Raw genomic sequence first — 52,328 nt, 5'->3', positions numbered from 1 at the left:
TGTGGGCTGCATTGTACCTTTAAATCCAAGCTGTTAAAACACAGTGCCTTCAGAAAGTATTCACACAGACTTTTTCCACATTTTGTTTTGTTACAGCCTAAATTGTAATTCATTAAATCGAGATTGTGTCACTGGCCTACACATAAATGTACAAATTAATTAAAAATGAAAAGCTGGAATGTCTTGAGTCAAGTATTCACCCATTTTTCGTAAGCCTAAATAAGTTCAGGAGTAAAAATGCCCTGAACAAGTCACATCAATTGTATGGACTAACTGTGCAATGTGTTTAACGTGATCATCTCTATACCCCACACATACAGATAATTGTAAGGTCCCTAAATTGAGCAGTGAATTTCAACCACAGATTCAACCACAAAGACCAGGGAGGTTTTCAAATGCCTCTTAAAGAAGGACAACCATTGGTAGATGGGTAAAAATAAAACAGACATTGAATATCTCTTTGAGCATGGTGAAGTTATTAATTACACTTTGGATAGTGTATCAATACACCCAGTCACTACAACGATACAGGCATCCTGTCTAACGGAGTTGCCGGAGAGGAAGCAAACTGCTCAGGGATTTCACCATGAGGCCAATGGCGACGTTTAAACAGTTAGTTTAATTGCTGTGATAGGAGAACTGAGGGTGGATCAACAGCAGTGAAGTTTCCTGGGTTGGGTCAATTCCACATATTCAATTCTAATTAAATTCTCTCTCCCTATAAATACCATTTAAATTCCAGGTCAGTCTTTTGTATTAGAGAATTAAATTCCTCTGAAATTGAATTCCAAGATTTCAGTTCCCAATTCAATATTATCACCAACAATTCCACATATTCAATTCCCTCAGGCTTTCAGGCTGATCAATGCACTGTTCAGATAGCCAAGCGATACTGGAAATAAGAATGCAGGTTTAAATGATTAAAAACAAATCCTATAGTAAATTGTGTTCCATTAACATTGGAAATGTAAAAATATTTAATTTCAATTCAGAAGATTCAATGTTTTTCCAATTCAAACACAATTTTAAAAAGTCCTACTACTACTACTACTACTATTATTAATAATAATAAATACCTAACCTACCTACCTACCTACCTACCTACCTACCTTCGGAAAGTATTCAGACCCCTTGACTTTTCCCACTTTGTTACGTTACAGCCATATTCTAAAATATATTATTTTGTTAAATCCTCAGCAATCTACATACAATACCCCATAATGACAAAGCGAAACCATACCTTATAAGTATACAGACCCTTTGCTATGAAACTCGAAATTGAGCTCAGATGCATCCTGTTTCCATTGATCATCCATGATGTTACTTCAACTTGCACTCTACCAATCAGGCCTTTATGTTAGAGTGGCCAGACAAAAAGGCACATGACAACCCACTTGGAGTTTGCCAAAAGGCACCCAAAGACTCTCAGACCATGAGAAACAAGATTCTCTGGTCTGATGAAATCAAAATGGAACTCTTTTTACCTGAATGGCAAGCATCACGTCTGGAGGAAACTTGGCACCATCCCTACAGTGAAGCATGGTGGTTGCAGCATCATGCTGTGGGGATGTTTTTCAGCGGCAGGAACTGGGAGACTGGTCAGGATCGAGGGAAAAATGAACAGAGCAAAGTACAGAAAGATCCTTGACGAAAACCTGCTCCAGAGCACTCAAGAACTCAGACTGGGGCAAAGGTTCACCTTCCGAACAGGACCACAAACCTAGGCACACAGCCAAGACAATGCAGGAGTGGACAAGTATCTGAATGTCCTTTAGTGGCCCAGCCAGAGCCCGGACTTGAACCCAATCGAACATCTCTGGAGAGACCTGAAAATCGCCGTGCAGCAATGCTCCCCATTCAACCTGACAGAGAGGATCTGCAGAGAAGAATGGGAGAAACTCTCCAAATAAAGGTGTGCCATTCTTGTAGCGTCATATCCAAGAAGACTCAATGCTGCCAAAGGTGCTTCAACAAAGTACTGAGTAAACTGTCTGAATACTTATGTAAATGATCAGTTTTTTTTGTTTTTTTGTAATACATTTGGAAACATTTCTTAACCTCTTTTTGCTTTGTCATTATGGGTTATTGTGTGTAGATTATCCTCAATTAATTATATATATATATTTTAGAATAAGGCTGTAACGAAACAAAATGCAGAAAGTCAAGGGTTCTGAATACTTTCCGAATGAACTGTAAATACACACATAATTCATGTGTACATTACTCTTTATGACAACCTGAACCTCCTTGTCATCCAAGTGAGGATAAGTACAATGTAATTACTTGGTGTTACACTTCATTTTAACTAGCTAAATCCTGTGCATCTTGGATGTGTATTTACTTGTAATTATTGTGTACCTACAACGCACATTACCCATTCTGACTATCTAAAATAACCACAGTAATACACCACAGAGTACATATCTGCATAAGTACAATGTTGTCGCTAGTTGTTACACAGGAGTTAGCTACTTAAAGGTGAAGTGTAACTTTAGATTTACTTATGACCATAGCCGCGGAAAGATGTTTGGGGGTGCTGCAATTGTTTTTGCATGCACTACAGACGCTATATCAGTCTGCTATTAGAGGAAGAGTAAAAGCTCAGTGAACAACTTGTGAGAAAATATGTTCTAATAAAATGTAAAGATGTTTTTTCAGGGGTGCAGCACCCTCAGCACCCCTACTTCCCTTGGCTATGCCTATGAGGAATTACTATATAATGACATATTACTCATTACCAAGTGAAAATACCTACAGCCAAAAGATGAGTTTCTACTTTGGTTAACTTTATAGCAACATGTAAAAAATAACTTACATTTCTTACAAAATAAGGATTTTTATTGTTAGATTAAACAATGATTTTAGCCTACTCAATAACATAAAACAAACTTTGTGGTGACACAAATCTATAGTCTATAGTATGGCGAGTAGCGTAGATCACTAACTAATTTAGAAAAATGGGATTAACTTTTTCTTCCCTTTAACATTACAACAATGGAAATCGACAACTCTGTCTCTTCTCGGAATTCATTTGATTATTTCTTGTAAGCATTTCCCATCCTGGAGTCTGAGACCTTGTGTTTTAGGTTATTGTCCTGCTAAACAGTGAATTCATTTCCCAGTGTCTGGTGGAAAGCAGACAACCAGGTTTCCTCTAGGATTTTGCCTGTGCTTAGCTCCATTCAGTCTTTTTTTCCATCCTGAAAAACCTCTGTCCTTCAAAATTACAAGCACACCCATAACATGATGCAGCCACTACTATGCTTGAAAATATGGAGAGTGGTACGCAGTAATGTGTTGGATTGGCTTTGCCCCAAACATAAACCTTTGTATTCAGGACAAAACGTTAATTGCTAAGCCAAATGTTTTGCAGTGTTACTTTTTTGCCTTGTTGTAAACATGATGCAAGTTTTGGAATATTTGTATTTTGTACAGGCTTCCTCCTTTTCACTCTGTCAATTTGGTTAGTATTGTGGAGTAACTACAATGTTGTTGATCCATCCTCAGTTTTCTCCTATCACAGCCATTAAACTCTGTAGCTGTTTTAAAGTCACCATTGGCCTCAGTGAAATCCATGTGTTGTCCTTCCTCTCTGGCAACAGAGTTAGGAAGTACGCCTGTATATTTGTAGTGACTGGGTGTATTGTGCCGTGACTAACATTAATTTACATTTACATTTAAGTCATTTAGCAGACGCTCTTATCCAGAGCGACTTACAAATTGGTGCTTTCACCTTATGACATCCAGTGGAACAGCCACTTTACAATAGTGCATCTAGGTCTTTTAAGGGGGGGGTGAGAAGGATTACTTTATCCTATCCTAGGTATTCCTTAAAGAGGTGGGGTTTCAGGTGTCTCCGGAAGGTGGTGATTGACTCCGCTGTCCTGGCGTCGTGAGGGAGTTTGTTCCACCATTGGGGGGCCAGAGCAGCGAACAGTTTTGACTGGGCTGAGCGGGAACTGTACTTCCTCAGTGGTAGGGAGGCGAGCAGGCCAGAGGTGGATGAACGCAGTGCCCTTGTTTGGGTGTAGGGCCTGATCAGAGCCTGGAGGTACTGAGGTGCCGTTCCCCTCACAGCTCCGTAGGCAAGCACCATGGTCTTGTAGCGGATGCGAGCTTCAACTGGAAGCCAGTGGAGAGAGCGGAGGAGCGGGGTGACGTGAGAGAACTTGGGAAGGTTGAACACCAGACGGGCTGCGGCGTTCTGGATGAGTTGTAGGGGTTTAATGGCACAGGCAGGGAGCCCAGCCAACAGCGAGTTGCAGTAATCCAGACGGGAGATGACAAGTGCCTGGATTAGGACCTGCGCCGCTTCCTGTGTGAGGCAGGGTCGTACTCTGCGGATGTTGTAGAGCATGAACCTACAGGAACGGGCCACCGCCTTGATGTTATTTGAGAACGACAGGGTGTTGTCCAGGATCACGCCAAGGTTCTTAGCGCTCTGGGACGAGGACACAATGGAGTTGTCAACCGTGATGGCGAGATCATGGACGGGCAGTCCTTCCCCGGGAGGAAGAGCAGCTCCGTCTTGCCGAGGTTCAGCTTGAGGTGATGATCCGTCATCCACACTGATATGTCTGCCAGACATGCAGAGATGCGATTCGCCACCTGGTCGTCAGAAGGGGGAAAGGAGAAGATTAATTGTGTGTCGTCTGCATAGCAATGATAGGAGAGACCATGTGAGGTTATGACAGAGCCAAGTGACTTGGTGTATAGCGAGAATAGGAGAGGGCCTAGAACAGAGCCCTGGGGGACACCAGTGGTGAGAGCACGTGGTGAGGAGACGGATTCTCGCCACGCCACCTGGTAGGAGCGACCTGTCAGGTAGGACGCAATCCAAGCGTGGGCCGCGCCGAGGAGATGCCCAACTCGGAGAGGGTGGAGAGGAGGATCTGATGGTTCACAGTATCGAAGGCAGCCGATAGGTCTAGAAGGATGAGAGCAGAGGAGAGAGAGTTAGCTTTAGCAGTGCGGAGCGCCTCCGTGATACAGAGAAGAGCAGTCTCAGTTGAATGACTAGTCTTGAAACCTGACTGATTTGGATCAAGAAGGTCATTCTGAGAGAGATAGCGGGAGAGCTGGCCAAGGACGGCACGTTCAAGAGTTTTGGAGAGAAAAGAAAGAAGGGATACTGGTCTGTAGTTGTTGACATCGGAGGGATCGAGTGTAGGTTTTTTCAGAAGGGGTGCAACTCTCGCTCTCTTGAAGACAGGAGGGACGTAGCCAGCGGTCAGGGATGAGTTGATGAGCGAGGTGAGGTAGGGAGAAGGTCACCGGAGATGGTCTGGAGAAGAGAGGAGGGGATAGGGTCAAGCGGGCAGGTTGTTGGGCGGCCGGCCGTCACAAGACGCGAGATGTCATCTGAGAGAGAGAGGGAGAAAGAGGTCAGAGCACAGGGTAGGGCAGTGTGAGCAGAACCAGCGGTGTCGTTTGACTTAGCAAACGAGGATCGGATGTCGTCGACCTTCTTTTCAAAATGGCTGACGAAGTCATCTGCAGAGAGGGAGGAGGGGGAGGGGAGGAGGATTCAAGAGGGAGGAGAAGGTGGCAAAGAGCTTCCTAGGGTTAGAGGCAGATGCTTGGAATTTAGAGTGGTAGAATGTGGCTTTAGCAGCAGAGACAGAGGAGGAAAATGTAGAGAGGAGGGAGTGAAAGGATGCCAGGTCCGCAGGGAGGCGAGTTTTCCTCCATTTCCGCTCGGCTGCCCGGAGCCCTGTTCTGTGAGCTCGCAATGAGTCGTCGAGCCACGGAGCGGGAGGGGAGGACCGAGCCGGCCTGGAGGATAGGGGACATAGAGAGTCAAAGGATGCAGAAAGGGAGGAGAGGAGGGTTGAGGAGGCAGAATCAGGAGATAGGTTGGAGAAGGTTTGAGCAGAGGGAAGAGATGATAGGATGGAAGAGGAGAGAGTAGCGGGGGAGAGAGAGCGGAGGTTGGGACGGCGCGATACCATCCGAGTAGGGGCAGTGTGGGAAGTGTTGGATGAGAGCGAGAGGGAAAAGGATACAAGGTAGTGGTCGGAGACTTGGAGGGGAGTTGCAATGAGGTTAGTGGAGGAACAGCATCTAGTAAAGATGAGGTCGAGCGTATTGCCTGCCTTGTGAGTAGGGGGGGAAGGTGAGAGGGTGAGGTCAAAAGAGGAGAGGAGTGGAAAGAAGGAGGCAGAGAGGAATGAGTCGAAGGTAGACGTGGGGAGGTTAAAGTCGCCCAGAACTGTGAGAGGTGAGCCGTCCTCAGGAAAGGAGCTTATCAAGGCATCAAGCTCATTGATGAACTCTCCGAGGGAACGGAGACAGTTCATTAGATAACACTATTTAATCGTTACCCGATTTTAAATTAATCATAACAATTAACTCATGATCTGGGGCACCACGAGAGCGGTTCTTTAATGAGTTACCATCTCTCGAATTAAACTCAAAAAGGTCTTTACCTATCATGTCTATAAACAGTCAATTTGATAGTCATAACATCATATCATCATTGTGAAGTCGTAAACCCTTTGCATCTGAAAAAAACAGCCTTCAGTACTACACATTGTTTTCATTTTTTATTTACTAGCTATTTAAAATGGGAACACAGGATAAAACACACACAGTGTAGACCGGTTGACTGGAGAATTAATGCGCTGAAAACAGGTCCCTAGCGGAATGACAACATGGATGCTTGTTAATGAAGGGAGAGAGGGACAGAGACACTTAACATTGCTAAATTCAGAAATGACTCCCACCTACAGTAATCATATACTTTGCACACAAACCTCCACCCGCTTTGAACAAGAAATCATGAATGTATTGACGTGAAATGCCGGGGTTCGCCGCGGATCTCTCGGTGAACGTGGCAGCCTTGGAAAGGGGGTTGGGCCCTTTCGCGGCACGCTTGTGAGGTTCGGATTGTCTGAAATGGTTCCAAGAACACTTCTCCTGTTGTTCTTCTTCGTAGTTGTCCTGTATCCAGTAATTTGTCGTGCAGCCCTGAATAGAACTACAGAGTTGACTTTCCTTCCATTTGCTCTTGAAGATGCTTCTTTGAAGATAGGCTAGCCAGCCATATCGATGGTGCCCCAGTGGGGTCTGAGAGTAGCATAATACGATGGTTTGAGCAGAGTAACAGGATGGTCCTACTTAAATTCGCTTTCGAATATACTATACTTACGACAGCTAATCAGATGTACCAGTGATTGTCCGAGAGGTGAGTTTATAGTATCCACCTTGTGTTGAGATTCATAGTTCAAACCCTTTTAAAAACTCGCAGCTGCAGGTTCACACTCTTCTGGTCTACTGTGTTCATTCGTAACCCATCATTTATACCCTTTGCTCGAGAGGGGCGATTCCGGTAGGCTGGCACACTCCCTGACCTCACTTCGGGGCCGGTGATTACTCACTGTGCAAAGTTATGGGGAAAAAATTCTTAATTTCTCAAATCACATCCCTCTTATCAAAAAAAAACGTGCAATTTTTCATATTACATGCACAACCCATAGCATGGAAACGTAATCTATGTAGTGGGTATACTTTCCAAGTTACAGTATTTCCTTTATAACATCACTAGTGTTCTATAAATTGCCTCGGACCATTCCACACGTTCTACGTTAGAAATATTGTTCCAGTATTCGCTTTTGAACGTGTTAAGAGTTTCAGCGGGGAAAAGGGTCTGTTGAGACAAAGCACATTCCTTTGTTGAATTCGGAGAGCACAGGCCTGTATCTTCTCCCTTGATTTACAACAGGGCGTGAGTTGTTAATCCCAACTAGTTCTTTCCTTCCCCCTTTACGGCCGAGAGGGGGTCTGATTGAAGTTATTCATTGCAAACCTGATCTGACCTATTTGGATTCTCATGGTCAGACATGACAATTGATACACCATCAAGTATAATTTATAACTTCACCATGCTCAAAGGGATATTCAAATGTCTTATTTTATGTGACTTGCTAAGCACAAACTTACGTTCTCTCCTGTGTTGATGTTTTTGACATTGTTTCTTTTGCAACGATCTTTCGTGGTCTGGATTTTGAACACGGACACTGTTCTCAACCTCGTTTTTTTTAACACTATTACATGACATCAGTGTCAACACATACGGGCACGTTCGAGGTCGTCGTTAAATAAATTGCACCAATGCATCCCATCCAAAAGTGAGACTGTTCCTCAACATTAAAAACCCTTGCAAGGTTACATAATGGAATAAGAGTTTGTGTTGACCATTAAGTGTATTTATAAACCATTATTCAGCCAAGCTTAATAGGCTTACAATTTGGCAAGCATCAATTTAAACCATGACTGTTTCTTAGTGTAATAAAAAAAAAATGGTTAAAGTAATTGACCCATTGTCAATTGCAACATTAAATGATTCAACAAGTATGTTTTTTTTTTTATGTGAACCATTTGTTAACCCGTTTTTGCCATTGGGCCTGGGCATCACACTCCAGATCTTTATTGCCGAGTTGTGGCAATGAGGTGGTCAGTTTTCAATTGGCTAACACTGATCACGTGGTTTGTGCAGGCTGAAATACAGTACAGTGCATTGGGATGCTATTGGAAACTTGTCCACCAGCATGGTAACAGGTATTTGTTGTTACACCCCTGTACTTCGACTGCAATTACCACCAGTTAAATCAAATCAAAATCAAATCAAATTTTATTTGTCACATACACATGGTTAGCAGATGTTAATGTGAGTGTAGCGAAATGCTTGTGCTTCTAGTTCCGACAATGCAGTAATAACCAACAAGTAATCTAACTAACAATTCCTAAACTACTGTCTTATACACAGTGTAAGGTTACAGTTACATATTACTACACTGTATTACAATACTTAGTGTAATTACACTGTAATAAGGACCCCTTAAAATGTAGTTAAACATTTTCTTCCACGTTGACATTAGAATATTTTGTGTGTAATCTGTATATAGACCCTCGTAAAACGGACTATCCTACCGATCCTTGACTTGATGTCATTTGCAAAATAGCCTCCAACACTCTACTTAGAAAAACTGGATGTAGTCTATCACAGTGCCATCCGTTTTGTCACCAAAGACCCATATGCTACCCACCACTGCGACCTGTATACTCTCGTTGGCTGGCCCTCACTACATATTCGTCGCCAAACCTACTGGGTCCAGGTCATCTGTAAGTCTTTGCTAGGTAAAGCCCCGCCTTATCTCAGCTCACTGGTCACCATAGCAACACCCACCCTTAGCACACGCTCCAGCAGGTATGTTTCACTGGTCACCCCCAAAGCCAATTCAGTCTTTCCTTCTAGTTCTCTGCTGCCAATGACTGGAACGAATTGCAAAAATCACTGAAGCTGGGGACATATCTCCGTCACTAACCTTAAGCATCAGCTGTCAGATCAGCTTACCGATCATTGCACCTGTACACAGCCCATCTGTAAATAGCCCACCCAACCTTCTCCAAATCGTTATTCATTTCTGCACCCCAGTATCTCTACTTGCACATCTTCATCTGCACATTCATCACTCCAGGGTTAATGCTAAATTGTAATTATTTTGCCACTATGGCCTATTTATTGCCTTTACCTCCCTAATCTTACTACATTTGCACACACTGTGCATAGACTATTTCCTATTGGTGTTATTGACTGTACGTTTGTTTATCCCATGTGTAACTCTGTTGTTTTTGTCACACTGCTTTGCTTTATCTTGGCCAGGTCGCAGTTGTAAATGAGAACTTGTTCTCAACTGGCCTACCTGGTTAAATACAGGTGAAATTAAAATAAAAAAATAAAATAGAGTGAATGTTTGAATACATCCCACATGCACACAAGAAAAGCTACATCAATGCACCCCTCCAAGACACAAATCTCATATTTCCATTGCATTTCTTATGAGGCGAAATCAGCCATTTAAAAAAAAAAATAGCTTCACAGAAAACAGCAATTTCTCAAGCAAGAATTTTTCTGAAACTGTCAGAGTAGTTTGAGTAGGGAGGGGTGTTGTAACTCTAGGGGTCATGGGATCACATTCCCATAGTGTGATTGTCATGAGACGGGGTGATCTCTCTCTATGTTCACCCCCAAAGACCCCTTTTTGCCCAACCCTCATATCATGAGTCATAAACCTTTCAGGAATCAGGGAAGGGACTGTTGTTTCTGGCCAACCAGGAATAATTATAGGCAGATGGAATCAGACAGACAACTGACTTGTCTTCCTGCTCTTCCGAGATATTGCCGACAGAGTGTTCACTAGGATGTATAAACAAAAGGAAGCAGTCACACCAGGAAAAGTTTGAAATCTGTCCCTGAAGAGACACGACCGAGGTCATGTGGTGTGTCTAATAAAGGTTTCCTTGTTCAACATCCCATGATGCTGGACAGGAAAAAACCCAACTCCCTCTCACAAGAACGTTCGTAACACAGACAAACGATTAAGCATAGATTTTTAACTCCATCCCCCATGATGAGGCCATCGTAAGAGTCACACCCACCCTAATAAAAACTGCTCCCTGGCAGTTGTAAATGGAGACAAACTCAGCTGAAAGACAGACAGGAGACTGGGAAAATACCTGTCGAAGAAGAATAGACTAAAAACAGAGGGTTTGTTCAGGCGGGGCCATGCTATGGCTTCCCAACTACACCGACTAATGGAAAATGGAACCGACTTTGAGAAGAAAGAGACATCTTGCAAGACGGAGAGAGGAGTGTAGGCATGAGAGTTATCAGTCTTGAATTGAAACTTTAGGAAACGGCCTCTGAACTCAGAGGCACGTCTTCCTCACAGAGAAACAGAATACTGACCAGGACTAAAGAAAAATGGACAGAACTTAACACTTAGCTGAAAAACAAAATGGCCCACGCGTGGAGTCTTTACACACCTTCATACCATGTGCTGCAACACAAAGTTGACTGCGCCAATAGGCGGATTTCCATACATACCTAGTCCCACCCCCGTCACTCAAGGAGCGCATCTGTTGTTGCTTGACCACGAGACATTTTCGTTCAGTCTGCATGGTCAGTGCAGCACATGCAACAATGTTGACAACGATGTTTCCACTTTGATCTTAATATAAATCCACAAGCATTCTATAATTACCCATATTAGTTTGTGTTTCTTACATCTGCAGCTAGTTTGTCTTTTCTTGGCAAGTTAGGCTAACTTGCCAAGTCACTGTTGCTTCATACTCGTCGCCAAACCCACTGGCTACAGGTTATCTACAAGTCTCTGCTAGGTAAAGCCCCGCCTTATCTCAGCTCACTGGTCACCATAGCAGCACCCACTCGTAGCACGCGCTCCAGCAGGTATATCTCACTGGTCACCCCCTAAAAAAATGTTGTTGTTTTTTAAAGGATGCTCAGGGGACCGTAGTGTGCTGTAAATTGACAGCAATAAGCCCAAACAAATCATGTTTAACTAAAACGTAATAATTTCAAACCTTGCTTACATTTGTATATGATCACGTCTCTCTCTTATGCGTGGAAATACTTGAACAGATTTCCCAAATTAAAATCACTTGGAGCTGATTTCCTGGTGTTTGCACAGTTTATGGCAAAAAAAAATTGCTTACAGAAGGAACAACAACGGCTTAGCCGAGAAGTGGTATGCCACACAAGCTCACAGAACGGGACCACCGAGTGCAGAAGAGTGTAGCGCATAAAAATAGTCTGTCCTCGGTTGCACCATGCGCAATGCCAAGCGCTGGCTGGAGTGGTGTAAAGCTCGCCGCCATTGGACTCTGGAGTAGTGGAAACACGTTTGGCGGATGCCAGGAGAACACGACCTGCCCGAATGCATAGTGCCAACTGTAAAGTTTGGTGGATGAGGAATAACAGTCTGGGGCTGTTTTCATGGTTCGGGCTAGGCCCCTTTGTTCCAGTGAAAGGGAATCTTAACGCTACAGTATACAATGACATTCTAGACGATTCTGTTCTTCCAACTTTGTGGCAACAGTTTGGGGAAAGCCATTTCCTGTTTCAGCATGACAATTCCCCAGTGCACAAAGTGAGGTCCATACAGAAATGGTTTGTTGAGATCGGTGTGGAAGAACTTCACTGGCCTACACAGAGCCATGACCTCAACCCCATCCAACACCTTTGAGATGAATTTGTACGCAGACTGCGACTGTGAGCCAGGCCTAATCGCACAGCATCAGTGGCCCGACCTCACTAATGCTCTTGTGGCTGAATGGAAGCAAGTCCCGACATCTAGTGGAAAGCCTTCCCAGAAGGCTTCCAAAAGGCACGCATCAGCAGCTTTTGTGCATAGAGGCCTGGGGATTCTAAAAGTGTTTGTTAATTAATGGTCAATTACCAAGAAACCAGCAGTCATTTGCATGATTTCATGACCGCCACAACTGATACCATTCCATTCAATAATTTCAAAAAAGACAATACAAGTCTCTAGTAAAATATTTATGCCGAGTGCCAGGTCTCACTATTCAGAGACATCAGTATCAAGCCCATCCGTCAGTCTGGACTTCATCACATCATCTTGCAAGTCTGTATTATTAGTAATCCCTAGGGATGTGCATCTTTTCCATACGTGTTTCTGTGAACACATACACAGTGTCACTGTTCTATAACCAATGGCAGTTAGGATAGGCAATATCTGACACACAAACGGGTACTATGTTGAACATGTCAGATTAAACCTAACCCATCTGGCAAAAGCATCTCCAGACCATGTGTAGATATAGGCAGAGTTGAGGCACATGGAATGAAAAGGGTGTAATTATTGCTGGACATTTGTGCTGTACTGTATTATTAGTAATCCCTAGGAGTGTGCATCTTTCCCTTTCAAGGTGATTTGATACGTTGGCTATCAAGATACATTGGCTCCGATAAAATACAGGAACGATACGTATAAGTATGAAACGATTAGGTGCGAATTGGTTTGATTAGAGAACGAATTGATGCAAACTCGTACCATGCAATAAGATACGATTCCATGCATTAACATCTGTTGCAAAAACACATTTTTCCATTGTAAATTAAAATCTGCTGCTGATGGAGCTCCCGAAGCCACTCCTGCGTTGTCTTGGCTGTCTACTTAGGGTTGTTGTACTGTTGGAATATTAACCTGCTCCAGAGCGCTCAGCACCTCAGACTGGGGCAAAGGTTTTCATCAAGAATCTCGCTGTACTTTTCTCCGTTCATCTTTCCTTCGATCCTGACTAGTCTTCCAGTCTCTGCCTCAGAAAAACATCCCCACAGCATGATGCTGCCACCAACACCGCTTCCGAGTGTATTACTCGCTAAAGTTCAGTCACTGGACAATAAAGTAGACCAGCTCAGGGCGAGGATCTCGTTCCAGAGAGACATCAGGGACTGTAACATACTCTGTTGTTTCACAGAATCATGGCTCTCTCGGAATATACTGTCTCTGTCCATATAGCCAGCTGGGTTCTCAGTTCATTGTGCAGACAGGAATAAAGAACTCTCCGGGAAGAAGCAATGTGGGGGTGTACGCTTCATGATTAACTACCCAGGGTGTGATTGTGATAACATACACGTATGTATGTACTATGTAGACACCTGTGCAGAGCCATAAGGGAGACTAAGCATCTACTACCACAATCAGATAAGGGGGTGCAATGTAGCACCTCTTTTGTCTCCCCAACTTTGATTCTGAAATCCCCATCACCCACTAATTAACTTGTAGTTCTTGCAGATTAAATGTTTGAGCTTGTGACGTCTCAATCAATATTTGTTTACAAATTAGCTATGACATTAATATTTAGCATTATTAATAACCTAGCTAATTCCATAGGTTGTCACTCAACTAATTACTTTGCTCTGACCTCTTTCTCCCCTCTCTCTCCAGATGAAATCTCGCGTCTTGTGACGGCCGGCCGCCCAACAACCTGCCCGCTTGACCCTATTCCCTCCTCTCTTCTCCAGACCATTTCCGGAGACCTTCTCCCTTACCTCACCTCGCTCATCAACTCATCCCTGACCGCTGGCTACGTCCCTTCTGTCTTCAAGAGAGCGAGAGTTGCACCCCTTCTGAAAAAACCTACACTCGATCCCTCCGATGTCAACAACTACAGACCAGTATCCCTTCTTTCTTTTCTCTCAAAAACTCTCGAACGTGCCGTCCTTGGCCAGCTCTCCCGCTATCTCTCTCAGAATGACCTTCTTGATCCAAATCAGTCAGGTTTCAAGACTAGTCATTCAACTGAGACTGCTCTTCTCTGTATCACGGAGGCCCTCCGCACTGCTAAAGCTAACTCTCTCTCCTCTGCTCTCATCCTTCTAGACCTATCGGCTGCCTTCGATACTGTGAACCATCAGATCCTCCTCTCCACCCTCTCCGAGTTGGGCATCTCCGGCGCGGCCCACGCTTGGATTGCGTCCTACCTGACAGGTCGCTCCTACCAGGTGGCGTGGCGAGAATCTGTCTCCTCACCACGCGCTCTCACCACTGGCGTCCCCCAGGGCTCTGTTCTAGGCCCTCTCCTATTCTCGCTATACACCAAGTCACTTGGCTCTGTCATAACCTCACATGGTCTCTCCTATCATTGCTATGCAGACGACACACAATTAATCTTCTCCTTTCCCCCTTCTGATGACCAGGTGGCGAATCGCATCTCTGCATGTCTGGCAGACATATCAGTGTGGATGACGGATCACCACCTCAAGCTGAACCTCGGCAAGACGGAGCTGCTCTTCCTCCCGGGGAAGGACTGCCCATCCCATGATCTCGCCATCACGGTTGACAACTCCATTGTGTCCTCCTCCCAGAGCGCTAAGAACCTTGGCGTGATCCTGGACAACACCCTGTCGTTCTCAACTAACATCAAGGCGGTGGCCCGTTCTTGTAGGTTCATGCTCTACAACATCCGCAGAGTACGACCCTGCCTCACACAGGAAGCAGCGCAGGTCCTAATCCAGGCACTTGTCATCTCCCGTCTGGATTACTGCAACTCGCTGTTGGCTGGGCTCCCTGCCTGTGCCATTAAACCCCTACAACTCATCCAGAACGCTGCAGCCCGTCTGGTGTTCAACCTTCCCAAGTTCTCTCACGTCACCCCGCTCCTCCGCTCTCTCCACTGGCTTCCAGTTGAAGCTTGCATCCGCTACAAGACCATGGTGCTTGCCTACGGAGCTGTGAGGGGAACGGCACCTCAGTACCTCCAGGCTCTGATCAGGCCCTACACCCAAACAAGGGCACTGCGTTCATCCACCTCTGGCCTGCTCGCCTCCCTACCACTGAGGAAGTACAGTTCCCGCGCAGCCCAGTCAAAACTGTTCGCTGCTCTGGCCCCCCAATGGTGGAACAAACTCCCTCACAACGCCAGGACAGCGGAGTCAATCACCACCTTCCGGAGACACCTGAAACCCCACCTCTTTCAGGAATACCTAGGATAGGATAAAGTAATCCTTCTCACCCCCCTTAAAAGATTTAGATGCACTATTGTAAAGTGGCTGTTCCACTGGATGTCTTAAGGTGAACGCACCAATTTGTAAGTCGCTCTGGATAAGAGCGTCTGCTAAATGACTTAAATGTAAATGTAATTAAAGCCTAATATCGCGCAAGCCATTTTAGCATTTGAATGCTGAAGGTCCTGTGTAGAGATGTGCAAGAACAGGCTGCCTACCTAGTGTTGGTCAGCGTTTAAAGCTGGGCAGTGTGCAGTTTGACCACAGCAGGCTACTGAGATTGCCTGGGGCATGCAAAATTACTTGTAGATCAATGACTATCAGCAGTTAAATGCTTAGTTCGACACTGGAGATGAGGTTTTAATGGGAATTGTTGTGTTTGTGCTTATAACAAATGTCTGTGTTCTATTTATGTGCTGTTCTATAAACCAATTTCTGTGTTCATTCAAGTGGCTGACTGTACAAATCACCTATTATTAGCTGCAATTTGGCAGTACACCCAGACTGTTTTGAGAACAAAAGATCTCAGTTTCAAGGTCTCAGCTTAGAGAGAAGCTTCGTGAGGTGTTGGTAGGTCACATGAATGAAACAAAACTGTAATGATTAATTAATTATGCTAAATCATGCAAATATAACTTGTCTGTGTATAGCCATATATAAGACAACTGTTGGGACTGGCCCAGGAGAGCTCCTGATTGACATGTGTACTATGGTGCATTGAGTTAGTTGGAACCTCTCTAGCGCGCTGACAAACAATGATTCCTTTAAGATTGACTTCAAGTGTCCCTGTGTAAGAATTTTTCAACAACAAGGTATTTACAGGAGGTAGAATAAAAAAAATGTATGAGCAAGAATAAAAATGGTGAATCAGCCATTCATAAAGTTTGAATCAATTTTCTGACAGATGCATGCTACATATGGACAGGTTTGGGGTCTTCGGACCAATGCATTTGACTAGAATCTTAAACATTTGAATCGTGACGATTCGTATCGGTGAATGTTACATCCCTAGTAATCCCCTCATTGTGGATACGTTGAGTGCCAGGTCTCTCTGCATCTGAACACATACACAGTGTCACTGTTCTATTACCAATGGCAGTTAGGGATAGGTGATATTAAGCTTTATTAATTTAAAATCGGCTTTAGAATAAGGCTGTAACTTTAAAAAAATGCGAAAAGGTCTGAATACTTTCCAAATGCACTGTAAATTATGTTTCACAATTTGGTTATCAAATGTATCAAAGTAATGACGTGGGTTTACGTGAGGGCATGTCTGCATGATGCTGATGCGGGCCCCCTTGCTGGTATACTCTATACATGTTCAGGTCAAACTGGACATCTCTCGAACAACTGCAGCAGGCAATCGTATGAGGTGGTATTGAAGGGCCTTGGAGGGCCTGTGACAGGGTGATATAATAGACAGCCAAGTAGTAAATTGCATTTTGTTCTACAGAAAGGACAAAGCTTTTGCTAATTCACTTCATAACCAAAACGCACTCTAGTAGTTATATTTGCTTGGCTGGGGAATTAGACTAGTTTATCAAGCAGGGTATTTTTGAATACAACTTTTCACTTAACACACACTACCTGTTGTTGTTGATGAAGCAGTCTGTGTCGTCAGAACAGTAACTGTCAGAGGCCTCGGTGTTAGAGTGTCTTTTTCATAGGAATCGAGGGATACTCTGGCAACAACGAAGGTGTCACACGGGTACTTGCATCACATGACACTTATTCTGAGGTCTTGCCTGACAAACTGAAAATAGCACATAAACAGTGAATTAAATTATTTTTTGGAGGTCGCTAAACCATTCCTAAAAATGTTACGATACCCACCTTTGCGCCTTCTGGTAGGTCCTGGCATCCGTTCATGACTAGGGGATCAGTCTGGCACCCAATTGTGCACTTTGTTCAACAGAAAAAGGGTCACCGATTGTCATAGCGCGATAAATAATGTAATCTCATATGGAAGCTAATTATATTGTAATGACCTGACTAGATCATAAATGAACAATTGTCCAGACAGAGGCTTGAGTTTGCGAATTGACGGTTTATTAAACCAACTTTACACAGGCTACTGTTTGGGCCGTAGCACACGCCAAATAGATGACAGATAACCCACAAGCCAATCGTGACCTTCTCTTGTGAAGCCCAGACGTAAGAGAGAGAGAACAAAGGCTGAACCTGGTCTTAACTTCCAATGCTCCACCCCCCTGCCCAACCCCCCTCCACGCCACTCCGCCAACCACCAGGATGCCCGGCATCAGAACATTCCCGGCATTCCCGTGATTGGCAGATAGCAGGTTGATTGACATGTCGGACCCCGCGAACACCGGGTACTGGTCAGTACAACACAACCACCTCCTAGCCTAGCACATAACACACAGCTGTCTGTGCGGGTCGCTACAATATGCTTTACAGATGAAGACTGACTGGCTCGAGATCAGATCAGACTCAGGCCGGTGATGCCGTTACACTATGCAACCAACTGTGATATGTTTTGCTATGTCCCTGGGCTGGTTTGAGTTTGTTGCTGCTAGTTACACTGTTGTAGTCAGACATGAGTTAGCTAGTACCACCATAGCTGCATCCGATATCGATTTGTGCCCTAGATATGGGTTGACCCTCGGAGGCTAATGTGACTGTTTCATCTAAATTACACTAACTTAGTGGCAAGGAAATACGATGACATTGCTAAAATATGCAAATAACTAGTAGGAAACAACATTTCCATATCATGTCAGATTTACTTTAGAGTAAACGTTGACATTAGTTCGTTAAAAAAAGCTAGCAATGCTAATGTTAGCTAGCTAAAATATAGTGGTCCCCTCAATCGTAGTTAGCTGGCTAAAGTTACACTGCATCTAAAGTCAATTTGGCGACATCACAACTAACTAGCTGGCTAACATCAGCTATGCTAGCGGTGATAATGATTGTCAAAATATACATAACCATCAGACTATGGTCTATTATATATTGGCGCGGTTTCGACTTAGTCTTGTGCCTAACACCCGCGCCAATATATCCTCCTAACATCGGCATTATCACTTATACTCACCACCACTAGGGAACAACAAACCATCTATTCTGCATGATAGCTCGTTTGCAAGCCCTGCTAAAGGATCCTGGCTGTGGATCCTGCTGGGAGTATGCATTACATGGTCAATTCATATAGGGCTTTTCAGTCTAAAACGTCCCGTGATCCTTTGAACGTGTTGGGGGCAATGAAACAACAGAGCCCCATTGAATGAAGGAAAGCGACGTAGGCGAAGGGGACATTTGAACGTGGAGCATGATTTGATGACAATTGTAATCCAAACCCAACCGTCATTTACTCATGGTGACGAACTGAGGTTCCAAACTCAGTTTTAGACCAGACTGCCTTTACGACCAAAATGATCCTATTTACACTTTAGTCAAATTTGACACTAGAAAAAATGCTTTTGGCTCATATTGGAGCGGCAGGGTAGCCTAGTGGTTAGAGCGTTGGACTAGTAACCGAAAGGTTGCAAGTTCGAATCCCCGAGCTGACAAGGTACAAATCTGTCGTTCTGCCCCCGAATAGGCAGTTAACCCACTGTAGGACGTCATTGAAAATAAGAATGTGTTCTTAACTGACTTGCCTAGTTAAATAAAAAAAATATTGATGCCTAGTTGGTTTTTAGGGGTAGTCCCTCTTTCACAATCTCCCCCTGAAGGTCCGATAAGAGGTGACACAAACCGGTTGAGTGTGTATAATAAATATTTATGCAACTTGTAACTCCCCTCACAGAAATTACAAGCAGACTGTAGATAGTTGCCTATGTTCTTTGGCCTGTCATTTTTATCTCAATTTGTTTTACTTAAAAGACAAAACAAGCTTTACCTTGATAAAGTCCTTCTACATCAGAAAGAGGATGTCATACTGGTCTCCCAGGGTGGACCACTCTCATACAGTGATTTCAGAAAGTATTCACATCCCTGGACACGTTGTTACAGCCTGAATTAAACATTTATTGACATTGTTTTCTTCCTAGGCATAATGCAAGGCATTATCACTGGGATACGAGGTGACAACAGGGCCTAAAAGTACAAAGTGTTTGTTAGGTTTTAAGCCTGTTAAAATATGCTTACAATTATGAAAAGACAAAAAAGTGTTTGTGATTGAATTGTGTTTGGGAAATAAAAATAATATATTTCATTCAGTACAGACATTTTTAGGCGGCTTAACTTACCCTGTCCCATGGCTCAACTTACCCCATATCCAGTGTACTTTTTGCCAAAATACCACTTTCTTTGGACAAGCTATATTTTCAAAACTGTTTACATGAATTCGGATTATTTCCAGGGATATACAACATCCTGAAATATATGTAGATATCTTGGTTAGAAAACTATATTTCCCTTGACAAGTGATACTAAATGTAATAATTGCTCAACTTACCCCACTCTCCCCTACAGCAAGTTAGGGTGTTTTTGTTACAATAAAAGGTGAACAGAGACTGTTTTCCTGGCGTTGTAGTAATGTTCGTTCATGAGCAAACAAATAGTGCAGCTCTGATTCATCATTGAACTGTTCCGTGCGATAGTTTAATAAATCCCAATAAATTTGTTGCGCACGAAAATCCTAGAATCTATATGTACGCCTGAATTTAATAAGAAATGTGTGCACGGTTGATGAATGAGGCCACTGCAGATTTCTCCTTTGTCTCATAGTTTGAGCTAAGGAACCTGGCAAGAAATCCCCTGTGGGAACAAACAGTGAAGAGCAAATAGCAGAACTGAGGAGTTTTTATATCTGTAATAAAAAATAAACTCCTGATTGGCTGGGCCTGGCTGTCAAGTGGGTGTGCCTACACCCTCCAAGGACCACCCCCATGGATGCGCCCCTGCTCAGTCGTGATATCCATAGATTAGGGCCTAATTAATTTAGGGCTGTCCCCTGACTAAAACAAATCTTAGAAAGATGACGTTCGGTCGACCAAGATTTGTTTAAACATGTATTTTTTCATATATAGACACACCCTATGTGTTTTAATAAAATAAACTACAGTGCATCCTGAAAGTATTCAGACCCATTGACTTTTTCCACATTTTGTTACGTTACAGCCTTATTCTAAAAAGGCAAAAAAAGAAAAATCTTATTCTACACACAATACCTCAATTTCAAAGTGAAAACAGGTTTTTAGAAATGTTTGCAAATGTATATTAAAAAAACTAAAACATTTACAATTATTCAGACCCTTTGCTATGAGATTCGAAATTGATATCAGGTGCATCTAATTTCCATTGATCATCCTTGAGATGTTTTTACAACAACTTGGAGTCCACCTGTGGTAAATTCAATTGATTGAACATGATTTGAAAAAGGCACACACCTGTCTATAAAAGGTCCCACAGTTGACAATGTCAGAGCATAAACCAAGCCACGAGGTCGAAGAAATTGTCCATAGAGCTCCAAGACAGGATTGTGTCGAGGCACAGATCTGGGGAAGGGTACCAAAAAATGTCTGCAGCATTGAAGGTCCAATAACAGTGGCCTCCATCAATCTTAAATGGAAGAAGTTTGGAACCACCAAGGCTCTTCATAGAGCTGGCCGCATGGCCAAACTGAGCAATTGGGAGAGAAGGGCCTTGGTCAGGGAGGTGAATAACCAGAAGAAGAAAAACAACCTGACCCAACTATTCTCCTCCTGCTGCTAACTTGGGTCCGGTCCAAAACCAGCAAACGAACTAGCAAAACTGCAAGTTTTGAAAAGAGCAATGACGGCTCTTTGTTTATAATGCACTGTCCACTCTCCCTTGAGGCTCTCCCAAGTTGATGCCCAAGAGACCAAACAGCCTCAGATCACATTCGACACTCGGATTGGACAGTGAAACACACACGCTCGCACCTGCAGGCGACGTGCAGATGTTTCATTTTTCTCTCTTGCCGTCATTGCTGAAGCCAGCAAAAATTCCTACTATTTATTTCAGGTTATAAACAAAAAGTCGGATAAATTCATGGTTATTGCATCATTTTCAGATATATTAGAAGCGATTTAAGATGAAACAACAATGTAATTTTACCTGGCCAGAGAGCAGGGCATTCATCAAATACTGCTAGTTGTTCCCCTTGGAAGGGCCGCGGCATTTGTGGAGCAATGGATAACGATGCAGAGGGTGGCTGTTTTCGATGTGTTCCTGGTTCAAGCCCAGGTAGTGGCGAGGAGAGGGACGGAAGCTATACTGTTACACTGGCAATACTAAAGTGCCTATAAGAACATCCAATAGTCAAAGGTATATGAAATACAAATGGTATAGAGAGAAATAGTCCTATAATTCCTATAATAACTACAACCTAAAACTTCTTACCTAGGAATATTGACGCATGTTAAAAGAAACCACCAGCTTTCGTTATGTTCTCATGTTTTGAGCAGGAACTTAAGCTTTAGCTTTTCTTACATGGCACATATTGCACTTTTACTTTCTTCTCCAACACTTTGTTTTTGCATTATTTAAACCAAATTGAAGAGGTTCCATTATTTATTTGAGGCTAAATTGATTTTATTGATGTATTATTATTAAGTTAAAATAAGTGTTCATTCAGTATTGTTGTAATTGTCCTTATTACAAATCAAATATCTATTTTTTTATTAATAAAAAAAATTAAATAATAAAAAATTAAATAATTTTAAAAAAAAGCCGATTAAATCGGTATCGTAATCTGAAAATCTGTCAAATTGAATATTTCCCCAATTGTTCATGTCCATATAGCCTAGGGCAATGTGGTAAAGTATGTGGTAAAGTACCCAATTCATTGTAAAAACAACTTTTTTTTTTTTTTTTTGCTCGCTCACCTCACTTTTCTGGGGGGGGGGAATCCATTAAACAGTGAAACAATTTTTGTCTGGCCTTAAAAAAATGGAATAAAATAAAATTGGCCATGCAGCATTTATGGTGATATGGCCTAAGGAGAAGTCAGGGCATTCATACTTCTTGCGCGTCGCAGAGCTGTCGTCAAGGAAGTGAGTTTGTGTTTATACAGGATGTACCACCGCCACCGATCGGCAACAAATCATGTCAACGTGGAACTATACAGAGCCCTCCGCATTGATACAAAATTTGGGAGGCGCATGGCGATGTGGAACAGAGCTTGTTTTTGGCCTCTGGAGGCTCAGCATTTGTGTCACACCCTCCTACCACATTTTTGGATCAACCATAAATTGGCTTTTAGTGTAGGCCTTTGCAATGGATTAGTTCACTGTCATTGTTTTAGTCGAGCAGTGAACCATCTCGGGCGACCAACAGCCTAACGATCAAACAATCGACTATTGGGGTCAACCCTAATTTATTTAAATTGACCGATTTCCTTATGAACTGTACCTCAATAAAGTCTTTGAAATTGTTGCATGTTGTGTTTATATTTTTGTTCAGGATATCATAACGCACTACCATTTTTTAAATTTATTTTTTACAGCTGAAGCAAGCACACATTTCTTAAATTGACCATTTTTTATAGGTTGTTTTATACCATTTTATAGGTCGTTAAGCCATGCTAAGCCGCTTCCACATGAAACGTCTTAGAATGTCTCAAATGTTTAATTGTAAACAAGATTAGAAGTAATGTATTTTGTAAATCACAGAGCATAAGGGCGAAGACCAAGAAGGCGGAATCACTTTCCTTAAACGTATTCATAATGGAAAGAAAATAGCCTTTATTCACATGTACGCTCAATTCATATGATCCTACAGTTCTTGATTCTCTGAACAGCATATTGTTAAAATTAACTGAATTCCATCTGGTTATTTGAACAGACATGAATGCCATGGGAGAAATCTAATAAAACCAACTACAATCCACATGCAACCAAGGCTCTCCAGCATATAATCTCTGACTACAACCTCATTGATGCCTGACGAGCACATAATCCTAAATAAAATAGTACACTTTCTCCTCAAACAGGCATATAACATTCTCACAAATCGATTTCATACTATTATCTACACCTGTATTTTATTTACATATTTAATTAAGAAAATAGAAATTCAACATATGAGCATGTCTGACCACCACGCTTACTACTGCCAACTTCAGAATCTCCTAGAAGAGTCACAAGATGGCGTTTCAACGTTTCTTTACTAAAAAATCCTGAATTCTTTGATCAATTTGAAATTAAATGAATTCATAATGACCAATAAAAGATTTCAGTCGATGACCCCTGGATTCTATTATTAACAATAAGGCAACTGCATTTGGATCGAATAAATCACAATTGACATTTAGAAATCGGATTTCTTTAACTGTGTTAGAGCGTTCTCCACAAACTCTTTAGACCAGGTAGCCATTTTTCCAAAGTCAAGACAGAACTTAACTTATTGATTAGACAGAGCATAATTTGCCATCAATAGAGTAATACTCAACCATTATTTCCATGGTAATCGTCCCAGTTGTTTACTAGCCAACAAGCTAAGTAGTAACGATCAATTGGCTGATATTAGCAACTATTGAATCTGAAACACGGGAACACAAATTAATTCAAGATTCTCTCGCTTCTATAAAGACCTGTACACCTCTGATTGCTCCTTAACGCATCGAAGATCATAGATGAAGCTGAATTAAGCTCAAGCTATAAAACGTATCTAATCAAAATCAGTCCTAATGCCTCTCAAGGCACCGGTGGAGGACTCCATCTCTCCTTATGGAATCCCAATAGTTCCCATTTAAAATATGTGGGAGTAGAAAGCTCCCCTTCTGGCTATTGGGATCAAATTCATATTGCGGTACAAAGAGGGAAAGACGTAGGACTATCCGTGCCAAGCTTTCAATTGTATTTCCAGGCACTGGCATTTCGCCACATCCTAAATTGGTTAAGACATGATTCTTCTGCACACCGGCTGAGTATAGAGAGACATACGGTGTCTGCTATTGCCCTGGAAGAGGTAGTCTTCACTCATACGGTATATCCCTTCAACAATGTAAACTACACTTTGGTCCCATTATTGCTCACACAATTTATATTTGGCGGAAAATTGAAAAAACAATGCAACTGGGAATCAAAATGGCATGCCCACACGCCAACATTCCACAATAATGCCTTGCCATCTGGAGGACGGCCTTTTGCGTCACCCCAATAGTCCAAAGGTGGAATCCGTACCCTTATCGATATCATGAACAATAATGATTTGAGAACATTCCAAAATTTGAAAGATACATTCACATTACAGGGCAATTCCTTTTTTTCGTATATTTACAACTTAGGTCAGTTATGCTGGCCTATGTAGTCCCTTGGGAAACCCAACTACTGAAACTTCCAATGATGGGATTCATAAATAAATTATCTGGGCTCCGAAAGGACTGCTCTCTATAATACACTGAGTATACAAAACATTAAAAACATTGCTCTTTCCATGACAGACTGACCATGTGAAAGAGCAGGTGTTCCTAATGTTTTCTACAGTCAGTGTATTAATTAATGGTGCAATTAAGTCATATATTAATCTATGCCTGTTATAGTAATTAAGTTTAAGGCCCAGTGCAGTCAAAGTTCAGATTTTCCTGTGTTCTGTATAATTTTTGTATAACGGCTGATGAAAAGAACACTGTAAAAGTGTGAAAAAGAATGTGATCAGTGTTATTTCCCGATAGTTGCTGGTTGAAAAATACAACCCAGGACCTTCTATTCAGCAGGTTTTGTATGGGTTGTGGCTCGCCTCGTGTTTTGGCTAAGTTATTAGACCAATAATAAAAATAGACTTCCAAACCTCTGCAAATAACAGTTAGTTTTCAAGTTGCATATCCCTCCCATTAGGCCTCTCTGCTTCCTTCCACAATCCTGACTGTGATTAATGCACCACTCTGGTCCCCTTTCCCCGTTCCACACCCAGACAGTCCTAGCAAAATGCTTGCTTGAGAAATAATTGTACTAAAAAGCTATTTGTTTATTTATTTTTTTTACATGTAAAACTCCTTAACTTAGTTGTTACCCAGAAATGATTTGATATTGAGCCAAATACAGCTGCACTTGGCCTAGGGATAGTTCAGTGAAATGCATGCCAAGGCTCAAGCAAGGCTACTTAACAGTGAAATATAGATTTAAATATTTGTTTCCTTACCTTGAAAGCAGCCTAATTTCCTGCCCAAATCATCTCCCTTTTTTTGTTTAAACCAAGTAATTGGTAAGCAATTAGGCAACACAATCCATTTAAGTGATCAATAGGGCATTATATTTAAAACATGCTAAACGAGGGAGATTGACTTGCATTAGTTTTTGCTCTGAAAATGCACATTTTACCAATTGTTGGCAGTGGTAGTTTAACAAAACCGAATAGTGGATTGCAGTCACTCCTTGTCCATAGACTGCTTCAAAGGTAAGAAGAAAAATATCAAAATTTCATTTTGCTGAACTATCTATTTAATGTCAGTTCTTTTTCCTTACACATTTAACATATGTTTGGATGTCTCGTCTTCAATATGTACATTTGTATGCTGCTCTAGTAATCTCAACAATCCACAATATAATTATTTACAAAATAAAAGGGTATTTTGAACCTCTGAGTACATTCTACAGAAAAGTGATTGTGGGGGGGGAGAGACATTCTTCTCGCTGTGAAAGGAGATAAGTCTTTCGGCAGATTACAGACAGGCTCACTTTAGTCTCTCCAAAGCCTGTGGATAATACTTGAGGAAGATTCTGCTGACTATGTCGTAGGTGTCACCCTGTGGTTTGGAGGGGTACTTCCGCTTGTTGAAAACAAAGCCCTTCTCCACCTGGAAGACGGCCTGGTTGAAAGCATCTTGCCTGAAGGGTCGGCCTCTCTCCAGGCACTCCACCAGGGTGTTGACAAACAGGCTCCATCGCTGGGAATAGTAGTCTTCCATCAGGCCACCCCACTCCTTGCTGGCATAGTCCAGAATGTTGCCCTCGGGCCCCCACAGGGTGATCTGGTTCCGGGCGTTCATGTCGTACAGCCGCGCCTCCGCCTCATCCAGGGCCAGGGAGCGTGCCTGCTCCAGCCACGTTCCCAGCAGGAAGTGGCCGTCGCTGGACAGCAGGCGCTCAAGCTCAGGGAGGAGGTCGTACACCAGCACGCCCCCCGCCGTCAGGAGTTCCGGAAGCTTCTGGGCCTGGAAGGCATCCCGGATCTCGTGGTAGTAGTCGGTGGTGAGAAGCTGCAGAACCTCTCGGGTGACGTCCACCAGGTCGTATCGAAACGTCTCTTGGGCCATGAGAGGCCAGGCCGCCTGGTACAACAGCCTCCAGGCCTCGTACAGGTCGGCCCGCTGGTACCACACCTCTGTGGTCTTGTGCAGCGAGGGCCGGTGCACCAGTGGACTCTTGTTGTGGTTCTTGTAGTGGGGCACGGTGCAGTTGTAAACGCTACCAAAAAGCAGTCTCCAGGCGGCTGTCAGGTTCTCGTGGGTGCTGCCGTAGCGGCGAACCGCATACAGCGACACCCACTTGGCCAGGTTGACTGGCTCTTTGCGCCACGCCAATTCGCTCATCAGCTCGTACACCACAGGGTTCTGCTCGATGCCCTCCGGTGCCAGCCCGAGCCCAACCAGGGTGGAGTTGGGGAAGGCGAGAGCATCGAAAGGCCCTGAGTTGATGCTCTCCACCGTGCCAAAAAGCCCGCTATTGCCGCCAAAGTTGTGAAGCATGCACCATATGAAGGGCTGGCCGTAGAAAGACTTGGTTAAGGAGAAAGCCGGCGTGGACTCTGCAAACAAGTCCAGCACGATCATCCGACCGATGGGCACTCCGTGCAGAAGGGCCTGAATCTGGGCAGGCTTCCAGAATGCTGTGTCAAACACAAAGAGCCAGCCCTGCATCAGCCAAATGGCCCGGGGATCCACTGGAGAAAAAAAAGATTTTGGGGTGAGAGAGAAGAAAGGCAGAGCTCTTAATATGGCTAGGAGTATGGGCAAGGGGTCTGTGTACAACCCCCACGGGTGGCACTATGGCAGGGCACCCTGGGGTTATGAAAGTAGGACGATTACAGTAATTACGACCCAATGTATACTGCCATTTTAACATCCGCTAACTGTTGTGGCCGGAATTCCCGGAAGAAAAACTACTTAACACATTAGAGGGTAACGAAGCTAGTGTCAGCTAATTAACAGACAGCGGGTTTTTTTGCGGCGTTCGGCATGCAAGTCTCACCAGAGGTCATGGTGTCGAAGACTGCGCGGCTGACCGAGGACAAGTAGGTGGGGTCGAGGAGGTCGGCGTCATCTCGTTGAAGGTGTCTGTGTTGTAGATGTGGTCTGTGCCAAATTGCTTGACCAGCTGGGACAGGAACAGGGAGCCGATCGAATGGAAGAGGGGGTCACGGGGGTCCAGGGTATATGCGCAGGAGTAGCTGCAGTTGAAATGGCTCCAGGGCGCCAGTTTGGTCACGTTGGCTTTCGGAAAGAGTCTGGAAAATGGAACAAACAAGGACTGAACAATCCAGGAAAACATTGTTGCCGAGCACATTGATCTTAACTGATTCAAATACCTCCAAATGGCTATTTATTTTGTATTCCAACAACAACAAAAATATAGAACGGAAGCCATGGATGGATGAAACGGTTTTGAATAAGCAGTCATACCTGACGATGCCCTGAGGCACAATCCCAGAGAAAGCCGGCAGGACAGGCAGCATTCCAAAGGATCTCATTCGGTCTAAAATCTTGAACTGGAGTGCAGAAGAAATATACAACATATATATCATTATTATTCCAAATGCAGGAGGGAACCAATGTGTGTATGGAGACCAATCAAAATGTTAGTACTTGAAGGTAGAGCTGCTTCACATGCCAGGACTGTGGTAGGGGTCCGCCCCACTGGAACAGGTTCCCCATACGGTTCCAGGCTAGGAAGGCGGGGCCAGTGAAGAAGTGGTCAATTTCAGTCTGGTTCAGCCCCATTGAGAGGTACACCTAATCCATCAAAAACAGCTAGATGTCAGAGTTGTTCTAAAATACAATACAGTTAAGACAAAATGTGTGTTTAAATAGGAAAAAGTTAGCAAAAAATTACTTTGCACTTTTATCTGGCATTACCCCCACCTATTAGTAGGAAATTAGTTGTAATATGCATTCCAGTTTGCTCCACCTCAGCGCACACACACACACACCCACTATGGGATCTCATTACCTCTTGCCACAAGGCCTCTTGTCCAGTAAATGCCAAAGGCAGATTGATGCCATTCAGTGCCATCCAGTCGATCTCTCTCTGCCATCGTGGCCAGTCCCACCACAATGTGGAGTAGCTCTGAGTGCATACGTTCTGATAGTACCTGAATCTAGAAACAAGAGAAAGGCATTACCAGGGAGCTACACTGGGACATCGGGAAAACATTGGTGTTTAGTTGCTAGACTGGACACAATGTGTCCTCAATCCCATTGAGCACATTTGGGACCTGTTGGATCGGAGGGTGAGGGCTAGGGCCATTCCCCCCCAGGAATGTCAGGGAACTTGCAGGTGCCTTGGTGGAAGAGTGGGGTAACATCTCACAGCAAGAACTGGCAAATCTGGTGCAGTCCATGAGGAGGAGATGCACTGCAGTACTTAATGCAGCTGGTGGCCACACCAGATACTTTTGATTTTGGACCCACCCTATACCTTTGTTCAGGGACACATTATTCCATTTCTGTTAGTCACATGTCTGTGGAACTTCTTCAGTTTATGTCTCAGTTGTTGAATCTTATGTTCATACAAAAAATTACACGTCAAGTTTGCTGACAATAAACGCATTTGACAGTGAGATGATGTTTCTTTTTTTGCTGAGTTTATATATTTTTGTCTCTACAACAACTGTCAAGTTCAGTCATGGTGTGGTGCTCAGTACCTGGATGTGCAAACTACAAGCAAGCACAGGCTGCTGGGTTAACGTTTCATTGGTTGCCTTACTAAGAAGTCGAGCAGAAGTAACGTAGTGTTTATCTAAACCAAAATCTAGCTAGCTTTCATAATATGCTGGCTAAACATCCCGAAGCAAATCAATGTAATTAGCCAGCTGCTATCTGGCAATGTGTTTTGTAACTTTGCAAGCAAATGTAAGCTACGCTAAGTTACGTTAGCTACCGGACCATATCTATCTATTAGCTAGCCAACTAACTACTGTAGAGGCTAACTTGACTGGCCTGTGTGTTCGATTAACATCTGCAGTGACATCAACCGATCCCATTAACATCTGTAGTGACAACATCAAGCTCACCACCAGGAACTAGCGCAAGTCACCTTTGCTAAATCTTTCCTTGACTCCGTGATGAGCAAATAAATAGTGTATTCAGAAAGTATTCAGACACCTTGATTTGTTCCACATTTTCTTACGTTACAGCCTTATTCTAAAATGTATTAAATAAAAAAATATATATATATCCTCAATCTACACACAATACCCCATAATGACAAAACGACATTTTAAAAAATATATATAAATGAAATACATTTACAGTGGGGCAAAAAATTATTTAGTCAGCCACCAATTGTGCAAGTTCTCCCACTTAAAAAGATGAGGCCTGTAATTTGTCATAGGTACACTTCCAACTATGACAGACAAAATGAGAAGGAAAAAAATCCAGAAATTCACATTGTAGGATTTTTAATGAATTTATTTGCAAATTATGGTAAAAAATAAGTATTTGGTCACCGACAAACAAGCAAGATTTCTGGCTCTCACAGACCTGCTTCTTTAATAGGCTCCTCTGTCCTCCACTCGTTACCTGTATTAATGGCACCTGTTTGAACTATTTATCAGTATAAAAGACACCAGTCCACAACCTCACAGTCACACTCCAAACTCCACTGTGACCAAGACCAAAGAGCTGTCAAATGACACCAGAAACAAAATTGTAGACCTGCACCAGGCTGGGAAGACTGAATCTGCAATAGGTAAGCAGCTTGGTTTGAAGAAATCAACTGTGGGAGCAATTATTAGGAAATGGAAGACATACAAGACCACTGATAATCTCCCTCGATCTGGGGCTCCACGCAAGATCTCACCCCGTGGAGTCAAAATGATCACAAGAACGGTGAGCAAAAATCCCAGAACCACACGGGGGAACCTAGTGAATGACCTGCAGAGAACTGGAACCAAAGTAACAAAGCCTACCATCAGTAACACACTACGCCGCCAGGGACTCAAATCCTGCAGTGGCAGACGTGTCCCCCTGCTTAAGCAAGTACATGTCCAGGCCCGTCTGAAGTTTGCTAGAGAGCATTTGGATGATCCAGAAGAAGATTGGGAGAATGTCATATGGTCAGATGAAACCAAAATATTACTTTTTGGTAAAAACCCAACTTGTCGTGTTTGGAGGACAAAGAATGCTGAGTTGCATCCAAAGAACACCATACCTACTGTGAGGCATGGGGGTGGAAACATCATGCTTTGGGGCTGTTTTTCTGAAAAGGGACCAGGACGACTGATCCGTGTAAAGGAAAGAATGAATGGGGCCATGTATCGTGAGATTTTGAGTGAAAACCTCCTTCCATCAGCAAGGGCATTGAAGATGAAACGTGGCTGGGTCTTTCAGCATGACAATGATCCCAAACACACCGCCCGTGCAACAAAGGAGTGGCTTCGTAAGAAGCATTTCAAGGTCCTGGAGTGGCCTAGCCAGTCTCCAGATCTCAACCCCATAGACAATCTTTGGAGGGAGTTGAAGGTCCGTATTGCCCAGCAACAGCCCCAAAACATCACTGCTCTAGAGGAGATCTGCATGGAGGAATGGGCCAAAATACCAGCAACAGTGTGTGAAAACCTTGTGAAGACTTACAGAAAACATTTGACCTCTGTCATTGCCAACAAAGGCTATATAACAAAGTATTGAGATAAACTTTTGTTATTGACCAAATATTTATTTTCCACCATAATTTGCAAATAAATTCATTAAAAATCCTACAATGTGATTTTCTGGAATGTTTTTCCTCCTCATTTTGTCTGTCATAGTTGAAGTGTACCTATGATGAAAATTACAGGCCTCTCATCTTTTTAAGTGGGAGAACTTACACAATTGGTGGCTGACTAGATACTTTTTTGCCCCACTGTATATATTTTTTGAAAAATATCTAAACCTGTTTTTCATTTTGTCATTATGGTATTGTGTGTAGATTGCTTATAGATAAATATATATCCTCATTCAGGCACTTTGCTATGAGACTCGAAATTGAGCTCAGGTGCATCCTTTTTCCATTCATCATCCTTGAGATGTTTCTTCTTCAACTTGATTGGAGTCCACTTGTAGTAAATTCAATTGATTAGACAGGAATACAAAAACATTTCTGCAGCATTGAAGGTCCCCAAGAACAGTGGCCTCCATTATTCTTAAATGGAAGAAGTTTGGAACCAGCAAGACTCTTCCTAGAGCTGGCTGCCCGGCCAAAATGAGCAATCGAGGGAGAAGGGCCTTGGTCAGGGATCAAGAACCCGATGGTCACTGACAGAGCTCCTCTGTGTAGATGGGAGAACCTTCCATGAGGACAACCATCTCTGCAGCACTCCACCAATCAGGCCTTTATGGTAGTGGCCAGACAGAAGCCACTTCTCAGTAAAAGGCACATGACAGCCGGCTTGGAATTTGCCAAAAGGCACCTAAAGGACTGACAAGATTCTTTGGTTTGATGAAACCAAGATTGAACTCTTTGGCCTGAATGCCAAGCGTCACGTCTAGAGGAAACCTGGCACCATCCCTACAGTGAAGCATGGTGGCAGCATCATGCTGTGGGGATGTATTTCAGCGGCAGGGACTGGGAGACTAGTCAGGAGAGGGAAAGATGAACGGAGAAAAGTACAGAGAGATCCTTGATGAAAACCTGCTCCAGAGCGCTCAGGCCCTCCGACTGGGGCAAAGGTTCCCCTTCCAACAGGACAACAACCCTAAGCACACAGCCAAGACAATGCAGGAGTGGCTTCGGGACAAGTCTCTGAATGTCCTTGAGTGACCCAGTCAGCCCGGACTTGGAACATCTCTGGGGAGACCTGAAAATAGCTGTGTAGCAACGCTCCCCATCCAACCTGACAGAGCTTGAGAGGATATTCAGATTAGAAAAATGGGAGAAACTCCCCAAATACAGGTGTGCCAAGCTTGTAGTGTCATACCCAAGAAGACTCAAGGCTGTAATCACTGCCAAAGGTGCTTCAACAAAATACTGAGTAAAGGGTCTGAATTAGAGGTCGACCGATTATGATTTTTCAACGCCGATACCGATTATTGGAGGACCAAAAAAGCCGATACCGATTAAAATCGGTCGATTTTTTATTTATTTATTTGTAATAATGACAATTAGAACAATACTGAATGAACACTTATTTTAATTTAACATAATATATCAATAAAATCAATTTAGCCTCAAGTAAATAATGAAACATGTTCAATTTGGTTTAAATAATGCAAAACTAAGTGTTGGAGAAGAAAGTAAAAGTGCAATATATGCCATGTAAGAAAGCTAACGTTTCAGTTCCTTGCTCAGAACATGAGAACATATGAAAGCTGGTGGTTCCTTTTAACATGAGTCTTCAATATTCCCAGGTAAGAAGTTTTAGGTTGTAGTTATTATAGGAATTATAGGACTATTTCCCTCTATACCATTTGTATTTCATTAACCTTTGACTATTGTATGTTCTTATAGGCACTTTAGTATTGCCAGTGTAACAGTATAGCTTCTGTCCCTCTCCTCGCTCCTCCCTGGGCTCGAACCAGCAATACGACAACAGCCACCATCGAAGCAGCATTACCCATGCAGTGCAAGGGAAACAACTACTAGAAGGCTCAGAGCGAGTGATGTCTGAAACGCTATTAGCGCGCACTAACTAGCTAGCCATTTCACTTCAGTTACACCAGCCTCATCTCACGAGTTGATAGGCTTGAAGTCATTAACAGCGCAATGCTTGACGCACAACAAAGAGCTGCTGGCAAAACGCACGAAAGTGCTGTTTGAATGAATGTTTACGCGCCTGCTTCTGCCTACCACCACTCAGTCAGATACTTAGATACTTGTATGCTCAGTCAGATTATATGCAACGCAGGACACGCTAGATAATATCTAGTAATATCAATCATGTGTAGTTAACTAGTGATTATGACTGATTGATTGTTTTTTATAAGATAAGTTTAATGCTAGCTAGCAACTTACCTTGGCTTACTGCATTCGCGTAACAGGCAGTCTCCTCGTGGAGCACAATGAGAGGCAGGTCGTTATTGGGTTGGACTAGTTAACTGTGAGGTTGCAAGATTGGATCCCCCGAGCTGACAAGGTGAAAATCTGTCGTTCTGCCCCTGAACGAGGCAGTTAACCCACCGATCCTAGGCAGTCATTGAAAATAAGAATGTGTTCTTAACTGACTTGCCTAGTTAAATAAAAAGGTATAAAATAAAATAATAATACAAAATAATTGTCACATCGGCGCCCAAAAATACGACATCGGATTATTATGAAAACTTGAAATTGGCCCTAATTAAAATCGGTCGACCTCCAGTCTGAATACTTATGTATTTCTTTTAATTTTTTTAATTGCTTTGTTTTTGGGTACTGTGTGTAGATTGATGAGGGGGAACAACTATTTCATTAATTTTAGAATAAGGCTGTAACGTAATAAAATGTGGAAAAGGTGAAGGGGTCTGAATACTTTCCGAATGCACTGTGGACTGCATAAACATGGTGTGTGTCTTGTGGTAATACATGGTGTGTTATAAGTAGGCTACAACTTATACTGTAGTATCTCTGTCTTGTAGCTGCTTAGTTGATTGTTTATGCAAAGCTTGAAGTCTAAATTGGAGAAAATTAGTAAGGAGGAGATTGTGTGGGTGACTGACTGGTGCCTGTTAAGTGTGGGTAGTGTGTGAAGCTTAGTATGCATGATCTATTGACACGAGTGGGGTAGGTGGGTGGATATCGTTCTTTGAGTGCGTATTGATGGGGACAAAGTAGTAAAATGTTGGCTAATCACCAAATTGTGTATGTTCTACAGACTAATCCTGCTGCTGACCTTGACACCAGCGTTTGTCATACAGATCCTGTAGATTCATTGGATGAAAGCTTTCAGCCGGGAACAAGCTCGAGCTCAACATCAGATCTCAGCCAAATCATAATTGACTTACACTTCACTGTTAATGTCGTGTCATGGGAAAAAACTGCCCCATGCCCTTTACAATCCAACCACTGTTAACATGATGACATTGCTGGGGATAGCTGATGTGCGACTAATGCACTATGGCTAATTGAAGGGCACAAATGTCCACAGCCCTCACGATAAACAAGGAAAACTCGATTGTAACAACACTCCATTCTTCACGTCCCACTGATTTTCGCTTTAACAGGGCCCAGCCACAGCACAAATGTCTACAGCCCTCACGGTAAACAAGGAAAACTAAATTGTAACAATGCCCTGTTCCCCCCCCCCCCCAATTTTCACTGTGCCATAAAGCAGCGAAAGAGAGCCCAGAACACTGAACTGGTCATATGCAAATGCTGACACTCCGAAAGAGACTACGCACATATTTCACATGCAGGGTCAAACATAATGTGCAATATTTTTCTTTCCACATTCACCGCTATTGTCTGTCAATTTAATGAACGAGCATTGATCGTGACAAGACTACATACAGTGGCTTGCGAAAGTATTCACACCACTTGGCATGTATTTTTTTAGGGGTTTGTAGTATCATTTGATTTACACAACATGCCTACCACTTTGAAGATGCAAAATATTTTCTACTGTGAAATAAACAAGACAAAAAAACAGAACTTGAGCGTGCATAACTATTCACCCCCCTAAAGTCAACACTTTGTAGAGCCACCTTTTGCAGCAATTACAACTGCAAGTCTTTTGGGGTGTCTCTATAAGCTTGGCACATCTAGCCACTGGGATTTTTGCCCATTCTTCAAGGCAAAACTGCTCCAGCTCCTTCAAGTTGGATGGGTTTCGCTGGTGTACAGCAGACTTTAGTCATACCACAGATTCTCAATTGGATTGAGGTCTGGGCTTAGACTAGGCCATTCCAAGACATTTAAAATGTTTCCCCTTAAACCACTCGAGTGTTGCTTTAGCAGTATGCATAAGGTTATTGTCCTGCTGGAAGGTGAACCGCTATCCCAGTCTCAAATCTCTGGAAGTCTGAAACAGGTTTCCCACAAGAATTTCTCTGTATTTAGAGCCATCCATTATTCCTTCAATTCTTACCTGTTTTCCAGTCCCTGATGCTGCCACCACCATGCTTCACTATGGGGATGGTGTTCTCAGGGTGATGGGAGGTGTTGGGTTTGCGCCAGACATAGCGTTTTCCTTGATGGCCAAAAAGCTCAATTTTAGTCTCATCTGACCAGAGTACCTTCTTCCATATGTTTGGGGAGTCTCCCACATGCCTTTTGGCAAACACCAAACGAGTTTGCTTATTTTTTTTCTTTAAGCAATTGCTTTTTTCTGGCCACTCTTCTGTAAAGCCCAGCTCTGTGGAGTGTACGGTTTAAAGTGGATGTGGCGGCAAGTAGCCTAGTGGTTAGAGCATTATGCCAGTAACCGAAAGGTTGCTAGATCGAATCCCCGAGCTGACAAGATACAAATCTGTCATTCTGCGAGCTGACAAGATAAAAATCTGTCATTCTGCCCCTGTTCCTAGGCCGAATTTGTTCTTAACTGACTTGCCTAGTTAAATGAAAGGTCAAATATTTAAAAAGTGGTCCTATGGACAGATATTCCAATCGCCGCTGTGGAGCTTTGCAGCTCCTTCAGGGTTATCTTTGGTCTCTTTGTTGACTCTCTGATTAATGTCCTCCTTGCCTGGTCTGTGGGCGGCCCACAGGTCAGTACTTCTCCACAACTTCATACCCTGACCTGTTTGGAGAGCTCCTTGGTCTTCATGGTGCCCCTTGCTTAGTGGTGTTGCAGACTGGGGCATTTCAGAACAGGTGTAAATATACACTGAGCTCATGCGACAGATCATGTGACACTTAAAAGTGCAATCTTTTGAAGGTAATTGGTTGCACCAGATCTTATTTAGGTGCTTCATAGTAAATACATATGCACGCACCACTTTTCCGTTTTTTTAGAATGTTTTTAAACAAGTTATTGTTTTCATTTCACTTCACCAATTTGGACTATTTTGTGTATCTCCATTACATGAAATCCAAATTAAAAAATCAACTTAAATTACAGGTTGCTATGCAACAAAATAGGGAAAACAATAAGAAAAACGCCAAGGGGGATGAATACTTTTGCAAGGCACTGTAGGCAGGGGTCGTTACACTACCCTCTCCGTCTGTAGCAGTGCATGAGTAAAATCACTGAGGAAACCAAGCCAGGAAAAAAAGCCATATCACAACCTGTGTTGTGATAATTGCATGGTTTGCTCTATAACCTGTTAGTTCATATCCCTTGCCACCGTGATATATAAGCCTAAGGCCGAGACAGTAAGAAGACAAAGTGGCAGAATAAATTCAACCACACTGTTTCATCACAAAATCGGAGAGCAACATCTGTCTGGTGAAGTCCACAAGCAAACAGTTACATGACCTACTAGAGACTGGTCAAGCAAGTTAATGTTTGAGATATTTTCGGACTACTAAACAACTATTGATTTAGAACCACAGTTACTGCAAGTCACAAAGAAAACAGGAGCTGCCTCCACTATTCCAACACCATTTCAACATCATCAAATCATCTATGCTTAGTCTAATACAGTCACAACCTAAGATACCAGAAACTATTTAGTCCAATCAACGTAAGCTACATCTGTCCATGGTACTGATTTCTGTGTGTGTGTGTGTCCCTATATAAAAACACACCCTATGTGTTTTAATAAAATAAACTATATGTAGGCTACTGAGCTTGTCTGATGCTTTAAGCACACTGATTAAATCATTAAGACACAAATGACTGGAGGGAGCCAGAGATCAAGATAGTCTAACAAAAACATGAATACATTTTTTAAACCAAACCTCTTCCTCCCGCTACTGCTGGCCTTTGCAGATTCTGCTGTTATGCTCCTGCTGTTAAATTCCAAATAGGCTACACCAAGGGTCGGCAACCTTTTCCATTTGGAGTGCCAATTTATCTTACCATTTCTACCAATCTGTGTGCCAGTTATGATATGTATATGCACATTTTCGTAGAACAGTTTAATGTATTATAATGTCTATGTATCTCAAAATCATCATGTGGTTAATCAAAAATTCTAAAAGTAACTTATATTGCCAACTATGTAAAAAATTGCCTACATAGAGCCAACAAATAAAAACATTGCAGCCTGCAGGTAGAAAATATCCTGATAAAATGTAAATATCCTATAAATCAGATTGGCTACTCATGGCCTGTCTGCAAGGAACTTGAAACATTATATCCACTATTATGTTGAGTCAGGCCTGAAGCTTGAGCTAGCAATCTTGCAACATTGTATCAAATATTCTGGTCCCTCAGAGTTTTCTGCAGACAGACAGACATAGCTGTAGGATATTTGCGCAAGGAATAAGAACTAGTGATGCACCGATATTACATTTTTGGCCAATACTGATATTTTCCTTTCCAAAAAAACAATATCGATAACTGATATTTAACATTTTAGTGGCCTTTTAAGCATTCTAGTGCAGTTAAACACACACACACACACACACACAATCTCAGTGCAAGAGGCATCACTACAGTCCCTGGTTCGAATCTAGGCTGTATCACATCCGGCTGTGATTGGGAGTCCCATAGGGCGGGGCACAATTGGCCCAGCATCGTCCGGGTTTGGCCGGGGTAGGCAGTCATTGTAAAGAAGAATTTGTTCTCAAATGACTTGCCTAGTTAAATAAAGGTTACACACACCACAATGACCAAAAAGGCATTTTTTGGGGCATTTACGCATGTCCCCATTACCAGTAAAACAATCAAAACCTATTTCTTTCATTTACTTCCTGTGCTGTTTCGTGGTTCATTTGTTTCATTTTCAACCAGGATTTCTCATTCTATGGCACGCAGTTTGGGTCTTTGCGTGTCAAATAACACTATTTGACGTGTAAAATAAGCTTGTTGACCAATCAGGACCTGAATATGATTGCACATCATATAATTTAACGTGTTCATACATTTTTTATGTTGTTATTACACCCTCACTCATATTTCATATGTCACAACGATTCTTCAATACGTATGCTATGATGCTGGTAAAGTTGTCTCGCGCACCTACACTGCTGGTCATTAAAAAAAGCTAGCTAGCTCATGGATGCAAACAATGTTCTTCCCACAAAACAACATAATCTGTTTCAGTAGCTATAGTTAGCTAGCTAACTATATAGTTGGGTGTCATGATCTAAAATAACCCTAATTTATAAGACAGTTCTTATTTGATTAATGGTGGTTGGACCCATCTATGTGAAGCTTGCCACAATAAAGATTAGCCACAATAGTGGACTTTGCAGTTAGCCTTCAAAATAAAAGTATGTCATTGACAGTGATGCAAATGAATACAAATAGTAGAATTATGCCATAATTGAATATAAAATGCCAGACGAGGTTGTTTAATCACACTGTACACCCTTACCTATGGATTGTGGATCAATGACATGGGATATCAGCCTACTCAGTGGCACCCAGAGCACATTAGCGTCATAGCTCTTATTGCGGGACTCTGAAACAACTGAATTGAGCCACATGTTGTCAACCTATGTGTATTGAACACTATTCCCGAGGAAAAACAATACTGCGTGGATGTTTGAGTCCGATAACTGAGGAGGACATTGGGAAAAAATATCTTGGGTATTGAGTAGACTGATACCCCATTTCATTGATCCCCAATCCTTATTTAAAGCTGTACAGTGCAATATGAATGGCAATACACAATAGGCTGACTGGGGAGGTGATTTCACACAGTCAGTCTCGCGATAAGAGCTAATATTTGCATAAACATTTAACAGTTGTGTTCTGTGGGTGTCACCAAGTAGACTGATATCCAATTTCATTGCTTCACAGCCCAACCTTGTTTAACATTATCTTGTCTAAATATGGCACAATTCCACCAATTGTAACCTTCTGCATCACTTTCAAAGAGGTACATTTATTTTGAAAGCAAACCGCAAATTCCACTATTGTGCCTAAAATCCTTATTGTAGCTAGCTTCACAACACATAACCTGGCGAACCTCACTAGCCACATGAAGCTAGCTGGCTGCTTGTAACGTTAAGCTTTGGGCAACAGGGTTAAGTAGCTGGCTAGCTATTTATTTTAATGAACTGAAGTTCAATTTCAATAGAAGAACAACAAGTGGCTACCTAGCTAATACTTCCTCACAAGGATTCCTAAATCATTGCTAATAATAATGAAAATGACTGCAATTTCTACTGGTCATCGTTTTCAGGCTGGTTGTATTGGTGCTAGCTAGGTACCAAGCTAAAGCTAACTACCCCAGAAGTTGCAGTTGAACAAATAATGCTTTATTACCAACATGGTATTGTAAACACATCATTCGTGGCCTGTGTTTGCAGACTTTTTTTGTACAGCTTTGACAGCGCTACTGATAGTAGTGGTGGCGCTTGGCTTGCATGTGTAAATTCAGAACACACAACATTCTATAATAGAACTGTTATTTGACTCGTCAAATAGTGTTATTTGACATGCATCTTTTTTGACACGCCAAGCCCCAAAACGGCATTCCATAGTATGCCGTGAAGCTAATAGCAGTGACACTATTACTGTGCAACTCTGGTAGAGCAACATGTGTACCGGTGCTCGAACAGCCAACATCACAAAAAAGAACGGTTGATTGTCAAGGGCAATAAATGCCATTATCTTGGCGTTAATGGATTTCACCTTCGAGTTATCTTGCTAAAATTCTTACTATTTCAAATGACTGCTCGACTTGTTGACTGCTCGATCCACACAGCAGACATTGTGGGCTAGGTTAGGAATGCTGTTTTGCATACAATTGTATCTTACGTCATCTACGTTATATAGGTATGCACATCAGCTTTGAAATCAGTTTTGCACCGACATTAAACTAGACATCGGGCCGATACCGATGTCGCCATTTTTAGCTAATAACGTATGATTCCAATATATCGTGCATCCCTAATAAGAAGTAATCGGGTAGGCCTATTTTACGACGTTTCCACCGGATCAAAGAATTGACACCCCCCCCCTTCACGCCGAGTGGTTATCGAAAGAGAGCTGCAAATATTTTAATAGGCTACGTTGAGGAACTATTGTCATTCACAATGGGTGTAAAAATAGACTTTGTTTATTTGCTGTCTGAGGTCAATAAAAACTTATTTTGAGAAGTAAGCAGTGGTGAGTTAAGACAATCAGAAATTCTATCAGATCACCAAATGGGCACATTTATAGGCCTACATTTGCACGCAGGCCAGGGAGCCCAGGCCTACTTTTATGGATAAATCAGGTGCGCGTCCTTACTCAACATTGACAGGAGCGCTACAAACAAACAATAATGAATAAATTGACAACTCCTAAATGCAATGAAATAAACCAAAACTTGTTCCTCACAAGTGTAGCTTAGGTTGTGCAGTCCGCAAACAACGTGTCCACTTCGACAATGAGAATGGTAAAAGACTAATAAGAATATATTGAATGCATTAAAATAAATTACCGTAACCAAACAAACATTGTACATTAGAAATTATGGGAAATAACGGTAAATGTGATACTTGTGTGCCATCCCCGTGGCCTCCACAATCGATTAGTCCACTGAGACAGGCGTGAATCAGACCGGTGTCTCATATCATAAAATCTATATATTTTAGACTTGCTTGACTAAAAAAAAGATCTTAGTCAACCAACAGCCTATCGACCGAACAATACTGAGACCGAGTATCTCAGATGCTTTCTCCAGTGAGATACTGTACATTCAGCCTCTTGCGAATTGAAGGAAAATTAGGAAACAGACTAAAGACAAATTATTTTATTCATAGTCAATTTTGGGGGGTATACCTGGCTTCCCTTGGCATCCATGAATGAATACACGCCACTGCTCTCCGTACAGGAGCGTATCCCCATGCTTAACAATAGCAAGTCCCTCATGTACGTGCCTTTCTGATGGCCTCATTCCAGCCATATCCCACTTACGACTCCAATGTAGGGAACGGCTACATTACAATGCTTCTTGCGGGTCATGAACCCGGGTCTTCCAAGCCATTGGCACAAGAATGTACTATTAAAACCTCTTGTATTCGTGAGAATCGGCCTAGGGCTAAATTGAAATGTTTCTTACAGAAGAAATCTGGAAAACATATGTATAACCAGGTAGCAATGAAAAGGGAATAGTTTGGAGATTATGGGAACATTAAACTAAAAAGGTGAGGACACAACAGTTCACCCGACGAGACTGAATCCAAACATTACACTGTTCATTTTACATTTACTATACTTTGCAGTTCCTTATGTTTCCAAAAACTGTACCGCAAGCAATGTGTGTTCACCTTCTGACTGAGCGTCTGGGCTCTTAACAAAAGTCCCCCGGGAAGAAGATATCGTCATCAATAGGCACTAAAGATAGTTAGCGTCTATGAATAAGGTAACTTGCTCACTGCTCCAAAAAAGATCTCACTAGGAGGTCGTAACAAGCCAAAGGCACTAAAGGCTGTATGTATGCCCTGGCATAGCATTCTCTTATTTGTGGTGGATCTAGAGTTCCACATCTGAGCAGCTTTTTCAAGCTTCTAAACATAAACGTAAATCCCAGACACTCCATTTAGTATGTATGGCATGTAATCAATTTGTGGATGTCCCATCACCAATTTCATATGATATGTTGCAATTTACAATTCATATTATATGTTACGAATTTTCTAAGCATTCAATGTGTTATGATTTTGCAGAACGTACAATATGTTGAAACAAACGTAGGAAATGATACAAATTATAGCTAGGTGGATAACATCAGCTAGCTGGCTAACGTTAGTTAGGGGTTAGGGTTATGTTTAGGAATTAGGTTAAAGCATTAAGTTTGTGGCTAGGGTTAGCCAGAGGTGTGGACTCGAGTCACATGACTTGGACTCCAGTCAGACTCGAGTCACAAATATAATGACTTGCAACTTGACTGACTTAACATCAATGACTCGTGACTTGACTTGGACTTGAGCCTTATGACTCGACATGACTTGATACCCTCCCCAAGCCAAAATATTAAAAATGATGCTATTAAAAAAAAAGTGTTCAGCGCATCAACTCTTCATTTAATGGATTACAGTTTGAATAGGACAGCAGCCAATCAAATTGTGCCAGCTGAGAAAAAGTTGTGCGGGTGAATTCAGATGGAGCCCTTGGAAAGATGATACCCAAAGTTATTATTTTTGGATATAAAGACGACGCTGTATCAACAAAAAATGGATTGCAACTTGCAAAACATACAGGAAGAAAAATTACAGATGGAGGCGCAACAATTTTCAACTTTGTTCGACATTTGAAGCTGCACAAAGAACGGTAAGTCGTGGCTAATATAGCCGACAGCTATACATTTTATTACTTTACTAGTGTTTCATGTAGGCTAACGTAACATTAAATCAATGAGCCTCCACACAGTCAGTCAGTGCGGGAACGTGATCATTGCACCCAAGATTGAGCTACAACTGGCTAGGCAGTTGGTAGCCTAAATCCTGCCTGATGTTACTATTGTTCCTAAAACCATTGACATATGTTAGCCTACTGTAACCACACAGAGTGTGTGTGTGTTTGTGTGTGTGTATTAAGGTTGGGCGATTGTGTACAAGCCTACTTCACCCCATAGCGATCCTTGATAGTCGATTACTATTGGGGGAGTGTGTGTCTTTCTCATGGCTACCTATGTATTTCCATGGAAATATAACGTTTATTTGGAAACTAATAAATATATAGATATTTTTTAAAAGCATTGATTATTTGTATGAATGTAATATACTAACTATTACTCTTGTTAAAATATGAAATGGTATTTAATTTGGTGAAGAGCACATTATGACTTGTTTAGGACTCGGAACTCAAAGTTTTGGACTTGAGACTTGACTCGGACTTGCCTGTCTTGACTTGGGATTTTAGTGCTAAGACTTGAGACTTACTTGTGATTTGTAAAACAATGACTTGGTCCCACCTCTGGGGTTAGCTAAAATTGTTAAGGTTAGGGGAAGGATTAGCTAACATGCTATGTAGTTGCAAAGTAGCTAAAAAGTCATAAGTAGTTCAAGTTACTAATTAACAAAAAATCTGTGAAGAGTTTCAAACTTACAACCTTTGGGTTAGTAAACATAACCTTAAATAACCATCTCGCTTATGTAACCATACCAATCATAACAGATCATACTCTGATTCAGAAGGGTTGGGTTAAATGCGGAAGACACATTTCAGTCGAAGGCATTCAGTTCTACAACTGACTAGGTATCCCTAATTTGAGTGTCTCGTGTTCACTATGTTACGTCTAGTCTATGAGCCCAGGTTGCCCTATTACATCCTGTGAGGACAGTAGTACTATCTCCGCATAAAGTTTCGTTCACTTACCTGTGTTGGGTGCTGATGCGCAGTACGCCTGTGAGTTGCGGCAAAGGGCGAGGAATGTTAAGTTGATTACCTGACCACGATACGTGACAATTGCAGAAGTATTTTAAGTAGTTGTAAATCCCAGATGCGACTGCCACCCCAGTGCTGCCCGTGGCTATGATTTTATTGTTTTTCGCCGACCGGAGCTCACACACTTCCAAATTATCATTGGATAAAGTTCTGTTGACGGACACTATGAACTCACGAGATCTATTTCCAAGTAGACGTCTCAGAAGTTCCACTACAGCTCTTCCCTGAGTCTTGTCGTTGGCTTGCGGTTTTAAATGTGCGAGAGTCTGAAACTCGCAATGTGCTGATAAAATAGAGACTACTACAAGTAAAGCAATGCTATAAATACATTTAAATCTCATTTTGATCAAAATCAACTTAAGCGAAAGAGTCGTATGCGTCCGTGTAATAAAATACGAGTTTGGTCAATTTTCAGGCAATCAGGAAGTTTTCGTTTTGAGAAATGCTCTGTGCCAATCAGAGTGTGATTTGTTTGGAGTCAATCAAAGTATTAAACCAATCACAGTCGAGAGGTTGGTAAAAGTAAATGGTAAAATCGTGGGGAAAAAATAGTCACCCGATAAAGTCTGAGGAAGTTTTATTTTAGATTAGATGTATTTGGGTATAGAAAGGCACAGGGAAATTCCTCAGCAAAACGTCACAAATTATGCTATTTGCGTTTTCAAGGCTGGACCTACAGTAGGCCTATATGTAAAAAAGAATATATATATATATATATAACAACGCGAATCATATTGAGAGGACATTAAAAAAAACGGTCCTCTCAATATGATTCGCGTTCATCCGCCCATTCAAACCAATCAGGACGTTTACGCACTCCACGGCCCGCCCTGGCACTTCATTTTAATGCTTGTTTACTTACATTCACTGTCTGGTTGTATTTACCACATGCATGCTACGTCGTACATTTAGTATTGTTTAGTCAGTGCTACAAGAGTATTTATTGAGTGCAACTAGCATACTAATTATTAAGGGATATAGCAATAGTTATGTTGTTTAAATTGCTGATGTGTGAATATTCCTGTGTTAGCCTGTAAAATTATTGCAGTTGTTGATATGCTTTTATCAGGGCATATGCTCACACATTCTGATATATATTTATAGTTTGCATGTCTATTTTTGATTTGCATATATGTATCTCTTAGTATCTTGTAAATGGATCCTGATGATTGCATTGTCTCTCCCTTTTTCAGAACCACATATATATGAACATCTTCAAATGGAAAAGCTCTGTCAGCGCTTGTGTGTGGTGACCATCAAGAGTACAGGCCTCCACGTCATGAATATGACCGGACAGCACTATAGTAGGCAGAACCAAAACATATCAGCATTAAGCACTAACGGGTGAGGGCATTCACAACCGACCGTTCAGACGAGCTCCAGCTAGCCATTTTTACAGTAGATCACTAACTGTGTACAACAAAGGCTTGAATGAATTCAGTCACAGGTTGATCACATTGCAGAAAACATTTGTCACAATTAAGCATATTTTTAAGTAAACAAAACATTTGAACATGTTTTAACCAAAACCAATTGGGGCCATACTTGCAAACACTAGAAACGGTTTTAAGTTTCACAGTCTCAAAATGTGCATCAGCTAATTAAAAATGGTTGATTTACTTGCACTTGATAGAACGGTATATTGTAGCTGGTCCCATCAGATAACCTGGCACACATTAGCCATATGTATGCTAACCAGTCATCTTAAGTTACCACAGCCACAAAGTCATAAGGCCTGCCTACTCTACCAATCGGATGAGTTCTTGGATCAGGGAAGCACACCACAGTATTTTTTTATTTTACCCCTATTTTACCAGGTAAGTTGACTGAGAACACATTCTCATTTACAGCAACAACCTGAGGAATTTAGCCAGGACACCACTTACAATAAGTGCCATGGTATCTTTAGTGTCCACAGAGAGTTACACCTGTTTAACATCCCATCCGAAAGACAGCATCCTACACAGGGCAATTGGGATATTTTTTTAGATCTGAGGAAAGGGTGCCTCCAACATCACTTCTAGCAGCATTTGGTCTCCCATCCAGGACCAACCCTGCTTAGCTTCAGAAACAAGCTAGCAGTGGGATGCGGGGTGGTATGCTGCTGGCAGTCTGAGTCATTAATACCCATAAAACCTAGCAGTCAAACAAGGAAATGGTTCCAATCATTTTCCTACCATTCATTCTTCCCATAGGGGATTTTAGAAACAATTAAAATAAGGTCTGTGTTTCATGTAGGCTTACCCTGGCGTGACGTGTTGATAACCGTGTAAATCTCTCTAGGACAATGAGACTTTTGCCAATATGTTTTCCTGTATAATATATTGTGTAATTTTGGAGTTACTTTTATTGTAATTAACAATAGAATATGTTTCTAAACACTTATACGTTAATGTGGATGCTACCATGATTACAGATAGTCCTGAATGAATCGTGAATAATGAGTGAGAAAGTTACAGGCCCACAAATATTATACCTCCAAGACATTTTTTGGGGTAGGTATGATATTTGTGGGCCTGTAATTTTGTCACTCATTATTCACGATTCATTCAGGACTATCTGTAATCATGCGATATGCATGAGACGGTAGCTTCAGTCTTTACTAAGTCTTTCTTAACAAAATTATAACAACTTTCATATAAAGTAAATTCGGTGTTTCCCTTCAAAACTCGGTAGGTAGGGGTTTTGTTCTATTTTTTATTGTCTTTTATAATTTTTCTTCACCAACGGTGAATTACATAATGTAATGTTCATCCTTTTCTCAACGTCTCTCTCCCTCTCTTTTTTTTCCCAGGCCTCCCTCTTTAAGCAAACTTGAAATAATTTGGACGTGCACGACTCATTGGGGTTTATTATTTTTTATTTATTTTGATGTGGTGCTTAGAAAATGGAATTATACACATCTTGAACCTTATTTATGTGTGTTGCCTTGGTGGAGTCATTTCGTGTTTCAATTTAATTTAATGCATGGGAAAGTATATCCGTATACAATAACAAAAACCTATAATCATTCCATCTGAAGTTAATCCCCTAATGTAAACTCACTCACTTTTGTACATCGCCTTGGTCCGTAAAATTGACCTTATTTTAGCACCCCAAAACCGTAATACTTCCAGATCAACTGTAATGTCAATACCACTGTAAAGCACAGTTTCTCCCCTTTCCAACAAAATAAATGACCTCCACGCTGCCCGTTTCTGCATGATTCAAGAAGGCAATGTGCTCCGTCGAGGCTTTTTTTCACTCGATCTGTCCAATTTATCACCTTATCGCCTCTAAAATCTAAATAAAACACTATAACGCGTTTATATAATGTGTCATTACATACCTATTTGAAGGTTTGTGTTGAATTTGAATCGGGGTTTTAGGGCGGTGCTAAAGTGATCTTAGAAGTAAACATGGTCTTTTGAGAGTCATGATCGCTTGCAGTGAAGTTGCAAAAAATGACTAGGTATCCCTCCCTTACTCCCGTCACTGTCCATTTCTTGTTTTTAAACTATGAGAGAAGTGCTACACCTGGTGAAGAGAGATTGTAAGACAGAAATGGTTGCTTTACGTGTGCTGTACGTTACGGCATGACAAGTCACGATGTAACGGAGGGTCAGTTTTTTTCAACTTTTCTCCAATACTATAGAGCCATTACCATGTCGATCAACGCTTGAATAGAAACGTAGTTCACACCCCAGATTTTGAAGTCAACACAGTCACTACAGTCCCATTAGTTTTCTTAGCAGCCTCGTTTGAATGTCGCGGTTGCGCACATTTGTACGGAATGGGGTGAGTTTACCTTATTTGTCATCACCCTAGACAGTTTACAATAGGGATTCTTATCGGAGATGTCCTTCTCACCTAACATCCCATGCTGTTGAGATACTCTACGTAAGTTAATATCGTGAGAGTCTAATTCGAGCCTGGTGAGAGGGTTACATGCAGAAGCAGTGAAGGTAGTTCACGCAGAAACAATCGAGATACCGAGAGGAGCATGTATTCCAGGGCAAATTGGGATGCAGGTTGGGCGTGATGTAGGGAACAGAATGGGAGAGAACACAAGAATGGTAGTAGACATGAGGAAGTTTGTTACATTTGTGACAGCAGCAATCAATTGTGAAGGAAAATTACATTTGAAGACTAAGAAGACATCGATTATAGTGGAGCAGGTGGTGAGGTATCTTGGGGTCACAGGACTAACATGGGAACATGTACAGGATGACCTCAATAAGATTGAGAATCAGTCCAGCCAGGAATCATGTATTGGTTCATTTTCATTATGGTGTTAATCCTTCAATGGAATGCCAGAAGTTTGATGGGTAATGGGCAATATTTCAAACAGTTTCTTGAGGACTTACCAGCCAAACCAGATGTGAAATGTCTCCAGGAGACATGGCTTAAACCTACTCTAGATTTTGTATTACAAGGTTATGTTGGAGTCCATAGAGATAGTGTGGCAGGGGGGTGAGGAGGGTGTGCTACCTTTATAAAGCAGGAGATCCCATATACAGTACCAGTCAAATGTTTGGACACCTACCCATTCAAGGGTTTTTCTTTATTTGTACTACTTTCTACATTGTAGAATAATAGTGAAGACATCAAAACTATGAAATAACACACATGGAATCATGTAGTAACCAAAAAAGTGTTAAACAAATCAAAATATATTTTAGATTCTTCAAAGTAGCACCCTTTGCCTTGATGACAGCTTTGCACACGCTTGGCATTCTCTCAACCAGCTTCATGAGGTAGTCACCAGGAATGCATTTCAATTAACAGGTGTGCCTTGTTAAAAGTGAATTTGTGGAATGTCTTTCCTTCTTATTAATGCGTTTGAGCAAATCAGTTGTGTTGTGACAAGGTAGGGGTGGTATACAGAAGAAAGTCCTATTTGGTAAAAGACCCAAGTATATATTATGGAAAGAACAGCTCAAATAAGCAAAGAGAAATGACAGTCAATCATTACTTTAAGACATGAAGGTCAGTCAACGTGGAAAATTTCAAGAATTTTTAAAGTGCAGAGCTACATCTCCTGCAGAGGATACGTTCATTAGAATTAGCAGCCTCAAGATTGCAGCCCAAATAAATGCGTCACAGAGTTCAAGTAACAGACAAATCTCAACATCAACTGTTCAGAGGAGACTGAGTGAATCAGGCCTTCATGGTCGAATTTCTGCAAAGAAACCACTACTAAAAGACACCAATAAACATGAGCAATGGACATTAGACCAGTGGAAATCTGTCCTTTGGTTTGATGAGTTAAAATTTTAGATTTTTGGTTCCAACCGGCATGTCGTTATGAGACGCAGAGTAGGTGAACGGATGATCTCCGCATGTGTGGTTCCCACTGTGAAAAAATACACCCCCAGGGTGCGTAAGGGCTATTTGATCAAGAAGGAGAGTAATGGAATGCTGCATCAGATGACCTGACCTCCACAATCACCTGACCTCAACCCAATTGAGATGGTTTGGGATGAGTTGGACCGCAGATTGAAGGAAAAGCAGCCAAAAAGTGCTCAGCACATATGGGAAATCCTTCAAGACTGTTGGAAAAGCATTCCAGGTGAAGCTAGTTGAGAGAATGCCTAGAATGTGCAAAGCTGTCATCAAGGCAAAGGGTGGCTACTTTGAAGAATCTCAAATATAAAATATATTTTTATTTGTTTAACACTTCTTTTTGGTTACTACATGATTCCATGTGTTATTTCATAATTTTGATGTTTTCACTATTATTCTACAAAGTAGAAAATAGTAAAACATAAAGAAAAACCCTGGAATGAGTAGGTGTGTCCAAACTTTTGCCTGGTACTGAAAGTGTGTGGGGAGAGGGAGTTGAATGTGAGTATGTAGTGGTAGAGGTGTAGTTGGGAGGGGGAAATATGGTAATAGTGAACTTTTACAACTCGTGTAAGAGACTAGAGTTGCTGGCCCTTAGGAATGTAGAAGGTCAAGATAGGAGACGGGTAATGTGGTGTGGCGTCTTTAATGCTCAAGGTACGCTCTGGGGAGAGTTACGGACTGATGTAAATGGACAAGTGTTGGAGTAACTACTGCATGAGAAAGGGCTTGTGAGTCTTAATGATGTCTTAATGATGGCCGGGAACCAGGATTGACCCATTAACTGAAAATGAATTTGCTCTGGATGTTACTTTGACCTCAAGTTCAATGGCAGGCAGATGTAGTTGGGAGGTTTTGGAGAAATCTACAGTGGGCAATGATCACTATTTTATAATGTGTACTAGAGGTCGACCGATTATGATTTTTCAACGCAGATACCGATACCGATTATTGGAGGACCAAAAAAGCAGTTACCGATTAATCGGCCGATTGTTATTTTATTTATTATTTATTTGTAATAATGACAATTACAACAATACTGAATGAACACTTATTTTAACTTAATATAATACAGCAATAAAATCAATTTAGCCTCAAGTAAATAATGAAACTGTCACGCCTTGGTCATTGTATTTTGTGTTTTTGTTATATGTTTGGGTAGGCCAGGGTGTGACATGGGTTTATATGTTGTTTTTCGTATTGGGGTTTGGATTATTTTGGGATCGCGGCTGATTAGGGGTGTGGTATAGGTTTGCTGCCTGAGGTCGATTCCTAATCAGTCAGGTGATTCTCGTTGCCTTGGATTGGGAACCGTATTTAGGCAGCCTTAGTTTCGCTTTGTATTTCGTGGGTGATTGTTCCTGTCTCTGTGTAGTATTCACCAGATAGGCTGTATTAGGTTTCACGTTCCGTTTGTTGTTTTGTTATAGTTATTTCATGTATCGTCATTCATTCATTAAAGAACATGAGTAACCACCACGCTGCATTTCGGTCCTATCTTTCTACAAACGAAGAACGCCGTTACAGAAACATGTTCAATTTGGTTTAAATAATGCAAAAACAAAGGGTTTGAGAAGAAAGTAAAAGTACAATATATGCTATGTAAGAAAGCTAACATTTCAGTTCCTTGCTCAGAACATGAGAACATATGAAAGCTGGTGGTTCCTTTTAACATGAGTCTTCAATATTCCCAGGTAAGAAGTTTTAGGTTGTAGTTATTATAGGAATTATAGGACTATTTCCCTCTATACCATTTGTATTTCATTAACCTTTGACTATTGGATGTTCTTATAGGCACTTTAGTATTGCCAGTGTAACAGTATAGCTTCTGTCCCTCTCCTCGCTCCTCCCTGGGCTCGAACCAGCAACACAACGACAACAGCCACCATCGAAGCAGCGTTACCCATGCAGAGCAAGGGGAACAACTACTAGAAGGCTCAGAGCGAGTGACGTTTGAAACACTATTTGTGCGCGCTAACTAGCTAGCCATTTCACTTCGGTTACACCAGCCTCATCTGGAGTTGATAGGCTTGAAGTCATAAACAGTGCAATGCTTGACGCACAACGAAGAGCTGCTGGCAAAACGCAAAGAAAGTGCTATTTGAATGATTGTTTACACGCCTGCTTCTGCCTACCACCACTCAGTCAGATACTTGTATGCTCAGTCAGATTATATGCAACGCAGGACACGCTAGATAATATCTAGTAATATCATGAACCATGTGTAGTTAACTAGTGATTATGATTGATTGTATTTTATAAGATAAGTTTAATGCTAGCTAGCAACTTACCTTGGCCTACTGCATTCGCGTAACAGCTTGTTGAGTGCAACGAGAGAGAGGCAGGTCGTTATTGTGTTGGACTAGTTCCGTGCTTCTCTATTATTTTCTGTTACGCCCCCCTAGGAAGACGTAAACATTTAAATAGTATAATTTGTCTATAAAATTGTTCTAAGTACACCTCTGCATAACATTGTATCCATTGTAAAAATAAATAAATAAAATATAATCAATAAATAATACATTCAAATTGATCAGCAGCATTAACTTAGGAGCACAATATATGAAACACTTTGACCTATAAAACAAAAATGAATAAAACAATTTGTACTGATTTTTTTTAAATCAAAATGAGGAAGTCAGGATTAATGGCTACAATGAGCACGTTTTGCAGAGCACAGCTTTTCGAAGAGGGGTTTGAAGCATGATACTGCAACTCTCAGCTCCTGCTCAATGTTTAGCTGGGACCTGTACTTGGTCTTCAGTGCAGCAATAGCAGAGAAGCCAGTCTCACAAAGATAAGATGTTGCACCACCAGTCAGCTACTTGCCCCCTCTGTCCCTCAGACTTCCTTAGCTGACATGGGCTAATTGAGTGACTTTCAGTGATTGACATAACGATTAAAACTGCTGATCCACAACCAAATTTCAAAATTGCACCTAGTGTATTATACTATTCTAGTATTGACTTGGGGTGCTCAGGCCGCATGACCCCGAATGCAGGCTGCATGACCCCGACTGAGGGGGGCACGCGGCCTGCGGGCCATCAGTTGCCCATCGCTGACCTACAGGCTATGGTAAAAGTTTAGTGTATCAAGTGTGGCCGACAGTCTGCAATTTATTGAAAATTAAAGTGGAGAAATCTATGATAATAGTAGTTTCTCCTCTGATGTCAATCATCGAGGATCAGGTTCATGTTCTGAACTC

At 41.9% G+C, this 52,328-nt stretch overlaps 1 protein-coding gene across 1 annotated transcript; it reads right to left on the bottom strand.

Annotated features, from left to right (window-relative positions):
- Positions 1-22,980: 22,980 nt before the first annotated feature.
- Positions 22,981-44,236, bottom strand: naglu (N-acetylglucosaminidase, alpha). Its single transcript, XM_029629593.2, is given in 7 exon segments — positions 22,981-27,142; positions 27,451-27,507; positions 27,510-27,706; positions 27,882-27,967; positions 28,065-28,211; positions 28,429-28,576; positions 43,730-44,236. Coding segments are annotated over 7 exon segments (2,253 nt in total). The 5' UTR covers positions 44,140-44,236; the 3' UTR covers positions 22,981-25,934.
- Positions 44,237-52,328: the final 8,092 nt, after the last annotated feature.

This window comes from Oncorhynchus nerka, linkage group LG23 (genome assembly GCF_034236695.1).
Source record: "Oncorhynchus nerka isolate Pitt River linkage group LG23, Oner_Uvic_2.0, whole genome shotgun sequence".
In the NCBI taxonomy this organism is placed as follows: domain Eukaryota; kingdom Metazoa; phylum Chordata; class Actinopteri; order Salmoniformes; family Salmonidae; genus Oncorhynchus; species Oncorhynchus nerka.
This window is presented reverse-complemented; position numbering and strand designations above follow the sequence as displayed.